Source organism: Sinohyriopsis cumingii, chromosome 7, assembly GCF_028554795.1.
Source record: "Sinohyriopsis cumingii isolate HCF-2022 chromosome 7, ASM2855479v2, whole genome shotgun sequence".
NCBI classification, from domain to species: domain Eukaryota; kingdom Metazoa; phylum Mollusca; class Bivalvia; order Unionida; family Unionidae; genus Sinohyriopsis; species Sinohyriopsis cumingii.
Genome location: NC_142967.1, coordinates 108,919,881 through 108,980,828, shown reverse-complemented (window position 1 = coordinate 108,980,828; position 60,948 = coordinate 108,919,881). Strand labels below are relative to the sequence as shown.

Genomic DNA, 60,948 nt, shown 5'->3' with positions numbered 1-60,948 from the left:
CTCTCAAATTATGGAGTCGAGAAAATACATTAGTGGCCCCTCTTACTAATTATTATTAATGTAATATGTTTTGATGATTCCTTGATAAACGCATTATTTTCAGTTTTGTACATAGTTGTGTATCACTTGAACAGCCACCATTTTCCCAAACAGTCCCTTTTCATTTAGTCTAGAAAAAGTGCAGGCAGAAAATTAGATGCTTTCATCAAATTCGTTATTTTGTGTTTTTGAACGCCTAACTATTCGCTGCGCTTTTGGTAAGTGAAAGAAAGCATGTATTGTAAATCTCTAATACCACAATAAACAATGTCATTATAACTAACATCACTTGGCTTTTTATTTATTTAAACTCTATCATATATATATATATATATATATATATATATATATATATATATATATATATATATATATATATATATATATATATATATATATATATATATATATATAACATTTAAGTGTGCCATTGTCAATAGTGTGTCGGGTTTTTGCCAATGTTTTTAGTTGCCATGTATTTACAGCATCACATAACTATGTGGACAAAGTCTATAGCGTAAACGTAACTAAGAAAATTGAAGAATGAGACATAGCATATAATACAGACATTTTTTGAGGCTGCAACCGCCGTAAACAGGATTGTTATATACTGAGCAGACTCAGCCTAAACTATGTATTTATAGCAATATAACTTCGAACAAAATATGTCAAGTAAAGGCACTAACAAATGAAACACTGAGACAAGTGGTATTATAATACAACGATACTGTAGAAACCACATAACCTTGTAAGAGATTACTGCGGATGCAACAGCCTAAAAACAGAACAAATAAGGAAAGTAAAAATGTAACAAAAAGTAAACAAAACAAAGAAAAAACAAAGCAAAAAAACATATCTTTAACATCGAGATAGCATATTACAATTATATACAGGGAGGTATGATGGGGTGGAGGTGGGAAACATTTCTACAGGAAAAGGAAACACGTCTGCACCCCAGAAGGAAATTGCCTCAACTGACGCCGCAGTCCCTATCAGAAAGAATCCCTCCGCGTGCTGCCGGAGCGAGAGTATTGCGATTAGCTGGGCAGAACACGTGACTAAAAGCGTTAAATATATTGGACCTTGACAAGGCGTTACACGACAAATCTGGCGGCAAATTTTAGACCCAATCACACATCCCATAAATGTCCTAACGCGAGCGTAAATCGTTATATATATATATATATATATATATATATATATATATATATATATATATATATATATATATATATATATATATATATATATATATGACATTTAAGTGTGTCATTGTCAATATTGTGTCGGGTTTTTGCTAAAGTAATTTCTACCACTACAGGGAAAGTTGCGATTTGATGAATCGCTGTCAATCAAGCAGGAGAATGATATTATACGTGTTCTCAACCACTAACCTATTCAATTAGGTATGTCTGTGACACGTTACTATCAAATTATAACTCAGATTAAGGAAGAAGTGTGCATTTCCAGCTATGACAGTATGAATCGAAAGTTGCAAGATCGTGTAATCAAAGATGGCCACGTCAATAGGTTGTCCATACTGAAAGAATTTGTACTCGCCACACATATATCTGGTTTGATTGTAAGGACTGGTCTACGGCAAAACATAACAAGAATATCATATTCACTGTAGGCAGTGTATTCTGAATCACATTACAGCATACTATAGATGTAATCGTAATTATGTTATTTACTGCCATAGTCGAGAAACCGATATGCTCTTTTCTTCTTTTCTTATTCGTAGTCGTGGAAAACCACATTTATGAATTTTTTGTTAAGTCCGGAAGTAGATGAACACGTTTCCAATTTTTTTCAAGACCTGTACCGGTAAAATATTTTGAAATTCACTTTTGTTTTTGAGTCGGATAATAAAGTATACAAAAGTCTTAAATTATACAGACTATCACATAACGATCATATATATTTGTATGAGTATAATCTTCGTGGTAACTCCAACGGCGAAGATCAAGTCTCTTTTATTACTGCAGTACTTCACACGTTCAGGTTTCATAGTAATGTACTGCCGTAATGTGCGGGATAAACAGTTATTAAATCTACGTGGTGCTGGAGACAAACCTTGGTTGTCAGCTGCCAAAAGGTACTCTGTTTTTGTCAGCGTAGTTGTAATTATTTTCACTCAAACACTGTCGCATTTTCGTACAAATGGTACGCAACTGAAAGTATAAAATCTTCAGCTTGAAATAAGTAACTTAAATGTAATCTCTTACCATCACAATCTTTTATTTTGTTACTTTAAACCACACATAAATGTGCACGTAAGATATCAACTAGCCTAAGGTAGTTAGGAATAAATTATTTTGTAAAACACAATGAATTTACACGGTAGTGAAATAGCAATCCACACATACACACATATACAAGAGAGAGAGAGAATACAATTCTGGGAACAGGAGCAATTATTTTCTTTCTGCAGTATTTGGTATTCAAGTGTTTTGCTACCAGAGTTTGATAAAAGTTTGTTAAAAGTCATGTCATGGAACAACATTTGTTGCGATAATACCTTTAGAGTGACTTTAAATGTATAAATATACATAAGTAGTGAAGGGGGATACTAGAGCGACAACGGGAATTAGCATTACAGGACCCCTTGGGAACATATAGCGACAATGGAAATTTAACATGGAGAAAAATCGTGGGAACATATAGCGACAAGGGAAATTAACATGGAGAAAAATCGTGGGAACATATAGCGACAAGGGAAATGAACATGGAGAAAAATCGTGGGACTGTTGAGCGACAAGGGGATTTTAACATGGAGAAAAATCGTGGGAACATATAGCGACAAAAGAAATTAGCATGGGATTTTTTTTTTTTTAAAAAAATAAAAGATAAAAAAAGGGGAAGGCAATGGAAAGGCTATCTCTTTTCGAGAAATATGGCTGGCCCTGAAAAGGGCCTTTGGATTTATGTTAATGTATTCATTAACATAAAGGGCACCGCATTGGTCTTCTTCTTGTCCTTAGGCTGCGTCTTACTGTTGGTCCGTACATCAGCACTCTTTTCAGGCATCCTTGTCTTTCGACGTAGATCCTACGTATCCACAGGCTGGTGTTTGTCCTGTGGACAACGGTCCACTTCGATCGGACATACATGAGCAAGTCTGTCCGAAACATCATGGAAGACACAAGGGTGGATGACTCAACTGTGGTCCACATCTTGAAGCGACGAGAACAGGTGAATCAATGCACTGAACTGCGCTTATTTATAGGCAGAGGTAGGATTGAAACGGATTGAGTTCATTCACCAATCCGAACACGCGTTACAAAATTCAGTCAGCCCGCATCCAATCCGAAGAGAGCAGTCTGTGACGTCTGTTGGTCTATATAGATTCGCTAGCGCTTGTGTGCAGTCAATCTATGCGACAGTGATTCAACATGACGGAAACTCAGAAAACGATCCATTGGGCTGCACCAACAGGGGAGATTGCCCAAGGGAACCCGGACTTACTTTCAGAAGAGGTGAATTGGGATTTTGTGGATTTTCTCTCCTCGCAAGAATTTGTTCCGGAACCTGCGTTACCTTCTTCATTACCGCAAATGGAGAATTTTAGACAGAGACAGAAAGAAGAATTGGAGAAATTTATACAACGACAAAAGGAAGCGGAACAAGCTTTTCTCCTACAGCAACAGCAGCAAGAAGAAGAGGTAAGAAAAAAACAACAGCAGCAACAGCAAGAAGAAGTAGCAGCAAAGAAACGAGAGGGTGAAAATCAAACGGTCACGGTACTGTTGGACATTTTAGCGGAGTTAAGAAGTCTGAAACAAATGTATCAGACTTCTTTATTACGACCGAAGAGAATACGACCTTCCCGAGCTAAACACGTCAACACTGTGACTAAGCCTACCGTACCACCCTTAGTGATTTCAACCCAATCATTATCATCATCATCAACATTACGCAGTCCAGAAGTAGGTCTTGGCCGTGGCAAAGGCTTAAGGCAGTTAAAGTTGATTGCTTAAACTCACCACTACACCATAAAGAAAAAGGCCCTTTTCAGGGCCACCCACATTTCTCGAAAAGAAATACAATTTCAATTTGCCAATAACTCGAGAAAAAAACCCACCCATTTTACCCTTATAGTACGTGTCTGTGTATGAGTGCGTGAGTGTACGTTCTTATTTTAAAAGCAAAACTCAAAGACACTTACCTTATATCATTCATTTATTCTTTTCTCCATTTTTTTACAATCCAATTCACAATTCACAACACAACACTTTAATAAAAAGTTCATTGACTTCTTCTTTCTCCTTGTTTAGTCTCTCTGTTTTTTAAATTTCTTCACCGTCTTTTCCTCATTTTCTTCCCTTCTTCTTTTCTTCTTCTCCTGTTTCTTTGCCTCTTGTAAATAGAATTGTTATCTTTCTTCCTCTTCTTCCTCTGAAGAATCCCTCTCTTCTTCCGAAGAATCCTTCTCTTCTTCTGAAGAATCCCTCTTTTCTTCTGACTCCTCTTGTTTCTTTTTTGGGCAATCTGGAGACCAATGTCCTAATTCTTTACAATAATAACAGGTATCTTGACTTTTGTCTTTTTTAGTCCCTGTTTTTTTTTTTTTTTTTTTTGACGGTCTGGACACTCTGAAGACCAATGCCCTTTCTTCTGACAGATATAGCAAGTATCTTGACTTTTATCTCGAAAGGAGGGAGAGTAGTCCGTAGGCTGGTCTGAAGAGAATTTTCTAATGACCCCTCGCAAAGCTCTGACGAAACGTTCCATCTGGTTAGTCTCTTCCATCGTTGTGCTCGGCTTGAGAGTGAAATGAATAGTGAAAGGACAAGACACACACCCTTTTTATATACGCTGGTCTGCTATGACTATAAAGTAGCTCATGGTGTTTGAACTTGAGTCATTTGACTTTTTGCTTTCAAGATGAAACGATCTAATTCATTTGAGAAGAAAGAAGAAGAAGAACGTAAGAGGCAGAAACGTGATCTATCGCCTCGTACCAGAGCTGAAATCTTGGCACAAATTCATGCTAGTGATTTTGAAGAGGACATGAGTGAACCAGAATCAGAACCCTCTAAAACAAGTTCACCACCCTTAGTCAACCCTGAAAAATACTATTCCATTCGAGAGACGGAAAAGCGCTCCTCTAGAAAATTTAGAACCACGGCTTACAAATACACGGTGAAGTTTAAAGATTTCAAGGCTGAAGTGCCGTTAGAGAAAGCAGAAGTGTTCATCACTGAGGTGTGGGATTCTTTGCTCACTTCACTCAAGCAACAATGTCAACCCAAAGAAGACGATCGCTTGAGACTTTCTATACAACACGACGGTTTGAAATCCCCTGTTTGGATCGAGTTTAGCACCCCTGCAGAATTGACCGCTTCCAAAGTCATGGACAAGATTCAACACGTGCAACAATCTAATGACCAGTTTGACATCACCGATGGAAAAGCCACATTGGACATGACCCACGTCTCTCCTCCTCAAGGGACCGGACGCAAAAAGATGTTATTGGTGAACGACCTGCGCAGCATTAAGCGTAGCCTTGTCCAAATTCACAATCCTCATGACCAGATGTGTTTAGCCCGTGCCATCGTGGTGGGACGAACCTATGCCAACAAGAACGACACGGTAGAATGGAAAAGAACCTGGAAAACTATTCAACGATCCGATCGAGCCAAACAACGAAACGAAGCAGAACTCCTGTTGCAACAAGCTGGCCTGTCCAAAGACACACCCTGTGGCATTCCTGAGATGCAAAAATTGCAAGATGCGCTAGCTCCACGATACACCTTGAAAGTGCACCCTCAAGAAGTGCGCGGGCCTTTGTTGTTTCGAGGGCAAGACTTTAAGGACGGAAAATACATTCATGTCTATTATCACGATGAACATTTCGATACCATTACCGCCATCACCGGATTCCTGGGATACGGTTATTACTGTGAGAAATGTGACCATGGTTATAATAATCGAGAGCAACACAAGCATTGTGGATCGAAATGCTCAGGATGTTTGGCCTCTTCACCCTGTCTGAGCGAAGAACCAGTGCCTTGTTCAACTTGTCTGCGCACGTTTGTTAGCCCTACCTGTTACCAACAACATCTGAAAACGCAAAGTTCACAGAAGAAATGTGCTTGTCAACTCCTGAGATTGTGCCCCACGTGTGAACAAGTCATACGTACCAATAATACCAAGGCACACGTATGTTCAGGAAAAAAGAAATGTCACATTTGTCACACATCGTGGACTTGGAACACCAATGCTACGTGCAAAAATACCAGCCCCCACCAGAGAAAGAGGACGGTCACAAGAAGAAAGGCAATTTCATCTTTTTCGATTTCGAATGCATGCAAGAGACCGGTATTCACATTCCTAATCTCTGCGTGGCTCATCGAGCGTGCGTGAAGTGCATTCAAGAACCTATCTTCAGTCATTGCCCTCACTGCAGCAAGATTCCTGGAGGGCGTGAAAAAATCTTTCGGGGACCGAACACGTTAGCCGATTTTGCCCAATGGGTCTTAGACCCCATCGACAAGACGTGGAGCCAAGAGGACATCGAACTTTACGGAGATTGTCATCGTCATGCCACGGTGATGGCTCACAATTTTTCCGGATACGATGGACAGTTTCTTTTGAGGTACTATACGGAACAAGGCACCGAGCGTCCTAAAGTGACTTTGAACGGAGCCAAAATCATTTTCATGCAAGTGGGACAAGTACAGTTTAAAGATTCGATGAGTTACTTGGCCATGCCTTTGAGTCGAATGCTTAAAACGTTTGGAATGACAGAAATGGCTAAAGGGTACTTTCCACACTTTTTCAATACGGAAGCCAATCAACACGCCGTTCTACCCCATTTGCCTGAGGCTCACTATTACGACCCTGACAATATGCGTACCGAACAACGAGAAGCTTTCTACGCTTGGTACCAGATTCACGCCTCGGACCCTTTCGACTTTCAGGAAGAAATGCTAAAGTATTGTCGTTCTGACGTGGACATTTTACGGCGTTGCTGTGGAAAATTTCGAGAACTGTTCATGGAACACGGAGGGGTCGATCCTTTGAAAGAAGCTTGCACCATTGCCAAAGCGTGTTCCCTAGTGTATCGACAACGATTCATGCCTGAAAACACAGTGGCTGTCATCAGCCCTCAAACGACCCACTATGTCAAGCGTCAATACTCGGTCAAAGCCCTACGTTGGTTACATTACTTGTGCGACAAGGAAGACAAGTGGATTCAGCATGCCCACAACGGAGGGGGTGAAAAGACCATCGGAACGTATTCGGTCGATGGCTGGGACTTAGAAAACCCCAAGATCGTGTACGAGTTTAACGGTTGCTTATTTCACGGATGTCCTGTTTGTTACCCTGACCGTGGTACTAAAAATCAGTTTTTGCAACGAACCATGGAAGACTTGTACCAGGACACTTGTCAGCGACGCCTAAAATTAGAACAGCAAGGATACCAAGTGGTGGAAATGTGGGAACACGAGTACGATCACCGTATGAAAACCGAGTTTAAACGCCTCGTGGAAAGTTACCAGTTCATGGACCCGCTGAACCCGAGGGATAGTTTGTACGGAGGAAGGACCAATGCCACCTGTTTGCTGTACCAAGCCGACGAAGAGAAAGGAGAAGAAATCAAATACTTGGACGTGTGTTCGCTGTATCCCTACGTGTGCAAACATTGTCGCTTTCCTGTAGGGCACCCGCAATTGCTGACGAAACACATCGACCTGAAAAACATTCGACAATACGAAGGTTTGACCAAGTGCAAAGTTTTGCCTCCCACGAACCTCTACCATCCCGTCTTACCTCACCATTGTCAAGGCAAACTGATGTTTCCCTTGTGCCGTACTTGTGCCGAAACGTGCAACCAAGACCAACCTTGTCAGCACAGCCAGGAAGAACGGGCCTTGACGGGAACGTGGGTCAGCGTAGAATTGTTCAAAGCTCTGGACATGGGATACCAACTGTTAGAAGTGTACGAAATTTGCCACTTTCCCTAGACACAACAATACCGCAAGGGTGACCCTACTCAGAAAGGCATTTTCGCCGACTACGTGGATGCCTTTTTGAAACTGAAGCAAGAAGCCAGCGGCTATCCTTCCTGGTGTCACACTCCCGAAGACCAAATACAATTCAAAGAGAAATACTACGAACAAGAAGGCATCACTTTAGACCACATCGAGAAAAACGAAGGCAGGCGATCGTTTGCCAAAGTGATGTTAAATTGCTTGTGGGGTAAAATGGCACAACGACCGTGTTTACCCAAGACGGAATATTTGACAGAACCTTCCCGCTACTTCCAGATGATTCACGACAAAACCAAATACATGAAACACGTGGACGTCGCTCGAGAGAATTTGATCTTGGTCAATTACGAAGAAGATCTGGACTTTGTACAAGACGACCCTTTTGGAAATGTCATCATTGCGGCTTACGTGACAGCCCATGCTCGCTTAAAATTGTACGAAGCTTTAGAACTGTTAGAAGAACGCGTCCTGTACTTTGACACGGACAGTTGCATTTACATCCATCACCCGATTCAACATCACCCTAACATCGAAGGAGACCGTTTAGGAGCCTGGACAGACGAGCATCCCGACGACAAGATTCTAAGTTTCGTCAGTGGTGGTCCTAAAAATTACGGCTACGAATACCGTGACAAACAAGGAGAAGTGCACACGACGTGCAAAGTGAAAGGACTGACTCTGAATTATCGTACCAGTCGAGTGGTCAACTTTGGGGTATTGAAAGAAGCCTTGCAATCGGGAGAGGATGGAAACTTTAAAGTGACCACCTACCAACCGAACAAAATTGTACGTTTACCCACTCACCACATCGTCAGTCGACCCTTGGAAAAAGTCTATCAAATTGTATACCAGAAGCGAGTTCGACTTCCCAATCATTTCACCTTACCGTACGGTCACCTCGGTATTGGTCTGTATATAAAAAAGGAACCCTAGGCAAGATCGACAGTTCATTGTGACTACCAAGACCGAGCGAACAAGATGAATACTTTCAGAGAAACACAGAACAAGTTGTTTAGAAGGGCACAATTCAAGTGTGAGGCTTCGGAAGTGGAATGCGATTGTGAGCCTTGCGATGGGTACGATGCTGTACGTTGTGACCTGAGCGATGCCGTAAAGCATCATGGGAACTTTAGTGTCCCTACCCCTATCATGGAGAGTGATGCTGTGCGTGTCAAACCTGAGGGATGCGAAAGTGATGCCGCTCGTCCTCTTGGACATTTTACTGGGTTTCGTTTTAAAGGGGAATGTTCACCTTCACGTTTACCCCCCTACGGATGTCATCCAGCCCTGAGCAAACTCCTACCCATGGTCACTCAACCCTCATCGAAACGAACCTGTGAAAGACGAATATTCTTTCCTGTGCGTTTGTCGGAATACTGCGACTTTGAAAATCGTCTTCAATCGTTCAAAGGAAAATGGCCAAAGTATGTGGGAGGACCGACCCCCGAAGAATTAGCCAGAGCCGGATTTTTCTACTTGGGCGAAGGAAATAAAGTCAAGTGCTTCAGTTGCGGTGTGTGACTTCACCACTGGGAACCGCAAGATTCGGCCTACGTTGAACATGCTCGATGGTCACCGAATTGTCATTACTTACCTTTAGTGGGACCGAGACATTGAAGTAACTTCTTACCATAATAATCTGTTCATGGATACTTTACAAGAGAACATTCGTGCTTTTCCTGTGGAGTTGAGAGAACGCATTTATCGAGAGCTGGTCAAAATACAAGTGAAACGTAAAGAACAGTTGCATCCGTTACGTCACCGGTGTTTGAACCACTGGTACCTGAAGATCTATACAAGGATTGATTCAATTGAAAGTGTTTCATCGGACAGACATTGATGAACGATCCTCTAGTTTTAAAAAGGATTGGTTTGGTATGGACGATTCTACCTACATCATTGTAAACGTACTGCATCGAATTCCAGAGGAAGAGTTAACGAATTACCAACATCTTTCACGCAATGTCAACTTGGTGAAAGAGGAAACTTCTGAACGAATTGTAATGTGTAGATTAGTGACTCAACGATTTAAATTCGACACTGAAGTAAAACCATGTTTGTGCAAAGAGTACATTTCTTGTGTCAGACCAAAGAGGATTTAGTATGACCTATTCATGGATACTTTGCTAGAGAACATTCGTGCTTTGCCTGTGGAGTTGAGAGAACGCATTTACCGAGAACTGATCAAAATACAAGTGAAACGCAAACTCAAAGTGATTCGTCCGTTTTTAAATTATGCTCTGTTCCAAAGTACAAGAAGACTGATTATGAGTGGATATTACATTAGGCACAAAGTTAAACGAGGCTATTGGTCACCACCCAACGATTCCAAAAACAGTGTATATACTTATGGATACTTTACAAGAGTACATTTTGGGCTTGCCTGTGGAGTTGAGAGAAAGGATTTACCGAGAGCTGGTGAAAATACAAGTGAAACGTAAAGAACAATTGCATCCGTTACGTCACCAGATCTTTAAGCACTGGTACCTGAATGGTATAAGAGAACTGATCCGTTAGAAATTGTTTCAGTGGTCAGACATTGTTCAATACTTCCAGGCCCCCGATGATCCACGTGTTGATCATTTTGGTTACTTCGAGATTCACCTAGAGCAACCCATTGAGGAAGACGAGGTAAAGGATTACCAACATATTTTCCGTGGAATCTACTTAGCGGAAGAGGAAACTTCTAATCGAACTCTGAAGTTCAGGTTACAGTATGCAAGATTTACATTCCCAACTGGAAAACGAACATCACTGGCTAGGAAGTACGTGTATTGCTTTCGAAACAAAGAGACTATAAAAACAGGCTGTTATGCCACGACTTATGTCGTATGTAATCCAACAGATTCCGTGGAAGGAACTCAATGACCATATTCAAACCGTGGATCTTTACCATCAATTATTACAAGAACTGTATCCATTCAATTTGGGACGACAAGTGGTGTGTGTCTTAGTGACTTGTTTTCTGGGATTTCGTTTACCAGCCGATTCTTTGTGGACTCTTTACGATCAGTACTTACCACCTCCATGACCTTAAATGGTCACGAAAAACTCCTTTTGCTCAAAGCCTTGCGGTTTCATCTGGATACTTCTCGACCTCAACAGGAAAAAAAGATTCGTCAACTTTTAGCTACCCAAGACGTGTATGACGATGTGTGTGTAGCTTGTGACTTACATCCCCATTGGACAGATGTCCGTGCCTGGAAAGAATGGGGTTTTGAGGCTTGGACCCAAGAAGTGGCCCAGTATGCACGAGAGTTGCTCAAGAAAAAAAAGTTACTTTTCAACCCGTGTTAGTGACGGTGCCAGAAGAACCCGTCACCCAGGACAGGACTGTCGTGGACAGGCCTGAAAGACCCTTTAGGGAGGACACTTGTGTGACCTTACCCCCTACTATAGAACTGGTTAGAACATTACCCAAAACATGTGGTTGTTGTACCGACACTTGTGTTTATTCCACGTTCATAGTTATCATGTGCCTTTTATTGTTGTACTTAAGCCTTTGGCTTTTATGTATTTTTGTCTTTCGTATTCATGTTTGAAAAAAACATTCAATAAACGTGTTCTGAAAAAAGTATATAAACTCTTGATTAGTTTGTTTTCGTGTCACAAGTGACATTTCTCACACCATGGCTACCTCTGCTGTCTCTGCTCCGTCTTCCTCTACTGTCAAAGTCATCGACGAACACTTAGATCGTACCAGTTGGGAGGCTTTGTATCTTCGCCATCCCTTTAACATGCTCATTGCTGGACCTAGTGGTTCAGGCAAAACTGAATTCGTCAAACGTTTGATCGAACATAAACATCATTTGGTCGATCGGCCACCTCAACGGATCGTGTGGTGTTACAAAGAGTGGCAATCGGCGTACAGCCTCTTGCGAGAAAGTCAAGGCGATTCCATCGTGTTTGTGGAAGGCATTCCTAAAGAAGACGACGGCATCGTCCCTGACTCCCGTCAAACCCATTTGGTCATTTTCGACGACATGTTAGGAGAAGACGAAGAAGAAATTAAATTGTGGTTCGCGCGCAAAGGGCATCACCGTAATGCCAGTGTCGTTTACATCACCCAAAATTTGTTTCAACAAAGTAAAGCCCATCGCACCATCAGTCTCAATGCGCATTACGTGGTCTTGTTTAAAAGCCCTCGAGATAAATCGCAAGTGCAAGTCTTAGCGAAACAGTTAGGAACGCCTTGGCTGACTCAGGCGTACGACGATGCCACTCAAATCCACACGCCTATTTACTCGTCGATTTGAAACCTACGACTCCCGATGATTTGCGATTTCGTACCCACTTGTTTCACCACTGGTGCCAAGACAGAGGGCCTGTCCTGTACACGTCTCCGTCCTCGACTTCATTTCACTCCCCATGAAAAAAATCTATAAAAACCTCAGATCTTTTTCGACTGTCTCACACAGTGTGAACATGACGTCCCTTCAGTCGCATCTTCCCGTCAAATTGATTCGTGCCTTGTATGGCATCAGTCGAGAAAAAGACCCACAAACACGAGCTCGTGTCTTAGAAGCTAGTCTCAAAGAAGTCTTACGATGGTTCACGGTGACGGCACGTCAATTACTCCAAGGAATCATTCAGATTCCTCATCAAACCAAACGCTTTTTCGATCGAAACAAAGTCGCTTTGGTCCAACTGGCTGATCCCCGCATCGACACTCAAACCAAAAAACAAATCATTTTGAAACCTGGAGGGAGCGGTACTCTAGGAGGGGTCATCATTCGCTCACTCTTAAGATGGGATCCTAATGCCCCCAAAGTTATCCCGAAGACAAAAGTCCAACGAAGCCCCAAGAAGAAAAAGAAAAACACCAGGTCCCCAAGAAGAATAACTTCTCCAGTGGCAGGACCCTCCTCTTACCAGACACCACCCCGGAAAAAGAAAAGAAGCCCCCAGAAAAAGAAACAGAGAAAAAGTCCCCAGAAAAAGAAAAGTCCACAGAAGAAAACTAGTCGCAAGAGAGGCACTTCGGCCAGGACGCAACCTTACACTCGCAAACCACGACCTGCCACAGCGTGACTGCGTCTCCGGCAGCCTCACGTTTGTCCACTTCTCCGTTGATGTCACCAGGAACTGAAGAGTACTTGGAGACATTGATCACACCAAGAACTTCTCCGCTGATGACCCCCAAAAGAACTTCCCCAGTGGCAGGACCTTCCAATTTAGTGGCAGTGGCTGCTGCTCACAAAGTACCTTCTCCCAAAATCAAAGTCCATGAAAGATCGGGCATGTTACAAAGTTTACTGGATTTGTCCAAGCAAGAACTGGTTCGATTTAGTCCGTTACGTACCCCTGCACGACGTGTCATGCCTGTCATCAAACTAATACGACGTAAAGACAATCAGTGGCGACGCGTTCCAGTATAAAAAAGGCCTGTGACCGAGTAGGGTATCAGTGTTTTTTAGGTGCTCCTAAAGACTCAAAGAAGTCACCCTCCAGAAAACCCCAAGGAAAGAAAAGGAAAGGACTGCCACCACGTTTAGCCAAACATGGGGACCTGTTATCTGTCCTGTCCAAAGCTTCTCCACCCCTACGAAAAAAACTCATTCAAACGGCCTCCAAAGAGGTCATCGATACCGTGTGCGAATGTTGTTTGAACGTTTTGAAAGGCACGATTCCTTTGTCCAAACACCAGAAACAATGCTTAGGCAAACATCGTCACGTTCTTCGCCAAATGGTTCAAAAGAAAATTCCCATTCGTCAAAAAAAGAAGATGTTAGTGCAACGTGGAGGTATTTTACCTCTCTTGTTAGGCCCCATACTGAAAGGAGTCTTGGGAACCATGTTGGGAGGACTGGTGGGAGCAAGATAAAAAGGCCTTTGGAAGTCCCAAGATCTCAGAATCGACCCCTGACAACCCCATGGAAGGACGAAAACTAGATTTAGTGCCTTACAAACGATGGATGGAATACCATCGGTGGTAAGAACAACACACGCCGCATTTACCTCCCAATCCCAATTTGAGCGAGATGTCCCAGTTACAACACGAATTGCAGTCCTTGATGGATCGCCAAGATTTATCCGAAACAGAAAAATCGCAAAAGTACGGTCAACTCTTGCAACGACTGCAACTCTTTGACCAGAAAGCTTTAGACGAAACAGCTCTACCCACTTTGAAAGATTTTAAGACCTTGATGAAAAGTCCAGCACCATCACCAGTACCAGTACCAGTACCTGTACCACCAGTACCCGTGACCAAGACAGAAAAAGGAGAAGAAGAGGAAGGGTTTCAAACTCCACCAGAAAAAGTACGCAAGTTAACAACACCACATACCTCCAGAATTGGATGGATTAAAAAGATGATGGCCACCCCTTCTTTCTCACAAGAGAAAAAGAAAGTGAAGACAGAAGTGAAGACAGAAGTGAAACAAGAACCGATATCCCCCGCTCAGACATCCGTCTCCTCTTCGACACCTATTGCTGGCCGCACACGCAAAGCATTGCAATCCAAGAAAATACCCCAAGAGAAAAAGAGTAGCCTCTTCCAAGAGTGGGTGCCTTATTAACACACAAACACAAAAAATGGAAAAAGTCTTAGCCAGCATTTACTACGATCCCTCGCATCCTGCAGGTTACGCAGGAGTTCGAAAATTGTATCGTGCTGCCAAAACTCGACTGAAAAGTCTCCGTTTACCTCAAGTACAACGATGGTTACAAGAACAAGCTACCTACACTTTACACAAACCCATTCGACGCAAGTTTGCCAGAAGTCGCACCCGAGTGGAAGGCATCGATCATCAATGGCAAGCCGATTTAGCCGATGTCTCTCATTTGGCCAGCTACAATCGTGGCTACAAATATTTGTTTTGTGTCATCGACGTCTTTTCCAAATTTGCCTGGGTCGTACCCTTGACTTCCAAATCGAGCAGCGAGTTAGTGCGAGCCTTACAACGGGTGTTGAAACAAAGAGGTCGTCACCCTCTTCGATGGCAAACGGACAAAGGCACCGAATTTTTGAACCAAGCTTTCCAAAAAGAATTAAAGAAACGTGACATTCATTTTTTTACCACCGAGAATCCCGAAACCAAAGCCAGCATCGTGGAACGTTTTCAACGCACTTTGAAAGAACGCATGTGGAAATATTTTACGCATCACCACACTCTGAAGTACATCGACATCTTACCGCACCTGGTGCAAGCGTACAACCAATCTTACCATCGAAGCATCGGACGTGCCCCCCAAGACGTGACTCCCGACAACGAAGTGCTGGTGTTTGAGCGCCTATTCGGTACGTCCCCGACGAGGGCTGTCCCCAAGAAAAGTGGAGAGTTGGCCGTAGGAGATTGGGTGCGCATTGGCAAAACCAAACGCACTTTTGACAAAGGTTACTTACCTAACTGGACGACCGAACTGTTTCGCGTCACTGGACGAGTGCATGGCCGTCATCCTGCCGTCTATAAATTGGAAGACATGAACGGAGAAGTGCTCAAAGGAACGTTTTATTTGCCCGAGTTACAACGTGTCACCAAAAAAGAAGACGACGTGTACGACATCGAAAGCATTCTCGAACGCAGAACCCGTAAAGTGGGCAAACGACGTGTCAAAGAAGTCAAAGTACGTTGGAAAGGATATCCACCCAGTTTCGATTCTTGGATCGACGCTTCGCAAGTCATCGACTATAAAAAGAAGTGACCATCATGCCCTTTCACACATCAGACGCAGCTTCGTCGACCACTCCTTCTTCACCTTGTTCTTCTGTGCAAGATTTACAAAAACAACCCTTGTGGGTGTGGTGTGGAGAACGTGTGCCTAAAACGCAAATCGTCTTTTTCTGCCAAATCTTCGTGGTGTATTGTGTCATCGGGACAGCCATTGCCAATTTGAGTTTGCAACAAGGAGACAAACAATTGTGGACCATTTTATTGAGCAGTTGCATCGGTTACCTACTTCCCAATCCCTCCCTGAAATTCTCCTCGAACGGGAACCACGGGAACCTTGTGTCCAGTGCCAGTGCCAGTCACCACTCCAACCACAACCAGAACCCCATTTTGGGCGGAGACACGCCTCTGACGTCCACTAACCCCTCTGACAGCCACAGAACTCTGGAATTATGAGTCACCAAAACCAATTTTACTTAACCTTACCCAGTGACAGTTCCATGGAGGTGTTTCCCAATAACACGTTGTGCTGTTACACGGCCAAATTACCTCAGGCCATCCCTTTAGATCACGAAGCCCATTGGGAAGTGGCTTTAGTGGAAATGATTCACCCGACCCAAGTCCTCAATGTCGTTGCCAATCAAAATAAATTTGAGGTGGAAATTTATGACGAACAAATACAACAGTGGATGGATACCCATAGCAAATATGAAAAGAAAGCCCCTAACAAAGACAATCCAAAGTGGACCACCTATCAGTTGTTCATTCTCCCAGGCTATTATTTTAGTGGTCAACATTTGGTCAACACCATAGCCACCAAGTTTAATGGCGTGTTTGGGGAAGCTTTTAAGAATGTCAGGAACAAAACTGTCACCCTGGAATACCACAAAACAGCTCGTCGCTTCCTGATGAAATTTCCTGAGGGGGATAAAATCATGGGTTTCTATTTCTATGATGAATTGTTTGACATATTGGGCGGTGACATAAAGATGAGGAAGAAAGTAGAACAACAACAAACACCACCCCAAAAAAACGTCATTTACAACAACGAGTCTTTTGGCCAGTATTTTCGTACCCCGGTAGAACTGAACCAAGGACTGAATTTGATGTTCGTGTATTCCGATGTGGTGGAATACAACGTGGTGGGACACACCTCGGTACCGTTACTGCGTGTCATTCCTTTCAAAGTGGATTCTGCCGCAAACGCTGACGAGGAAGGTGGAAACACTTACCACGTCCACCGCGAATTTGTCCATCCTCACTATTTGCCGGTCAGCAAGTCGTATTTGGACACGGTCAACATTACTATAAAAGGAGATTTGGGACAAAATATTCCATTCACCAAAGGAAAAGTCACGGTGAAACTCCATTTTCGAAAACGGTTCTCTCACGACTCGTAAGTAAGTCATGTATCCAGTGTACCAAGGGGTGGCTCGACAGCGAGTACACGGTTTAGGAGACATGTTAAAATCGGCCTTTCGTTCGGTGGCCCCGGTGTTGAAACCGATGGTGACACGCGGATTGCACGCCTTGAAAGATGCGGCACTGACGCAAGGCAAAGAATTTCTCCAAAATGTCATCATCGACAAACAAAACCCTAAAGAAGCCTTCATGAGGGCAGGCAAAAATGTCTTGCTGCAAACGGGCAAAGACATTTTAGGCCAACGAGAAACACCTATAAATGCCCTGCACGCTACCGAGTCAGGCATTCAGCAAGGACAAGGCAGAAAGAGACGACAAAGAAAACACCCTTTCACCAGACTTCAAGCGAGAAAAGCCAAGAAAAGAAGAACCGTTCGAGACTTAGACGTTTTCGATTATTGAGAAAGAACAGAACAAAATGATGCACCGAGAGTCTTGCGCCTGTTCCAAGACGGAACTGGATATGTTTGCCATGCCCCCCACCATGATGACCATGCAAGAATCCCAGTGGGTGGAATTTCATCCCGTCTCCTCATTGACTGATTCCGCTCCCATCGAGTTTGAAATCAAAGGACAGCCCGAAGATTACATCGATCTGAATAACAGTTACTTGTACTTGAAAGTGCAAGTGAAGGAAGGAACACCCCCCGCTAACATAGACGCTGATGAAGTAGTAGCTCCCGTCAATAATTTCATGCATTCCTTGTTCAGTGAAGTGGACTTGTACTTGAATAACAAACTGGTCAGCAGCAGCATGGATACTTACCCTTATCGAGCGTACCTGGAAAATCTCATGACTTACGGAAAAGAAGCCAAGAACACTTATCTGGATGCTTGCGTGGTATGGAAACCTGACCAAGCGACTAGGTTCAACAAAAGTACACTTACTGCGGCGGATAATCCAAATACAACAGGATTTGTAGAACGACAAAAGAAAATTGCTGGAAGTCGTGTTTTAGAACTAATGGATCGTTTGCATTTGGACATGTGGTTACAAGAAAAGTATTTGCTGAACGGGGTGGATATCCGTCTGAGACTGAATCGCAGTAGTGCCGCTTTCCATTTGATGGCTGCTGCTGATGATGCCACTTACAAAACCATCATCCAAGAAGCCAGACTCTACGTGCGTCGTGTGGAAGTGTTACCTAAAATAGGTAACGACATCAGTCAGACACTGAGCAGAACAACCGCCAAGTATCCGATCCGACGCGTAGAAGTGAAAACGTTCACCATTCCTGCATGACAGCGATCCATGATCGAAGATCATCTGTTCCAAGGACAGTTACCCAAACGTTTGATTGTTGGTATCGTCAAGAATTCAGCTTTCAACGGAGCCTACAAAGAAAATCCTTTCAACTTTCATCATTACAAAGTGTCCAAGATTGAAGTCAGTCGCGATGGCAAGACCTTGTGTACCCGACCTTTCGAACCTGTCTTTAATGACGACAATACTAAGTCGAATTACTTGAGATCGTACTTGTCCCTGTACGAAGCCACCGGCCAGTTAGGAACCAGCACCAGTCACGGCATTACGTACGACGATTACGCAGGAGGCTACGCTTTGTGTGCTTTCGATTTCACTCCAGACCAAGGCAGCGACGAGGGACATTTCCACCCTATACAATCTGGTCAGATTCGTGTGGAAATTCAGTTTGCGAGTCCACTACCCGCAGAGAACACAGTGAACGTCATCCTGTATGCAGAATTTGACAATACGATGGAAATCAACAGTTTGAGAGAAGTCATTCTAGACTATTAGAAGTCATGGAAGACCGTTATCCCTCTTTACCTAGTGGAGAAACTTTGGACATGGAATGTGAGGAGACCGTGGAAGGAGAAGAATCTCAAGATAAAGACGAAGAAGATATCATGATGAAGTCGAGATGGCCAGAACAAGAAGCCCATTTAGTCTCCTGTTTTGCCAAACACTTGGTCGACAAAATAACAGAATTAATCAAGAAAAATTGTTATGGATGTCAAAACGATCATCCCAGTCAAATTCAACACGATAAATGCCTAATGTTAAGTCAAGAAGAAAAATTGGACGAGTATCCGGACGAAGCTTGGAGTCTCATCTCGAACAAAGACGTGTTGCACCAGTGGTATAAAGACTTGCGTGAACATTCTTGTCCACCATTAACCACTCAAGAGATCCATCGTATCGAAGCACAGACTTCAGAGACAGCAGCAACAGCAGCAGCAGCAGCAACCTGAAGCTGACAGAGGCTTTGTCGATTGTCGTATCGACACCAAAGAGTTCTTCTTCTCTTTCCGAAGAAGCAGACCTATCGCCAGAAAGTCTATCCTCAGAGGACATCGCATTCTTAGAAACTAAAAAAAGAATGCCATAGCAAACAAAAAAAACAGCCCTTTTCAGGGCTACCCAATACTCTAGAAAAGAAATAACAATCGATTTGCCAATGTGTGTAGATAGAGTAGTGTGAAAATAAACACTAACTCTTTCTTAAAAAATGTGAGGGTATGTGTTTGTGAGTTTGTGTGTTTGTGTTAATAAGTGCTCAAGTAAGTTTGTGTGGATAGTAGATGAAAATGATGGTTTTTTTTGGTGTTTGAGGTGTGTATTTGGAGTTAGATTGGATTGCTTTGCGTATGTGGATAGTCTATTGAAGTGATTTATAAAAAATTTTACAATAGTGATGGGTAGCATAAAAAAGTGAGTGAGTGTTTCTTTTAGGTCCGCGCGTTGTTGTTGTTTTTTGGTCATGATCTAGGTAAGATGAATTTTATGTTTTTAGGGGATGTTTTCCTTCACGTCCGCGCTTTCAGTATAAATTGAAACTCGTTCGGCAGTCCAGCTACCCTTGTTGATTGATCAACACAAGAATGAATAGTAGCAGAATAAGCAAACTTCTTGAACTCCAGATACATCTGGAATATGTAAGGCGCCTGGTCAATGAACTGGCTGCGGAGGCTATAATAGAAGAAGAAAGAATAAAGAAGGAAGAGGAGGAGAGAAGACAGAGGGAAGAGGAGGAAAAGAAAAGAGAAGAGAGGATGTCGTTCAATATTCCCGAGACAGAGGATTGGGGTGATGAAGCGAATCATCCTCCCTCTTCGCTCCCCAGAAGAAAGGTGAAAGAAGACTGGGGAAGAAGATGCATGTGTGGCGCCAGGCCAGGAAGGTGCAACCATTAGATAGGTGCATCAGGAGTTCAAAAAAACCAACAGCCCTTTTCAGGGCTACCCAATACTCTAGAAAAGAAATAACTATTAATTTGCCAATGTGTGTAGGTAGAGTAGTGTGTATATAAACACTAACTCTTTCTTAAAAAAATGTGAGGGTATGTGTTTGTGTGTTTGTGTTTGTAAGAGTAAAGGTATGTTTGTGAGAATAGTAGATTATGGGTTTCTTTATTGTTTCTTAGCAAATGTGGAGAGTATAGTTTGGGTTATATTATATGAAATGAAAAAGTAGGGGGATGTTTTCCTTCACGTCCGCGCGTTGTTTGGTCATGATCTAGGTAAGATCCATTTTATGTTTTTAGGGGGGATGTTTTCCTTCACGTACGCGCTTTAAGTATAAGAACCCACAGTATTCGTCGTTCAAACCATTCTGCATAGAAGATGGCTTCAAATCACCTGGATAAATTTCAATCATTGCAAGACGTCCTTGACAATTTGGGCATGATAGAACAAATGCTCGTACGACTCGTTGAAGACCACTATTCTTATAGTCCGCATAGAGTAAAAATGGAAATTAACAACTTAAGAAAAGCAAAGGACATGATCAGTGGTGTGATGAAGGAAATAAAGGAGCAGAAGGAGGATGAAGAGGAAAAGATAAGAATAAGAACATGGAACGAAAAAATTGAAAAAGAAGAAGAAAATGAGAAGAGGAAGAAAGAAGAAGAGGAGGAAGAGAAGAAAGAAGAAGAGGAGGAGAAAAAAAAGAAAGAAAAGAAGAGAAAGAGTGTTGGAGATAAAATAAGAAGTTGGTGGAGGAAAAGAAGAAATTAGAAGCAGAAGAAGAAGAAGAAGAAGAAGAAGAAAACCCAAAGGCCCTTTTCAGGGCCCCATATTTCTCGAAAAGAGATAGCCTTTCCATTGCCTACCCCTTTTTTTATTTTTTATTTTTTTTAAAAAAAAAATCCCATGTTAATTTCCTTTGTCGCTATATGTTCCCACGATTTTTCTCCATGTTCAAATCCCCTTGTCGCTCAACAGTCCCACGATTTTTCTCCATGTTCATTTCCCTTGTCGCTATATGTTCCCACGATTTTTCTCCATGTTAATTTCCCTTGTCGCTATATGTTCCCACGATTTTTCTCCATGTTAAATTTCCATTGTCGCTATATGTTCCCAAGGGGTCCTGTAATGCTAATTCCCATTGTCGCTCTAGTATCCCCCTTCACTACTTACATATATTTAATGTATTGAGCTTAAAGTCATGGTTGAAATTATAATAATTACTACAATAATGTTGATTTCTTTTAATCTTTTAAGGCTTTTCAATAAATAAAGCGATTAAAGACTAAAAAGCTATAAAATAAACTCGGTTAGGTTCATATGATTATCTGGACTCATATGATTATCTGGACTCATATGATTGTCTGGACTCATATTATTATCTGGACTCATATTATTATCTAGACTAATATTTTTATCTGAATCCTAAGGACACATTTTTAGGTGTAAATCTTATCTCATCTTACTGACACGTTTTTTGACTCAAGAATTTGGGTGTAAACATTATCAGCATCTTATAGACAGGTGAATAAGGATATTGACGATTGTGCAACTGGATAAGGTTTGAAAACCTTGGCTGTGAAAGTACTCGTTTTATATGAATACCATGTACTTATCTCCATTATTGTATATGGTGTGCCCATACTGAATTATGTACTTGATAATGCATTAGTGTATTTGACAAAAGAAATAACGATTTATTTATGGAACAATGAGACACCCATCTCCTTGGACAAGAACTAGTTAGGGTGCAATTGTCTTGACAACTGCTTACAGAAGGCGATCAAATGACACGAGATGAGAATGAAACAGAAAGCAGAATTCCATCAGGTTGCAATGCGAAACATGAGAAGCAGCATAATATATCTTTTTTATATTTGGTTTAGCATTACACACTCTGAGAATTTTAAAATAAATTAGACATACTCAGAAAAACAGCAATTATGCATTTTTCATATTTAAGTCAAATACATTTGTATTTGGAAAATTGGGTGTAACTTGTCTTGTTACATCAGTTTAAGTCCTCAAATGTAACGGTGTGAATTCATTTAAAAAACATTTTAAGTGATAATTATAATGCCTCAAAACTATTAGCATAACATCACAATAAAGTGAACGTAATTCCTATTAGCACTATAACTTGATTACTCGATATGTTTTGGAAATGTGATAGAACGTTTAGGACTAATCAGGATTTTATTGATTAAATTGTAAGTTAACTTTAATTTTTCACTTTATATTGTAGGGAAATAAATTATATTTTGAATCTTATGAAATTTGTTCTGTGTACCTACGATCCTGCTAGAGCAATAACGTTCCATTATTGTCTGACGAGGAGTTCTTAACGACATTTTGCGTCCGGTCATCCTCTACGCGTACGATAAAATGGGATAAGGCTATCGATTATTGAGTGGTAGAACCGTCTATGTAATACACTATCGAAAAAGTAATACAGCTTTCAATAATAAATATAAACTCCCGTAAATGTCATTACATCAAATGTAAATACAAAAAGCCCCATTAACATTAAATGCAATAAACTTCACCAGTAAATGTTCACAACCCACTAATCGTAAATGTAATAAGTATTAACCATAAATATAACAATATAGAGAACGATTGTGACTCAAGTGAAACAGTGAAACATTAATGTGGGCAGTATTTATAATTATTCATGTGTCTACATATATGTATATACAAATTTATAGAGTTTCATCATTAAAATATTATTTGAAATAACACCTAGAACAGCCCACAATGTAGATGTTGACTGAAATAGAAAATGTTGGTTGATGTACTTCTACACAAACACGATCATTTTGTTTTAAACTTAAGCAATATCGTTAACCATGACCACATTTATAAACACTATTATCACTGATAGCATCAAGACAGTCAGACATGCATGCAGTTAAATGGCCTGTGAATGCGTCTTATTAGGTTTAAGAAGTGTGATGGTTTGGAATTGGTCCATTTGTGCGAGAATTTTCATACGAGACAATACAGTGCTATACTGTAAATGGAGATTATGTATTTGAGATACACAACAAATGTACTAGAGGGTTGTTCAGGACTTAACATTTTAGATAATAATGCAAGCTATTAATGAACAAACCAGTGGAATGTTTTTAAATATATAGATTTTTGTTTTCTCCAGTAATACTCAACGAACGTAACTGACATATAGATTTCCATTTGTAATTGCCAAAAAAACTCGATAATCCGATCAGAGGTAGATAGCCATATTAATATAAACGGATCAAGTTAATAGACTGTCGTCTGCAAAATAAACTGACATGTTTTAATATAAAATGAAATGACCGTAATGTATTCCTACCCGGGCTATGCGAGGCAATATATGTGATTATTTTGTAACAACACCATTAATATGTACAGTAATGTTTACTTAATTCATAATACATTAGGAATAAAAGGTTTGATATTTTTCACTCAGTCTTTTGTATTCTATCCGATAAAACTTAGTTATGTTGGCATTGAAACAATTGCTGCAAAGGTACCTATATTTTGCGAAACGGGTCTAATATGTCTAAATAAACATTGATTCGCTTTTACATCTCGTTTTTAATATATGTGACAATATAGTGTGATTAATATGAGGAATGCAATCTCTACTTTTCTTTTTCAATTATAAATCACGGACCTGGATCTTAAAGATAAACTGAATAAATATTTAGATATGGGGATTCAGCTTATGAAATACACTTTGTTTCACTGCAATGCATGTCACTCTTAAAGCCATTAACTTTAACATCAAAGACATACCTTTAGCAGCAGGGACGGTGAACAGACCAAGGTTTTTTCACCGAATAAAAGCTCCCACCAAAGAATTCTCCGTAGAAACCTCCATTTGTTAAATAAAACCCTTCTACGGGACGTTATTTTCGGTCCGCCATGTCAGTGAACATCATGTAGGTCCACCCATCCCTGCTGATCCTAATTGAAAAAAATCTTAAAATATCTTGTCGAGACCGATCCGATATCGTGCTCGTGGATCATGCAAATTTATCGTTATAAATCCATGCGGAGTTAGCTGAGCATGACTAAATAGATTTTTGAATTTAACTATATCCATGTCGCCGTTGCACCAAGTTTGATGAATATTTCTTAGCGTGTGCGTGTCAACACCGTTAAATACCGCCAGAATGTTGCAATTATCTCTAATTACCTTTGGTATTTGTGTATATCGCTGAGTTACAAAAATAACTTCCGTGTTTTTATGTCATCCACGAGAAAATATCCTAGATGGATTTGCTTGTTTATCTAGCATAACGTCGTCATATACAACTAAATTGTTAATTTCACCGTCACGATCATCGACGGATGGCGCATCATTGATATCGGTAATAAAGTCAATACAATTTTCGTTATTTTCGCTTATCAACGACGCTTTTTCATTAAAATCCTTCACTACCTCATAACATCGCTGATCATCAACGCTAGGTGCAACTAAATACAATTTGTTCCATTTCAACCATCTCATTATCAAATTCAACAACAACTGCGTTTTACCAGATCCTGATGGACCTATTATTATCATTCTAATCGAATTTGGTAGCGCCGCATGATGTTTAACTGTTTCACGTTTTTTGTGGCAGAAAAATCAATTACATTCATGATATAATTTTCATGGACCTATATTGTGTAAAATGTCGCTCATGCACAGGCACAATAGGTTTAACTACGGTTACGACGCGTAATAACAGATTAGCCGGAACAGGTACGTGTGAAGTATGTGGAACAAAAACATTTAGATTTATTTCATCTGGGCAAACAAAGCCGGCTAAGAAAAAAAGAAACATGGCGGTGACATCGCCGCAGGATTGATGAAATTACCTGGCGCTCCTTGGGAGAAATATCCTGGAGAAAAACAACCTCCCCGATATAATTATTGTGGACCAGGAACTCGACTTGATCTTAGGCTTGACAATGATATGCCAAAAATCTGGCGAAGAACCAATAAACACCATCGATGATAAGTGTCTCATTCATGATATTGCTTACCGAAGCGGTGATATTCAACAAAGGCATCTCGCTGATGTAAATTTAATTCACGCGTTAAATTCAATACCTAATAAATCTATCAGAGAACAATTAGCTAGTTGGATAATTAAAGGTGCAATGAAAGGCAACTTAGTATTCGGTGCTGGTTAATAATATTTAGTCGATTTATTATTTTCCGGCTGGATTTTGGCGTGGCAAATCAGCAATTGCCAAACTCGCCAAAGCAGCCAAAGTAAAAATTCCCGTTGCAGCATCATGGTTATCTAAGCAGGCTGTTTGGCAGATTTATCTTCCTCCGCCAAAACGAATTGAACACGCACATTTCGACGTCAGCATTCCTAATGAGGTTCATCAGGCCGATATTATGTTTCTTCCGCATGATACCGTTAATGGTAATACTTACAAATATGTGTTGACAATTGTTGATATTGCTAGTAGATACAAAGAAGCAGAGCCATTAATAACTAAAACAGCTACTGAAGTTGCAAACGCATTTAACAGAATTTATCAACAAGGACCTTAAACGTGACAGAATTTACTTCAGGTTGACCCTGGTAGGGAATTTCTTGGCGCTGTTTCATTAATAATGAAAAAAGTTAACACAAATATACGGCGCGGGCACGTTGGAATCCATCGAGATCAAGCGATTGTTGAGCGATTTAATAAAACACTTGTTGAGCGATTATTTGGATATCAATATGCGAGGGAATTTATTTCTGATGAGCGATCCCAAGAATGGGTTCAGAGATTACCTCATGTGATTAACGCGATAAATAACGAACCAACGCGAACAATAAAAATGAAACCAGCGATGTCAATTACAATGGCAATTATACCGATAGTGAGGCGTGATTTTTCAACCGGTTTTAGGTAGTATTATTGTGCGTTATTTATATAAACATGGCGAAGCTGAAGGTGGCCGAAAAAGAGCGACTGATCCAGTCTGGAGCGTTACATCACATAAAATATCTGCCGTGACAAGGTCACCAGGAAGGCTTCAATATATATTCTTGATTCGCTAGCTCCTCAGCGTGGATTCACTCGCGAAGAACTACAAATAATTTCCGCAGATACTCAATTACCAACTAAATCGCTTAGGTGACGCGTCTGTTACATTCTAAACACGCCAATGTGACATTTTCTCGGTTATGGCCGAGATTATTATTTTTCCTATTCACGGTAAATTGCCGAGGATCATTTTTTTTTATTCCCATGCCATTATGTAGTTACAAATCGCGCAGTGATTATCCTGCTTTTGTTTTAACATCATTATGACGTCCACGTCAAGATCGAATTTGAAATCATTTTTTTTATTAAACTGATTATAACTGGATAATTTTTTTCTAATTACATCTTCGCAGGTTTCATCATTAGTTATTGTCGCATCTCAAACTATCCGCGCTAACTGAGATATTTTTCTAACTCTAGATACGGCTAAATAAACCAAATTTGACCATTCTATGCGATCGTCGACGATCCAAACTCGAGTATCTGATATAGTTAATTTGCGCTTAGTGCATCCTCGACTAAATTGATATTAACGGCGACGATGTCATTTAATACCAAAATTTTCCTCTCTTGCCCTGGCACGTCAACGCTGATATTTTGTTGTCGCGTATCAGCTAGCCGATAACATAACGGTACCGGCAGTAAGGGAAATTTATCCTGCTGATGCTGAAATAATTCCCGTTGAAGTTTATCTCGAACTATTTTTCTACTAGCAACTATCAAATCATTTGGTGTCCATGAGTTTAAAAAATCCTTCATTGATGTTTATGGAATTATTTTTCGCATTATGCTGCATTGAATTTTATTCGATTGTAATCGAATTAATTTTTTAAATTCAGCCAACGCCGCATCGAGAGATCGATAATCGGCGTCGACTTCCTCGTAATAATCAACAAAGTTCTTTAGCCAGTTATGTGGCGATTCACCATCAATCGGACCTGGTTGACCTTGATCGCCGCACATGATTACGGCGGTATTTTTCAGCGATAACCAATCTAAAAATAATTTTAACATTTCTAATGGAACTGTACAAATTTCGTCGAACATAATTACCTTATTGATGTATTTGTCGCCCATCCGCGAGTAATTCCACGTTCCTCCGCTGTATTTGAAATAACTATGATAGGTACAAGAATTAACTCCACGCTGTTTCATTTCCTTGGCTAATCTATGCGTCGGTGTTAACACGATTAAATCAGAGTTTTTAAATAATTCGATCACTCGAGTTGTTTGACCTGAACTACCTGACCCGTTTACGTAGATACATTTATGTCTCGATATCGGATCGTGCACATGCGGTGATAAAGATATTTATGATATTTCACTACGATGATATTCATCAGCGTCTATGACGTCCGCGGATTCACAATAATCAAGAATATCTTCGTTTTTTACTCTCCAAGTGCCCCATGAACCATTACCAGATAAATTTTCCAACACAGATAAATATTTTTTATCAACGTAGAATGAATCAGTAGCTACTCTAACTGCATTACCAGATAATTGGCGCTCCTCGATGAACCATTACCAGATAAATTTTCCAACACAGATAAATATTTTTTATCAACGTAGAATGAATCAGTAGCTACTCTAACTGCGTTGCTGGGAAATTTATTTATCATGGAAAGCCAATTTATACTTACATATGCGAGCATCGAAGATCTTAAATGAGTATATTGAGGTGATTCTCCGTCAATGTAACTAACCACGGTACCTAATTTCGTTCCGTCACTAAGATGAATATTTTCTCGACTACAAAACGTATTTTTCTCGGTTGTATCAGCAATTATAAAATCTAATTTGCGTCGTCGATGATTAACCTACAATGATGTGGTTGATGATCGTACGCGCCGCCTTCGGTAAATTTTCCAATTATTCTCCTACCTAGGTCTTTTGCTGTTTTATCGTCGTGATCAGTTGGTAACTAGACGTCAGTTTGTTTTTTATACGATATAATTGCTTCACTGACTATCAGCGACGTTAACATCGCCGAATCTAGCATATATCGAAGTAACGCCGTGTGAACCCAACGTCGTTGCGAGAAATGCCTACCAAGCCAAACTTAACAGATTTTATGGAAATTATCGGCAAATGATACAACTCGAGCGAACCCGGTAATGGGAAAATCTGGCAGCGGACCATTAATTGATACTCGCGTCATTTTGCTGCAAGGATGCCCAAATTGAGCAAAATATTTAGTACAATCGCCGTATCCTAGAAAACTTCCAGAATAACACGCAACCATGTCTAATGATATCATATCAAGGTAATCGTATTTGGTGTTCCATAATCCGCCGTGACCGTATTCGACGCAACTTTCCTGGATATCTTTGAGAAACTCACCTCGCATGGGCTTCCAAAGATTATTTTCCCTGGCAGCGTGAGCAGCAACTGATGGAACAGTAAAACAACTAGATAATTGCTTGGAATTTAACGAGTATTTTTCCGCTAATTCGCTCATCAAGTCATGTAGCAGTTTATTTCTATAAACGTCACCGTTAGGTCGCACGAATTGGTCGTATTCTTCATCGCTGCGAAATAACCACACCGACACTGGATCTGATTTGCTTATTTTCTGAATAAAATCGAACATTTCCATAGCTTTCGTAGAAATTTCTGAATAAAACTTAACAGTACGATATCGCGGAAATATCGTTTCCGCGCTCGTCCACTCATGAGAATTATGATCAATTATATTAATTGGCGCTCCTCGAGATTTATACGGTGACTCATATAAAATTTCTACCGTTATTGGAAATTTTAATTTTCCCGACGACGCAGCAACGTCGCTTATTGACGCGCCGTTGACGACCGATTTCGCCCAAGTATTTATCAAAACTAACCGTAACGAAGTCAAACCGGATCCGCGTTTTGTATTTTTTAAATGTTCTATCACTCGCTCAGCTACACAGTTTAAGCCGGGAGACAATTTCATCAATGCCAGATTTTTAACATCTGGTCGATTATTTAGCCGATAAATTCCATAAACAACAGCGGTAACTGGATAAGATCTAGCGTAGTATGGTTTATATTGCCGGTTAACAAACCAGGCTTAGAACTAGCAGATAAAATCACATTTTTTTCCCACTAATTCCAGGATCGCGTTTATCTCGAATAACCCAAACATCGTCGGTCATTTGTGCAATGAATTTTATTCCGAACATAAATTTCTCATCGGCGTGGTTAATTTTAATGTAATTGATAATACTTTCGCCCTTGCATCGGTCATGGTATTATCGATTTCGTTTGTTTTCCACGTCGTCCACGTATGAATCGCTTTGTCTTCGAAAAACTCTTTTTTAGCTTTATTAGCGTCAGATATATCAATATCAGCTTCGTCAAGGTCAAATGAATCCATGTTATATTTTAGACAAATATCTAATATATAATGAATCATTGCAAATGGATACTTGTCGGTTCGTTATCTTGCTGCGAAAAATCGTTTAAACGTGAATTCTACGGCGAGCATATGCAGGCTATTCGCTAGGTAATTATGGGCCAATCAGATGCATAAAATGCAATGTTGGATTGCGAGGTAAAACTCGATTATGTTTACGCTGTGGCGGGAAACGTTACCGAGAACTCAAACGATACTACGATAAAAAAATATCACCAGCGATAATGCCATCAATGCGAAGAATATTATCTAAATAGGTTTCCAAACAAACTTTGATTTAGACAAATAATATTTGGTATATGAATCCAACATTCATGAAGCATCCAACTATCGATAACTACGAGGCATCATGCGACGGTGTTGTCAGGCATTGCAAAACAAAAAATGCAGTTGGTAATGTTGGCAATGTTGGTTATCTGATATTTACCGTAAATCACGAAAAGAAAACTTATTATTATCACAGATTTATTTACGAGTATTTTCGCGGACCAATAAAAGATGGACTGGTAATTGATCACATTGACGGAAATGAATTGAATAACTCAATACAAAATCTTCAAGCGATCACATCAAGTGAAAATTCTTCACGGAGAAACACCGGTGGACGTAAGGAATCCAGGTCAGTTAAATCAATTAGCATGGAGACCGGTGAGGAAATATATCTTCAATCGACGTATTCTGCCGGCAAATATTTTGGAATTAACCCAGCTTCAGTGTATAGAGTTGCGAAAAAATGTATAAATCGACATTTTCGTATAAATTTGGTGACTGGATCAAATTTTCTTATGTTCTTTTGATATTAGATTAAATTTGTGCTATTTTAAAAATTTTATATTCACATTTCTTTTTATATTAGAAATACGATATTCAGTATAATGAACGAAGAAAATATCAACAATGTAATTGACGCTATTGAGAAATTAAAAATTAAAATAAATAATTCTATCGGACGAGTTAGATGTTGAAAATATCATCGCTGACTCTGAAACGCTTGCTCAGAACAAACACAAGGGTAGATACGTTTTGCCGGCTGAATATAAATAAATAAAGAAAATTCAATCGGCGATGTATCAGTCGCTGGCATCCGTTGATGAGTCGTCGATAAGAGATTTCGCTCCGTTATCGGTGGCGATTGAGAAAATCAGATCAGAGTTGTCTGACGAATATGAAGCAAAAAAAGTGATAAACACTCGCGTAAGGCAATTAAGAAAAATAGTAAATTAAAAAAAAAGAATATTTTGCTGGATTTTATTGGTTTTTATCTATTTTTATTTTTTGTTGCTCTTTTTTTATACGTAGAGGTTTGAAATCAGGGATCCGATATCATTAGGATATTAAGATCTTACTAGCAGATTGATGCTTAATGTTTCTCCGCGCATATGAAGTAGATTTCCAGATTGATCGGTTAATCTGAAATTAATTCTTGATAACAAATTATTATGGCACCGCAGATAAATTGGATTGATTGGTTCTTGCACAATTAAAGATCTTGGCGAAGTTGTTGGTTGTTGAGCCTGATTTGACACTGTTGCGTCGGCGCTATAGCTGTTTTCGACGGCGTCACAATTAAGATTGACCGCGACGACGGTTGTTATATTTGCGATATTTGGTGAAATATGCCGGCCTTCTCCAGATTGATCATTATTATGCATAAATATAGATGCTGGTGCTATTTATAATTTGACAATGCCCCATCGGTCACCTCGAGATGGTCTAAAAATGTCCGCCTACTACCTGGTTTATCATTTATTATTTCCTGAACTAATCGCTGGTTAATATATTCCATATCATGTGAGAGCTGATTGAATATTTCTGCACGCTTGATAATCTCGCTACACGAACTTCATACATTAAATACACACTCACGAAAATACTGCCGTAATCGCCGTAGTTGCTCTCGATGTTCTCGATTAATTTCTTTAAAATATTCAGTAATATGAGCTAGTTCAACAGATACACCTTTTCCTCTCATTGTTTCTAATCCTGATGGGTTTTTAATTATCTCACCAAAAAACCATATTATATGTTCCTCATTAACAATGACTATTCTACCACCCGAAGTGTATTTTTTTATCAAATCTAATTTATCTTTATATGATGGTCTAATTTTATGATAAGATTTCACATCTGTGATATAATCAGATTTTTAGGTTCTGGTGGCGCCGGTGGATATACTGGCGCAATTTCAGGCCAACCTAGGACGGTTCTTACTGAACTCGCATAAATATCAACAATATAGGGCGATTTTACCTCGATGATCGAAGTTAACGTTGGTTCGTGCGCGGTTATTTTTATTCCGGGTTCATCATCATTTGTTATATTTTTTTATCCTATATAACAACATATCATTAATTTATTCGACTTCATAACTACCTGTTGGTAATCCAACAACGTTCCAGTCAGGAGTGCCGTCGGTTTTATTTTTATTAGCGAAAACAAATGAATTATTTGATAATAAACCACCAAACGATACTGATCTAATATTGGGCCAGCTATAATAAACTCACAGCTACGACAACGCGATCTCGTTAACGGGAATTGCTATCGGAAAATTAATACTAAATTCTGGCTTAGTCGAGCTCGCCGATATCATTGTTGTTATTTGCGGGGTCGTGTTTGTCACGATCTGAGATAACTCTGACATTATTATTATCTGTAACTTTAATATCAACCTGGTTGTAGATTTTTATCCTCGCGGAAAATTCAAAATCAGAGATATTTCCGTCGTTGAGACTTTCCGATAGCAACGAAGATAATTTCGTGTACGCGATCGCTGCCGCGTATAATTTTACCACGTATGAGGATAATTTTTCACTCGTGCATGATGATATTTTTTTTGCAATAATATTAAGAACTCCAGCAAGTGTCGTTGTCGCACAAATGCAGATCGTAACTGCAACTGGTGCCATCATTGTTACCGCGGATAATATTATTCCAGATCCGGCAACGACTGATGATACCGAGTAAACAACAACATCGATGATAACTAATCGTCGCTGAATTTTTTTTTATTTTTACCTGATATGTATCTATGATGAGTTTCAGTGAATTTTGCCACTCACGCGCCTGATTATATCTGTAATCGGACGACGTCATTATATTTTATCAAGTCAATAATTGAGGCGAATCGGCAATAAATTTCATGTAACCACCATGCCGGTGTTGGCGCTATTGTTGTTCTTTCGAGCGGTTCTAACGTGAAAGTTTCCTCGACGTCTTTATTTAGCAAAATATTTAGAAATCCAAGATATCTGTCGCTGATATGCCTCCATTTGTATTCTTTAGCGATTATTCTGAATCTTATTGAGGAAAAAAACATACAATCGATACGCGCCAGTAACTGATGCCGTGTATTTGAAGATGTTATCTTCTGGTTTCCACGTTAATGATCCCGTCGACGTTATAAATGTCATATTATTGACCTGCGCTGGGGTTATTTCTGCTGAAATTTTAATAAGGTTACTTTTTGCGACGATTTCGGGAATTATCGTTTCAACTCTCTTAAACAGCTCAATATTGGTATCGATATCAGTAAGTCTTCTGCTGATGTTATTAATACCATATCCTAAATAGGTAATATTCTCGTTGATTTTTTCAACATCCTTGTCGTATTTAGTTCTATCAATTTTTTCATCAATAGAAGATCTTAAAAGGGCAGATACAGATACTACTTTTTGAGATCCTCGTCGTATTTTACCTTATTAATTTTTTCATCAATGGAAGTTTTTAAACGAACAATATCTTCGTTGGCCTTTTTAATTTCCTCATCTGATTTTCCGACATTTTCACTAACTGCTCTGATAAAAGCATCGGTTTGTCTGATAGATGCTTTTATATTTATAAATTCACTCACCTGAGCGTCAAATTCGGTACGTCGAATTATATCAGCTAATTTGACATTGCTAGTTATTAATTTACCGTGGTTATCTTGAAAAATAACAACCTCGTCAGGATCTATTCCTGATATTGATAGAAGCTTATTAACGTCGTCTTTGGTTGCGTACTCAGATAAATCGACATCAATTGCTTGTTTTTTTCAATAATCGCGATATCAGAGATCTCCCGTAAATGTCAACCATTATTTAATCGCGGTTGATTTAATTTGTCAGAAGTATACCTAAGGACGACTTTGTGATGCGGCTGAGATGATTTTGATATCGCATCAAGGACATTAATTGCTTCACCGCCGCGTATCGGTGGATCAGTTAGTGTCTGCGTAGGTAACGTCGAATAGCAAATCGGGACATTTAATTGTCTAGCATAATTTAAAAACTCTCTCGGCGGCGCTAACCCGTACGAGTCGAAGTAAATAATTTCACGTGGATTTATCGAATAAGAGACCCAGGTGCGTGCCAGGACCTGATTGTGAATCTAAATTTATAATTCCAAACTCAATTTGGTCGATCTGGTAATTGATCTCGCATAAATACGCCTCTAAAGAATTTTATTTTTTTTGTGTTTGCTTCGTTAGCTAAATTGAAATTTGACATCGGCGTGACATCTAGAAGCTTTTTTACCATCTGGGTTGTGTTCCTGGCAACCTTAGGCCTCTTCCGTAACGGGATCCTGGCAACCTTAAGCCAAGTCCTTTTTTTACCGTATCTTCCTCCAGATATTTTTTGTGCTATTTTGCTACAAGCGTATCCAGTAGCACCTAATATGGCGCCCTTTGCTATCAACGGCAGCAACCCAGCGAGAAGTGGAAAGAATCCACCTGTTTTAACCATGTCCTTGATTGCGCTCGGACTAAGATTAACCTGGACGCCAGTATTTGCCAATTTAGCCTTGGTAAAATTTTTATGCTGAGTTTTAGTTAGCGACAGTTTATTTGGACCACCTTGAATCTGAGCGTTTTTTAACGTCAATTTTGTTCCGCATATTTTTGTTGTGCTTGATTGGAGTTTTTTCACTTGACCTGGAGTCAGAGTCACACTAACATGATCGTATCGCATTATAATTATATTGATGATTTAAATCGATCTCACATTTTTTCCACTGGTGCGTCAATGATTCTCATTCGGCCGCTAATACCTTGGAGAAACATAGTTTTATCGCTAAGTATAACCGCAAACGCTCTGTATCCACCTGCAGGTGCATGTATTCTGGCTTTAAAATGTATATCAACGACGGATTGTTTTATCAAATCAAGATGTTCCAGTGAAAAATAGTAGATCGGATATAATGTTTTAAACTCCGACTCTGATACTTGCAGGCCGGTGTCAATATTTTGATCTCGTCCCATAAAACTTAGCAACCGATGATATCCACGCGCCATAGAATTATTAGCAAAATTTAGCAATATTTCTTCGGTTGGCTCTTGTTTTCCGTTTATTCGCAACGATACGTTGGTGGCAACAAAATTATCAAATATCATATGGCTACGTTTTTGACTACCTGATCTATTTAATTCCTGAATAGCAATAAAGACGTGTCTAGGTGCAGAAATACCTTGCTGTGATGCAATATGCCAGGTAAAATCATTAGCGACGCCAGTAATAGTATCAGTTGTCGTCGTTAACCATGACATCACTGATTTACCGCCCTGATCCATAAAAGCAAGCAATTTAATTTCTTCAGCCACTGACGGAGTCAGTGCTGGCATCCACAAGGTAAATTTATCTAGTACCACCTTGGCGTTATTATTAACGTCAGCAACGTCATCATCAACACTCTCTCGCCAGATAGCGTCGATGTTATCGCCTTTTCGATGAAAAACAAGCGTATGCTTGGCTCCAAAAAGTACCTTCTTAAAAAATTTCTACAAAATCCAAATATATGAGATAATGGAATTGCGCATGAAAACCTTCTACGAATACCTGATGACATGGCTTTACATGAGGTAAATCCTAAATTAAAATTAGCGTTAGAGCCGTATAATACCGGAAATGCAGCGCCTGGATGAGGAATCGTTCCAGGGGCTGCAGCAGCCCCGGTATTTTGATGTAATTGTCCCCTAGTATACGGATTGTTATCGGCCGCATTAAAATTATCCTTGATAAACATCATACTAGGATCAGCTGATCTAATAAAGTCATCTGAGTACCTAGCTAGACCTATAATTGTCGTAGCAACATCAACGTTGTCGTTGATTGATTCAGTCTCTCTTCCATCGATCATATATGTGGCGCTTTTAAATAACGACATAATGCCATTATTGACAAATCCTAGTTTGTAATCATTTTCAAATGTTTCAACGATGGGAGGGCCAGGAACGGGGGTGACTCTCATAACCTCACCAGTAACCTCAATAAACGCCTCAGATGGCAAAAAATATCTACTCGCATCATTAACATGAATATCGACTCTATTAATGCTATTTGGTGTTATCGCGTCGTACGAATAATGTTGATAATCACGTATTGATGTATCTTTACTTATTTCCTCGTCCATGTCAAAAGCCTCGTTAGATGCAAGCTTGAACATTTTATTATTAAGATTACCTTCTAAAACGAAGACCACTTCCTGATATCATGCTAGTATTTATTTGATCAGTTCCTTGATCTATCAGCGACGCTAATTTTGTATTTGCCGCGTCATTTATTACCCTGCTAACGTCGCTAGGCATCACTGACGTGCTTGGTAATTTGACTGGCTGTTTTCTACGTACTAGGTTTAATATTCTGTCCTTGACGGCGCTAAATGCCTTGCTAGCAAGATCACCAGCAGCGGAGAGTGTTTTATCACGAACAAAACCCATAGCTTTCATTGCTAATTGCTTAGCAATAGGTCCGGCTTTAGGAGCTATTCTCGTGACAAATCCCCTAACGACGTCGCCGAGACCATCTCCGTAGGTAACTTTGTACATGGGCAACCGCGTGTTTACCACGCGAGTCTGCGTAGGTTTACGATGATCTTTGTGAATTATCATTTTATCTAATTAGTCATTTATTTAACAACTAGTCGCTGTAGTCGTCGACGATTTCATCAATTAGATTTCTATAAACGTGAACATCCATGATGCCGCCACGAAATAGTCGCTGACAAATATCAGTTGCCTCGTTAATTATTTCTGGTGAGTTATTTCCAGCTCGTTTCCCTCCAATAAGAACCTCTAGCCGAGAAACGTCATTGACAACTCTACCTGGGCAGATAGAATTATATCCGCTACCGGTAGCAGGAGTTTTTTCGGCAAAAATATCTATTAGTAAATTATAAGGTTCTTCTTGAGGCTCTTCTTGAGGTTTATCCGGTGCATCCTGAAATTTCTCTTCCGGAGATTGTGTTTTTTTTTCTTCTATCACGCACTATTTTATTAAATTCCCTAAACCCAGGATCATTTCTATCATAAGGTTCATTTTTAGCAACACAATATAATGAGGAAGCCCAATTACTAGGCGTTAATTTATCAATGTATTCCTCTTTCATATATCTATCTCTATTTCCATATTCAGATACAGCAATATCAATTAATTTATCTTTATCTTTGAAAATATCAAGATCATCACTGGTAAATAGATATGTGGTATATCCTTTTTTGCTTGTTGAGGAGGTTGTTGTTCTTGCAAAGGTGGAGGAAGCTGATATAAGGATTCTTTTTCTTGATCACTTTTTAATGTTCGTGTTTTGTTTTTGTTTTTTTTTTTTTGCTTCCTCAGCAGCTTCTCTAGCACGTTCCCTCTCCGAATCCATTCCCATTTTAAATATTACGTAAGTATTATCACCAGAAGTTATTCTTGGTATATTTCTTTTATATTTAAATAACCAATCACCCCAGATTTTACGATTGGTAACTTTTCCTAAATGCTCATGTTTTAAAAATTTATATCTTTCTGGAAAACTTGCATCTGCAAACGAACCAAAATTTCGCAAGTCATCAACATCATCGAACGAAAGTTTTTCTATCGCTCGAGCACCATCTTCGGTAAATTTTGATTTAAGAATTTCAAGCTCAGTTTGATCTTGATCAGGTTCAGGTTGAGCTTGATCAGGTTTAGGTTGAGCTTGAGGTTTAAATTTAGGTTGAAGTTTACCTTTACCTGCAGGTCGGCCTCGAGGTCGACGTGGAGGTAAAATTTGAGGTACAACTGCAGGTACAACTGCAGGCTGAGGTCGAGTTCGTTCTTCAATTCTTTTCAATACCGGAAGAATACCTGTTTTTCTCACATCAATATCTTTAACATCTCCAAGTAGAACTTTTTCTGTAGTTTCAGTAACTGGTTTAAATAATTCGGTCGATAACTCTCTAAATCCCTGTTTTGCGTCTTCAACGACACGTATTTTTCGCTTGACAGATTCTTTCACGGGAATATATTTCTGTAATACCTCTAATCGTTCTCGTGCTAATCTAGCAGAATATGGTTCTCCGACATCCATTAATATTAATATGATAATGATTTCAATTAATCATCATACAAAAATTACGGATCGGTCTCGACAAGATATTTTAAGATTTTTTTCAATTAGGAGCAGCAGGGATGGGTGGACATATGATGTTCACGGACATGGCGGACCGAAAATAACGTCCCGTAGAAGGTTTTTATTTAACAAATGGAGGTTTCTACGGAGAATTCTTTTGTGGGAGCTTTTATTCGGTGAAAAAACCTTGGTCTGTTCACCCTCCCTGCTGCTTGCCTTTATTAAAAAAAAAAAAACTGTTTCTTCTTTTTGGGGTATATTATGATCGAGACCAGTGTTAAGCATATTCGCAAAAAATTGTTGCCGGTATTGGTGAATACTTGTCATATGAACAATGGCTTTTTGCTAGTTTAACAATATTCCACATAATATGATTTGCAGTGCTATCTTTAATACATTTTACTGAGTGAAATGTAAAGATCTGAAAATGTGTGCTAGCTTAACATAAACAATTTTTTCATTAATTGTACGCAACCGATTTTCGAACACCATCACTGTTTTCACAGCACTGAATGTTTTCGACTTCTCTTATGACACAGCAGAAATATACAAACTGTTTGAAAGACGATACTTAAAAATATCAGGACATAAAATAATCGCTAAATGCCCTAATTGATGTTCATTTTTAAAACTAGTATTCAAATCAGAAAGTAAATCAAATGCAACTAACAGGAAATTTGCCTAATCCAGCGCTTGATTAATGTTAAAAATGCACTCCATTTTCCTTTTGCTAATACTCTGTGATCATTTGTTACATACATACTGAACTCAAACTATTCCGCAATCAAACCTTCATGACTTTGGCGAAAGCTATCGAGGCTATACCAGTACATATAAACACATTGCTAGCACTTGTTTTGATAAAGACCAACATATTTATATAATAATTTGTGGGTGGGACAAGTAGGAGCTAAATCATTGTTCTCCAGTCAACTATAGATGATAAGTGTACGTTTTGACACTTTTAAGAATAATGTATGCAATAACTTTCCTTCTCTACCTTTGGACAAAACAATGAAAAGTAAGTCAAGCTGAAACTACTGCAAAACTTATAAAACCTTTATACCAAAACCAGATCTAGCCTATAATACATTTTTAAAAAATATTATCAGACACTGCAAACGGGCAGACGTTATTCAATGTCAGAATCAAAATAATATATAAAGCATATCTACGTTTTTTTAGTACATATAAAGAACTATTTACTGTCATATGTAAAATGTGGATAAATGAACCATTAAAGGGTAACGATGCTTTCCGAGTTTCCTTTGAATGAACTTTTACAGCAAGTGGTATATCAAAGATATAATTTACATACTATACATATATTGTATTTAGATCACATACAAATACACATACTTGCATTTCCGACGCAGTTACGATTGACTGCAAGCAACTGTGTATTGACAGAATGAAAAGAATGAATGCAATCTGCACAAGCATTTCATGTGTGTAGTTACAAAAAGTAGTTCATTACACTTAGTGACCTTTATTTTCTGAACTTCTATTTTTATGTGACACTTATGCTTTAAACAAGAAAGATGGTTTAAATGAAGAAAGTAGAGAACTACAAACACAATATATTTCAGTACTTGCAAACTGGACGCACATCATATTGAACAGAGTGGGAAATATAAACTAAGAGATATGCGGAGCCAGCAAGAGGTGATTCAAACATTTAAACAAATTTCAGCTGATATAGGTCATTATTATGACTTAATTAGCATTACTACCGAACACACAATTGTTTCTCTCCTCCATTTCTATTTGCCATTTCTGTTGATTGTTGTGACTATATATTGTCGTCATTCATAAGGTTCAGATACATCATCGTTTAATCCAGTTTTTTGTCTGCTCTTAGTAAGATTGGAGAGAGAGAGAGAGAGAGGTGGGGTTTGGGAGACTTACCATGAAGGCATTTATTCATAGCCCACCCCAGTGTTTCGTTATTTTTTTATTAATCTGCTACATACCAACTAACTCAGTGAGAAAGAAAGGAGCGGGGGGAGCGACCTTCTGACATTTTAATATTAAATAATCTGTTTTCAGACCCTTATTCATAGATTTTATAAAATAGAAAGAAACAAATAAAACAAACAAAGCAGCATGCGTCTTCCTCCTAACCAAAACATGTACTGCATAGTCTTGAAAGAATATTGCAACTTTGTATCCTTGTTACTGCGAACAATTTATTACATCTCATGGAACATTTGCACCTAACCGACGGGCTGATTAGTCAAGCCCCTCAAAATGCTACTGATTCCATCTAACCTAGAATGGATTGGTGTAGAATGCATACGTAAGGAATGATACCAGAAACTTCACGGGAGTTTCTGCCTAAATGAAGCATAAACCAACTTCAGGCACTCTTAACAAAACTAGACAAACGTCATGCTATCCAACGTAAGCAATTTGTGAAAAGTATTTACCCAAGTAAATATATTATTTACACTAGCAAATGTAGTGTAACTGATTGCATGTATTCTTTTCTTCTTCTTCATATTATTACTATTATTATTATTATTGTTATTGTTATTATTATTATTATTTAACTCATGCATTGTTCCGCAACACCGTGAACGTGACATATTACATTAGTATCCATTTGCATAAATTACCAGGGTATACATATATAGCTCTGAGTTTTCGCTACACATCTCTCTCTCTCTCTCTCTCTCTCTCTCTCTCTCTCTCTCTCTCTCTCTCTCTGTAGCTATATATATATATATATATATATATATATATATATATATATGCGGGTGGGTGAGTACCTGCTTATCTGTCTGTCTCTGTGTGTGTGTAATTTTCCTGTTTTCAGATCATTTATCTAAGTATCCTTCTTTCTTTCCTTCCTGTATTCTCATTTGTATGTGTACTGTCATTCAAATATGCAGAAGTCAAGGATTTATCTCAGATTGCATGTTTATTGGATATAAGCTGTTTATCTTCCTGGCGAAGAGCTTGTTTAGCTGGAAACTTTGCTAAACCTTTTTGCATTTACAGCGTAATTAAATTTTGGCGTTATTCAAATGAGGTTGTCTTCGACACATGGAAGCAGATTAAGCTAGTGCACATAGTACAATGATTTACCTTCAGGTTTTTCTCCATGGTCATGGTCATTTTCTGACTGAAAATTATCAAGCATTAACGTATTGAATGATCTGAAAGAAATATGGAAAGAAATTAGTTTCTTGTTATTGTCTGATTTCGTTCATTTTAAAAATCTATAATACAGAACAATATGTTTGTATGAATGCATAGCATGCATCGTAATTCAAACAAAGAGAGAAAATGAAGCAGAATGAAAAAACATTTATCATTATCAATTTGAGTTAACCATTTTCAAGGTTTTTTTATCTGCATTTCACATTATTTCCAGTAATTCCGATGGGTGTGCACAACAAAGTCCACAAGTGCGTTTGAACGCTTGTTAAGCTATATTGCACTGACCTGTAAGCGGTTTCTTTTATGCTCCATGATGTGGGCTCTGAAAATACAATAGTTGATATAAAAGACTCAATGTTTCTGTTTGAAAAATTAAGTTAGCTTTGAGACATGTCTGAGTAAAGAATATTTAAACCTATTGCTTCAAATGATCGGGTTACTTTAGCGTGTCTATAAAAAGCAAATAGACAAATATATGTTCTTATTTCTTGAGAACGAAATAAACTGATATAATAAAACTGATTGCTTGTGGAAGGACTATCGAGTTTGACTTTAGCATTACTTGTATTTTTAAAACATGTTCCCGTCAAGAAATATAAAGCAAACGTAAAAACCCCAAAAATGTAAAAATCTGTTCCGGTACACAAAATAATAAATAAAATATATTAAGTGGATGTATCCATTTATTGATATCAAGTTGAAAAGTAACATATTTCGTCTCCAATATATATATATATATATATATATATATATATATATATATATATATATATATATATATAGGTTGGTAAAGAGGAGATACAGTTTACGATTGGACGCACCTGCAACTTCTAAGTAGGAATGAACCTCAGACTTGCTACTTGTTGGACTTTCCTGCTCTTGAGAAGAGGAACTGGTCCTGGAAGTATGAAGACTAAATCTTTCAACTTCAATACTAAATATTAAGTACAATAAGAAAGTGTTATTAATGAGTACGAAGTTAAATCGTGTCTGTTTAGATACGATTTCCTCTCTTACATCATTCTAACAGTCTTGATACAATTGCTAATTATATCTAAAAGCCCGATAAAGTTTTCTAATAAATTGTCACCATAATAAAGCTATGTATATATGTTTCAACCAACATATTCATACTTGTCGTAATTAAGGAAACTATTTCCCCTCTCTTATCCCATGTTGTCAAGTTAACGAACCAAAAAAAAAGAAATTTATAAAAATAAATATTATGATAGTTTAGTAATAAAGATTGATAAATCTGCAAATGCAATGTGTAAAGTTCGTTTCATATACCTTCTGTTTTAAATTTGGAAGCCTATACAATTTGATTTTGTTCCAAAATGTAATGTCAGTCACATTCTAACATCAGCCTTTTTTCAATTACTAGTAGGAGTAATGATTTAAGTTGGGATATTTGCACGCTCACACCACACCAGAAACTATAGATTTCTCCTTTAGTCCTTACTTAATTCAAATATTGATCAAAATCAACTTTTTTTCGTAAATAGATTGCAAATATATTATACTAGTACAATTTGCCGATGTTCATGATAATTTTCTCTCTCTCTCTCTCTCTCTCTCTCTCTCTCTCTCTCTCTCATTTAAATCTTTTTCGTTTTCCTGTTAAAATTCGTTTAATCAACTTTTGTATCAAATCATCTTACCTTGAATCACTTTCCCTCGTTGCTGCAGAAAATCCTGGAAAGAGTTTAATATACGGCGATGAATTATATAATTTACCTACTTTATATATGTTATTTTTTTCGGTGCAAACTAGAGTACATTTATTGATGGATTTATATCGTGCCGTATGTCAAGCTAGAGTTTTTAAAAACAAATTGCTATCAGGATTTACGTAAAGCAAAACAGTAAGTCTACATTCATTTAAACCGATAATCTGTTTTCCTTTAGAGATTTTACTCTTAAGGATAATGTGTTAATGAAGAGAATACATTTGCTGGAATGGAGGGTTGCACGGTTTGTGCCCTGCTTCTTGTTGTTGAATCGATTTTGTTATTAACACAAACAATACAGCATTACAGTATTTCGAACACATTGTTTTTTTATTTGTGAATAAATCTAAATGAAAACTGTATACATAATACTGATCCTCAGTGGAAGAATGACGTACTTTGTAATTCTAGATAGGGATTATCGACCTGCCCTTCATTATGTAGTCTCTCATACACATTAGAAATGTCGGTATTCGCTCCTGTTGGAATCAGGCCTGTTCCTACTTCATGTCTAAAATGTAAAAAAAGGAAAATAATACATATTCTCAAAAACAAATTTGGCACAAGAGCCCATAGCTATTGCTTTCAAGACTGAAATGCGTCCATTATTTGCTCCTGATGTATAAGATAGAAGCTATACTGTGTGCAAATTCATTGTACATAATGCCTATGTACATGAGCACTACGGTAAATATGTCAAAGTTATAGTTATCAAAATGTATGTGGACATACATGTCCGAGATAACGTTTGTAGAAACCCTTAGGAATTATGGAATTTCAGAAACATTTGTGTTAAATATATATAAACCTTTTAGTATATTTTCTCATTCTCTCACTAACCAACTGTACATACATATTAGCTATACTTTTGTCATTGTCAGTATCATTTTGTTATGATGTCTATTTGTATATCAAATCAGTGGTACATTGTCATACAGACGCCATCATCAAACTGTAAGAATTACATGAAAATGTGACTGGTCTTTTACCAGTGTATGACTAGAATGTTTTTTTTTTAAAAGTGTACCGATGTACGAGGATAAACTCTCACATCAGGTATTGAGTAGAATCTTTATTAAAAACAAATTATGTTTCATATCTCCAACGGTGCCATTGAATATAAAATTAAGTCAAAGAATGTTCTGAAGAACATGTTTTATAAATGATGTAATTAAGTCATTGTATTATACGAACCAAAATTATCATATTAAACAAAATAAATGACTAAATGCGAAAGCATTTTGTGATTCGCTGTATCCACTAAATGTGATATTCTTCTCAGTGTGTATTCATTGTCGTATTCGGGTCTACACCATGTGTAAATATTTCGGTATCCTTCTACCTAACTCTAGGTGTAGGAGTGGGTGAATATGTATGTGTTTTTACAAATACGAAATCCATGTTACCTGGGAACGTCAGTTTCTTCAGACGTCTTGTCTGTGATTTAAATAGAAAAGCTCTTGTGAATACACATAAAAGAAGATATTTCACATTACCTAGGTGTACACAGAAAATTAATTGACATAAGTAAAACTTTACAAAGGCATGTTACAAAATTATCCGTATTGATCGAAGACGAACGAAAGATTATTGTACATCAACTAGTGCAATCCAATGTAAATGAACATCCCGAATATTCGTTTTGCTTATTAATAATTATATGGAGCGTAATATTCACATTATTTAATTTAATATCATTTCCTGGTCTTAGTGCACAGTAATATTGTATAATATATAACTACTTCGTATAAGTATGATGCGATAAACTGGAGGAAGAAGAGCAAGGAGTGAACATGAGGAGGCAGAGTGGATTAAAATTGATTTTGAAACTTCTTTCAAAGACCTCAAGACACTAAATAATTAAAGGTTATTGCATTTGTATGGGAAAATATGAACGAGTTTTGGGATGGAATACTGCACGATCTTGGGAGTGTAGTATATCCTTCCGACAAAACAAGTCATATTTTCCCATACAAATGCAGTAACCTTTTTATTATATGCACATTTTTTTTCCACCAAAGGTTTAATTATATAAACAAAATACACTACAAGAAACAACGTAAATTAATGAATGCCGTTTTCCAACTACATACACAAGCGCAGATTTGTCATTACACAATGACATCATTATTAATGCGCACATAACTCAGCCCAGATAAATTTGAACACAGTCGCGCGCTAGACATAAATTTCGAAAGAAAATATCGTGGCCAGTTAAAAATGAAATTTGCAGTCATATTGTGAATGAATGCGCATTGCAACAACTTTTCCATTTGATCTGGAATGAATATATTTTGGTATTTTGTTTCGATTCGACGAAAGTTTGTGATTTTGGACTTGATTCATCTGTTCAAATTATACATGAAATAAATCGGATTGAAGTGGCGCGGAAGAAGCGTGTTTACATCTGCAAATCTGTTTCTGTTTATGTCATTGAATGTTGGAAATCATACTGTGGGAAAAATATGAAGTCTTTCAATTGCAATCATCTAAAAGACGATATCGAATTTAATGCTTATTTAATTTTGAGTGCAGTAAGGAGGATGCAATTGCACTTATCATCGAAATTACAGCAGAAGTTTGAAACGTGTAATCCAGATTGAAATGCTATGACAAGGCTCATGTAATTCGGATTTGTAGAATTAAGAAAAGACTTTTTAAAGAAATTTAGGATGTAAAATTAAGTATATTTTATTTTGCCATTCTTATCACCAGCTAAAGAAGAGAGCATATGACTTGTCACTTTTATGTTAGTTGTATGGACCTTATCTTCCGTCTGTTATATAATGTAGCTAGCCTAAATTTGTAACATTGTATCAACGCGGAATATGCCAAAACAGCTGGGTTTTATGCAGTCCACGAAACATGTTTAAGTTCTTTCAGAAACAAATTTAAACAACCACAACGTACAGAGCCTCTTACGCGAGTGTACATGATTTGTGTACAAATCAAAACTTCTGGCGTCTGCGTCCATTGTTTTTTTTACAATAGAAAGTAATTCCTTGTTGCACGTGAATGCTATATGTGTATTGTCGCTCGAGTTCAGTATCGGGTAATATTGAACGATTCTGACAATGTAAAGTTAACGGGGAAACAAATTAGCATATAATAATAAGGTATTTATTTCTAGTGAATATTTAAAAGGAGAATGCTATATTTAATTTAATACAACGTACCCAGCTGTTGTTTCTTTTGTTTTGATCTATTCTTCAGGATGAAGATCACTAAAGCGATAATAGTGACAGCTAAAACACTTGTTACAATGCAATGTCCAACAATCACTGCAAGTTGGTAACCCGCATTATAGTTGTCATCTCCAGTTGCTAAGATTTTTAAACAAAACGTTATGTCTTAAATATAGTGTATATCAGGCCATGAAACAAATGACATACAGAAGAATGAATCTTACAACAAATAGCACAAAGATTATATTGGTAAATACTGGCATATATCGTTTCGTACAGGCTTTTTAACAACGTGCGGACAAATGCGTTTCAAGAAAACGAAATGGTAAAGTGTCATTTGCTTCTAAATCGGCCTTACAAACACTTATGATCCAAATAATGACATACATACATACATACATACATACATACATACGATGGCGAAAAGCAAGTGCAAGTTACCTTCATTAGTATTGTTTGCATTAGTGAAAAGAGGATGACATTGTATACTTATAAGGAATATCCACTAGGTATAATATAAATTATATCCCACTAGACGCCAATGAAACTAGATATTTTCTTCATGTTTTAATTATATGAAATTATCTGATACCGATTTTGAGAGACCAAGTACGTTTGGTTGTGTAGAAATTGGACAAGGAACATCATGCTGAAATTGTTTATTTTGTTTTTAAAATTTAAATCTTGAGCAAGCAGCCATCAATATTTCGCATATAAAATGAATCAAAATATACATATATCTCGTGCACCATTTGAATTATCATAGATTCTACCACACCCAGCATACACCAAAAGGATTAGTAATAATTTTAATAGGTCTTCATCCAAACATATAAGTATTAATACCTTTTGCATATGTGCAGAGTCTAACACAGCAATAAGCAACACACAAATTGCAATCTTACCATTAGGTATTATGATCGGAATGCAGTCTGAGAAATCGCTTTTGCCCTTGACGTTCCATGAATACATTCTATATAGGTAGAACCCAGGCGGAGGTTGGCGAACGTTTACAGAGAAGGTACCATTAGGTAGCCTGTACTGACTTTCTCTCTCTTGAAAGTTTTTAATAGCGGTACTTTGCCATGTACTATTAGGACTGAACACAGCTTTGTACTCAATTGCAAATGTCTGATTATGGCCTCCATTGAAACCGGGATCAAAGTTAAAAACAATTTGGTCCTCCATGAATCTGTTGAAGTTAAATCTGTGAAGAGGAAGGGGAGGGCCTGTTAAAAGATAATATCTCCTTTTTATTGGATGCATAACAAGTTTAAATCATTTTATTAACGCAGGTAATTGATAGATTGACAAAAACTGTAGGATATAATAAAAAGAGCATGCGTTGACATGAGCAACATCCACATATTCTACAACATCAACATAATAACTAAAGTAATATCAATACTTATGTAAAATATTTAAAATAGTTGGTTCTCTCTCTCGGGGCTACTCATGTGCTAGAATCTGAATGTACAAGACCATGATTCCCAATAAGTGCTAGGCAGAACCCAATATTACGTTGTATTATGGGCTGATCCCAGCTCAAGCAGAACCGGTGTAGGCTGATTTAAGCTTAGGTAAAATCGGTGTTAGGTTGATCCCAGCATTTGAGTGTATTCTGGGCTGATCCAAGCTTACGATATGATATGCGCTAAGCTGATTCCAGCATTATAGTGTATTATGGGCTGATCCCAGCTCAAGTATATTTGATGCTAGGCTGATCCCAGCATTGAAGTGTATTCTAGACTGTGAGCGGCTGATCCCAGCTACGTGCTAGGCTGATCCTAGCATTAAAGTTATTTCTGATCTAATCACACCTTGAGGAGATGATGTTATGTAAATAACGATGTTTGATAAGTAGGAAATGCAAAAGGATAAAATATCCACAGTCACCGTTGATACAAAATATTGTTGTCTAGCACCTGTAAATGCTATGAGCGACATTAAAAAGTGATATCGCTCACAAAGTCACCAGTAAAGATAATAATGTTAGGCTTGCTCGAGACACTACAGATACACCAGTAAGCGTCATTCTTAAAATGATAAAAATTATTAACTTCAAGTACTGCGTTTTCAGCTTTTAACAATGGAGTCCGAATATCCCATATATTTTGAAATGTACTTTTCGAAAGATGACTGTCACAATGTGTAGAGTTTAATTTTGTATTGAGTTTTGTTGTCTAACGGTACATAAAAAACTGATTGTTCAATGCGGTGGCTTTGTATTAAGGTGGCTTTTCGCTACGGTTGTCGAATAAAGGTTGATCTGATATTAGTGTTCCAACTATCAAACTTGCGTTCTCAAGTCCGGAACGCTATCCATTGAGCCAAAACAGCTGCTACTTCCATTAATAACCTTATACTATACACTAGAACACTGAGTCCCCAAGGGATAACGTTTACAGATGAAAACAGTCAACAGTGAAACGCACAATACCGGTAAATGTCACAGCTATGTCTCTGGCCTTTTCAATGTTTTTCGTTTTTAATGTTCAGACGTTTTTTTATAGTTGCTGGTAAACACCATATATTGAAACGACAAATATAGCTTCTCACAATTACAAGCATTACAAGTCTGCTCTGATCATGGTCAGCCTTTGATTATGGTACATTTCTGTATCTTGTATTAATGAACTACCTTTAGCAAAAACCAGCAAGAAAATATATTCATCAGAATGTGGTCTGTTTCAAAGAATGTTATATATACTAATGTTTAAAGATATATTTTATATACGATCGAATCCCTAAATACAAATAAGCAGAGGCATTACAACAAAGGATAGGTACAGATATATAGCATTAATGTATGCATGGTCGAGTGAAATGTGCAGATCAGTGCATACGTTTTTCTCTAAATTTGATTTATAATGAATTATGAAACTTCAGTTATTGTATATCACTATGTACTTTACCTTTGTTATGCTTACCTGTCTTTGTCTTTAAACTTTTTGTCCATGATTATAGATTTTAATGTACATTTGCAAACAACATATTACATAGCTAACTTTTGTCCATGATTGTAGATTATATCTTAAGATAATGATCATTTGTAAAACTAAATTGTTTACCTGAACTTGAGTTCAGATAATTTGTTTTCCTTTGGAAAAAAGCTTTGGTGTACTTGATAGTTGTCGTGTTGTTTACTAATGTTTTTTTGTCAAAGCCTTGACCTTGTTTACCACTAAGAATGTTTTGGCAATAAACTTTTGACTCACATCTCTGTCATACTATTGTGTCTCCATTTTTATGTAAGGATGTTTTCTTCACAATTATTTATTCCCATCTTAAAGTCAGTCTGTGGTGGAATCATTTATAGTTGTTTCCAGTTATAGCTTGAGAGAATTTATTTATTTAAATTATTCATTGGACATAAAATATGCTTGTCGACATTTTGGACAAAATCGCTATTTAGGCATTATTATGAATTCATTCGATGACATTGTGGATTATAACCTTGTACTACACAAAGGCTATTAGTAAATCAGCACATTCAAGACTTTTCGTACATCTGCACATTCAAGATTGGAATTCATTCAAAAAACCCTTTCCTTATTTACTTGTGATAGAACCTTAAGGATTATTTAAGATTTAATTCACAATACTATACGCTCCTTTGAAATTTTCACTTTTGTGTTCTAGAGAAATAAATTATTTGTCGAGCTACAAAGTTATTGGGTTTGCTTTTCCTGTTACTTAGGACCGCTCCGGTAGCCTAGTGGTTAGAGCGTCAGCCTCTGATGCGGGAGGTCGTGGGTTCGATCCCCGGCCGAGTCATACCGGAGACTTAAAAAATGGTACTAACAGCTGCCTCGCTTGGCGTTCAGCATTAAGAGGTTAGTGTTAGGACTGGTCGGCCTGGTGTCAGGATAATGTGACTGGGTGGGACATCATGCTACATGTCTGCGGCATGATGCCCCAGTGCTAGACATCACTATAAACTGCCACATTGCAGACATCGTAGTGATACGACTGAAAAATTGTTAAAGCTACGTTAAAAATCAAAATCACATCACATCACATCCTGTTACTTAGTTAAAGGCCATAGTGTTATAAAACCTGATCTTTAGCATATGAGCACGTATTATAAAATTCAGTACATAATAAGATGCCCTCTTCCAACAACTGAGTAAAGTATGATGATTCAAGACATGTCAGGACTTTACTAAATGCATGGTGCTTTCGATATATGGATTGGAATTCTGGACCCGTTTGATAACATTTTACATGGATCAGACCAAAATGAACATGTTGGAAGAATGTTTAAAATGTCCATTAAACTGAGTCTCAGTTCCGCTGTGAAGACAAAAACACAAATCACTTATTGCTTAACTCCTGAGATGTGAAGAAAAAAACACAAATCACTTATTGCTTAACTCCTGAGTTGTGAAGAAAAAAACACAAATCACTTATTGCTTAACTCCCGACATGTGAAGACAAAAACACAAATCACTTATTGCTTAACTCCTGACAGGGACATTGGAGATTTGAATGTCGGTTTAGAAACCAATTGATGCATTATGGTTATTTCAGATACATTTAGATGTTATCAAAGTATCTAAAACTTGATTATCATTGACCTATAGCCTGATTTCAAATTAACTAATGCAGATCTTATGTTATAAAGTTGACCAGCGAATTTATAAGAGAAAGCTTAAACATCTTACCATACGGAATCAGCTGAAATGTAAACTCTGTCTGGCCAATATGATTTTTCAACACAAGTGTATAGTTGCCAAAATCACACATTGATAAGTTCTGTAAGATGATATGTGCCATCTGAGCCTCCAACTGAACTCTTTTGCCATACATCACGTAATCAATAGCTATACGAGTGAGGTTTATGCTTTTACGGCTTGAATTATCAACAGTTATGGTTCCCTTTTGAATGCGAAAGCTTTCTATGGCGGGATCACTGTAGAATGGTATCGATATATTAATAGACTGATCTATTTCTCCAGCGAATGAAGTGTTTCCAAGCAAAATATTGGGCATACCTGGAAACAAATAATAAAATAATGTATGGATTATCATCTTTTTGATAAAACAAGCATATTATCACAATTATGAGAGTCAGTCGTAATAACCATATTTTGGTCGTAATGACCATATTTTGGCCATAATTACCATATTTTGGTCGTAATGACCATATTTTGGTCATTAATAAAGTAGGATAGTAACGAGAAATAAATTTAGTTTTCAAACATGAATAAAGCACGTGACACAATTTCATCAAAATCCCCCATACGTTTTGTAACGTATCGCTGTTTTCAACTTTGATGAAGTCATCTACAATAAAACGAGGTGTTATTATGATAGGCCTATATTTGATATGGCATTCCTGTGAAGGTATTCCGTAGTATCAGTCATACTGAGCCACAAAAGCCACCAAATCCAAGGTTGCATACACACAAGGTTACCTATCTGATCCTTTTGTTATTTGGTATATCTTAAAACAGGTTATTCCAGCAGATCATTTAGAACTGATTATATGCTTGAATGTTTGTATCTCACTTAGTCTTGGTTGTTCGAATGGATTGTCAGTTTTACCTTTATCTGTCTCTCTCTCTTTCTCTGGACTTAAAAAATGGTACTAACAGCTGCCTCGCTTGGCGTTCAGCATTAAGAGGTTAGTGTTAGGACTGGTCGGCCTTGTGTCAGCATAATGTGACTGGGTGGGACATCATGCTACATGTCTGCGGCATGATGCCCCAGTGCTAGACATCACTATAAACTGCCACATTGCAGACGTCGTAGCGATATGACTGAAAAATTGTTAAAGCTACGTTAAAAATAAAAACCACATCACACTCTTTCTCTGCATGATTGTGACATGTTTGTCTCTCTGGATATGTGCAGTAGAGAGTACATACAGAAAGATAAAGCTCAGAAAACGAGAGACAGAAACAGAGACTGAGATTCATGATAAAAACGTCCTATGGTTCGTAGAATTTGTAATTAAGTCACAATGATGATATGGATGAACTGTAAATTACTTTAAATGTATTACGCTTGATGAGAAGCTTGCCTAGCCCAAAATTATATATAAGTTTATTTATTTTTTATTTTAAGTATTTGTTTTGTATATTTTTCTCCCCTTAATAGCAACTTGCTTAGCCCAAAATTATATAGATATATATTAAAATAATTAATACTATCATACAGGTTAGATAAAATATTTAATTCATACTCTACAGGAATTCTAAGCCAGGTCCGCGGTTAAACGGCACCCATCACCTTGCCTGTACGTACCAGTCCATATTCCATCACGAGAAAGCACACATCACGAAATATTGATGCAACTGAATCTGTGTCATATGCACTCGAGGGTAGCAGACACATTTGAATGGCGACCTAGTAGTTAATTCTCATTTACTTACACAGTTATTCAGGATTACTATAAAAAAATCAAGGTAAATTTAATAATAGAATTACAAAATAATTACAAATATAATTCTTATTGTAATCAACTGCAAATACAGAAGTACAATATAATAGTTTGCTTGAAAATGTATTTTTTACCGAAGTACGAAATGTCAGCTTATATTACAGATAATAAAGCATAATCATCCTTTGTGTATGCCTGGACATGGAATGTTTCTAACACGAAAGCCTATGGTGTCGTAGTGATAGAGCATTTGTAGGGTATTGTCGGGTTGGATAGCAGTTACATTCATCCAGAATGATTCCATTACATTACAGACTAGAATTAAAGGTGGTCTTTAGCTAGCTAATCTAATTTCCTTAAGATAATTTGCATGGCAATTCTACAACTCAATGAACTAAAATATTTGTATATGTCTGCATGATCATAGTACATAATGATGTGACTGATGTACATGATCTGATGTTTGTGTGCAAAGCAATTGAGTATTTTTATCTGACAACTTAATTAAACCGTGCAAGCTACAATCAATCGGAGCGTGAAAGATGAAATTACTGAGTTGACTTGACAGCTAAAAGATTAGAGATTTCAGTTACAGTCACAGTTTTAACCAGATGTGTCCACGCACGAAATATTTATGAGGAATGAAGCTAGTACCCACTCTCGGAAAGAAAAAAAAACAAATCTCATAAACTCATTTTATTAAATTATTTATAACAATTCACGAAGTTATTTAAATTAATTGTTTCCTTTTGATGGGAGAAACGTCAAGATACCTTCTGAAGATTAAATGACCGACTTGAAATAACCAAAATCATCTTTCCTTAACACTTCTATTCTCATATGGATTACATTACCTGAACTAGTCATAGAATATATATATATATATATATATATATATATATATATATATATATATAACCTCGCTAAACTATAGATCCTGCTTACTATTGTTCTGTGATCGCAAATACTATATTGTTCACACCAGGATCAGAACCCAATGTAGATACCTGAAACAAGACCAGTATGGCAATCACCATGTCATGATATTTTCATTTCTAGTCAATGCATAGATCAAATGCAAAATCTAATACTTCATCTGAATGAAATCACCTTTCCAGTCTCTACAATTACTCTTCTATCTGACATTTCTGAACGCAAAACTGACCAAACTTTAAATATATTTAAGTTTCGTTTTCAAAAGTACATAAATGACAAAAGGAGCTTTAACCATTGTTTCTTCCATAGATTTTAAATATAAATGGATTCATTTTATTATAAAATATCATTCTGTCTTAGGTTTGATGTAGGTCCTCTTCGTACTAAATGCTATTTTGGTAACACCATTGTTTACTTATGGCCGAGTGTCGCAGAATAGAAACTGAGTGGGTTTTGGACCAAATGAATAATACAAACACAATGTGTGAAAGATGGAAATTTATGAAATGGATTAATAAAGAAAAATATATGGTGTACAAGTACAATGATTCTCTCACGTTCTCAACATACGATTGATCCAATCACTCTACACAAACATTCACACATTGAAAATAAACCAAGAATATAAATTCAAAATGAAATACAGATCCAAGAAACTTCATGGACTGCAGATATATTTCAAATAATATTATACACTACAAGAGAGATTCACAGAATCTCACGTATGGACTCCGATTAAGATTCAAAATCATCTTATGATATTCAAATGTGTTTCAAAATAATGTCAAACTATAAGAGATTCACATAATCTCTTGGAACACAAGATTCAAATTAATCTTATGAACATTAAAAATGCACCCAATTGACACAGCAATTGGACCAAACATTTGCTTCTAGACCCTTGTACAGTCGTACGGTTCCTACTCTGATGAACCGCATAGTTTCACCGCGTCCTTGGGTTGGCCCACACTTCTAAAGGCCGCTCGCCCCTTCCCGGATCCACCATATGTACTATCGTATACACACGTACAGACAGCATACAGCACTCTCTAATTAGCTACGTCTACGTCCGTGGCTCCACCACATGTACAGACATACGTACATACATACATATCGACAGCACGCAGCCCTAAATACTCTGGACACTCCAGACAGCTCTAGTCATAGTCACAGTCAGCTACAATAAAACCAAACTGGTCATAATAGTAGTTTCAATAAAATCTCTAGATATATGCTAATACATTAACCTCTAATGACTTGTAATTCAAATTTCAAATCTGCGTTGTAATAAATGCATTATTACGCGATAAGACATTACAAACTGAATAAACTTCGCATAATATAAATGTAACACTTACCACTATGACTGGAGAACAATGGAGAGCGTACACTCCTTGACGTGATCCAAAACGATCAGTGTGTCGGCTATAAATTGATCTTCCTTAAATCCATTGGAGAGTGAGTAATACTCAGGGCAAAATACCCGTGCATATCATGTTTTTAATGTCCCTCGTCGCAAGTAATTTCCGGTGAGGTACATGTTAGCACAGTCGCTTACCTGGAAAAACACTTATTCACCCTAGATAACGTTGTACGTATGTACAACGAAAATAGTGAAATAGTTCTAAGGCAAAACCAAGTTATGCTTTTGCCTAATTCTGTGACAGTGATATCTCCTTTTCCTTTTCCTTTTTCCAACCATCAATTTCAGCTATCATCACAACTTACTGGTTGTTGCTTTTTAATGTTTGTTTTCCTTGGTGGGGAGTTTTCTTTCAGCGTGTCATGTTCAAATAATCTTTAACACTATATCTGTCTGGCGAAAACAATATATAATGTTTTGAGAACGTTTTACCAGATGCTTATGCATAATTTAACAAACAGAATATACTTAAGCTTGCTAACATGAATTCTTGACAGATAAGATAAGCAATGAGTGAAGATGGAAACCTTTGCTAATGGCATGTACAAACTTATATATAACGGTACAACCCATTCAATTCATACAGCTTATAAAATCATCTGTGTAATGTAACAGAGATACATATCAGTATGACATATCTTTTTCCAAGTAGATTTCATAGAGTGGTAAGTAAAGTTTGGTTGACTAATGGTAATATAGGATTGAACGGTTTGTAGCATAAGCTACTTGTAAATGTAATTTATTGTTCTCGTGTAAAACGTCAATTATACCTGTGATACGTAGGCTCTCAGACCCTGTTTGCTCGAATTTGCCGTTATTCCCTATGATACCATTGCTGGCGGACCAGATGTATGTTCCTTTATTTGCCAATGACAGCCGTTCTATACGAAGTGTAGTGTGAGTCGCGTTACTTATACCATGTAGCCCAGTCCTGATTACTTCATTCCCCCACATGTGTATCCAGGGGTAGAAAGTGTTCTTCGCAGGGACACCATGAGCCTCACAAACGAGTACAGCAGTCTGATTCTGCATTGCAGTATCAGGTACAACTACCTTAATGTCAGGGGCATCTGTGAATTAAAGTAATATAACTGTATGGTATCATTTATTCGTGGTAGGTAAATAAATACACATTTTGGTCTCATTTACAAATCTTGCAAAATAATTATATCATTTAAATGCTTTTGCAAGTTACTGAATGCATATATTACCTGTTCAAAATATGTATGTGCCTATAATGATTGTAACAACCAATCATTTCACATTCTACCATAGCATGCACCCAGTCCTAGTGCAATGTCTGGTGACACTAAGGTAGAATTATTAAAAAAAAACTTGGATTCTATGCTCTCTAGTATACCGAAGACTGTTAGTCTCTTTGACTGTTCGACTTACGTCGCCATGATCATGCGCTCAACTTTAAAAATGTTAATGTCTACTGTAACCAATTTTTGTAATTACGTAAGTGCTACTTTATTTTACAATTTATACTATAAACGGGAATTTACATGGGGAGAGGTCTGTATAACCCATTTCCTATATTTACGGATGAATATAATTTCAACAAAACTTTTGTTGAAATAAGAAAAAATAAATTTCCTTTGTTGTGATCTTTGATCTGTTTTAGAGCTCAGGAGAATCTCTTTTCAGATAGTTACTGGCTGTGATTAAATTGTGTTTCTCCAAATTCAAACTAAAAGTACAATAATAGTACCTAAATGATAACAATTTACATATTCGCTGACCCGTATTACTATTATAGTGTCGCACTCGAGTTATTTAATTTACTAGGGCAGTTTAAAAATGTAAAGAATGAAACATTTTCTTAAAAGTATCTCCTTTTCAGCATCAAGAGTAGATTCATGTATATTTTTGATGAAAATGTATTACTCAATCAATGTCTCAAATAGATGGAATATTTAGACAATTTAACAGTTCTAGTACAATAAATACCTCCTGCTTTTCTGTAAGTCTGCATCATTTTCACGGCTGATTTTCTCAATGCAGGGTGATATCTTATATTTTGTATATATTTATGTGTTCACTGATGCCTGTGCATATGTTTCGGGCTTGATGCTTTGATCTTTAACATCACTTAATTATCTAGTGTCAAGCCAGATTCTTCACATCATGTTGTATATACTGTATATGTTTTACGTAACAGAAGCCCTGAATGTAGATTAGCTTGTAACTAGCCGAGTTACCTTCTCTAAAAAAGTCTTTATTATTATTATTATTAGTTACACTCATTTTTTTGTCTTTAAGGAAATGTATCTTTCGCCAAATAATTTAATTAATAGCCATACTATTTCCATTTTGAAACTTCCGTATATTTGTGATTTTTCACTTTGACAGAGCATGTTCTATGTTTAACAGGATCATTCACTTAATGTTTAAATCTTTTTCACTTTAATTTGCCGTTTACTTTCTTCTTTTTCTCTTATATCAACTGCCAACATTACTTTAACAGAGATTCATTTTATCAATTGACAATATCAAAACTTCTGGTAAGGAGAAAGGAACGTTTAAATATAAAATCATGTAGGTCAAATTAGATATCTAAATCTACCATATTAAACACAATATATGTATATTCTGATGACACGTACGCAAACAAGCTTTGAAAACGTGTCATACTCAGGATAGCAAAAATTCAGTTTTGATGCTGAAGGTTTTATTTGTCATTAGCATTTTGTCCCCAAAAATAAACCTGTATCGAAAATGTATGAATTATTAACCAACGCAAACATAATTAGAATGTTGACTCAATTTGTAACATAAACTAAAGTTAGACTGCACATATTAACACTTTTTTGATCGTTTTATGATGATTTCAACACTAAGATATACATCACAGTGAAATTTTGTGTTGAAAGGATCTGCATAAAAAACGTCAATAATTGCACATACAAAATTAGACATATTTTCATCTTTGATATCATGAACGTTTAGGTACAGAGAAAGAGTCATTATAGAAGTTTTATTTGCATATGTAGAAAATACAAACGAGACAAACGAGAATATGGTGACTTTAGAGCAAAACACAGAAAGAAAATGTTACATTTGTCTCGAGAGTAACTTAAAGCGAACTTCTAAACATTCCGGTAGATAATCTAAACCGAAAAACTTTGAAAGTGAACGCATATTCAATTCAGTATGATACTGCTTGTGATGAAACATTTGTAGACATTAATGCGTTATTTGATGTACTTTTATTACTTACCTTATTTCAACGAGAGCAAGAATTACAGGCAAGGTTTTAATTGACATTAATTCCTGCAATATATGCTTAAACTTAACGTAGCTTAAACCTGATAAGGGGGAATTTATAAAACAAACTCACATTGTACAATTATATCAAGTTGCTTCTGACTTGTAAGTGTACGATACTTCCTAGACGTTGCTGTGGCCTCACAGGAATAGGTCCCAGTATCCTGCTTACTGATGTTACCAAACATCAGAACATTGCCATCTTGTCTATTCTTCCATCGGATGACGTTGGGTGTGGGGTTTCCACTGGCTTCACACATGACAGATACAGACTGGGTCTCATTAACAGCTATAAGACTGGTGACGTTATACCGGATGATCGGATAGTCTGCAAGTAAGAATAACATTAAAATATAATTCAGTTTCTATAAAGCTACTTAAGCACTTGTATGCCACTAGATTTGCATATAAACCTGACAAGAATGCTTTAAGCTTGATAGACATGGGGTATAAATAAATGTTTTATATAATACGTTGTTCAACTCTCTGCAAATAATACATCTACAAAGGAGACAACATGTCGTCGTGTCAGTTGTTTCGAAATATGTTTCCGTACGTCTGAAATGTTGTTCGTCTTATATGGCGGAGACAAATTTTAATTCATAATGCCTTAATACTTTTCTATCCCAACAACAAAAGATAAGGCTAGATAGTTGTGCTAGTAAGTTACGTCACAAGACAGATTCATTTTTTTCTAATATTCGAATGGATAAATTAGCATTCCAAGCATGGATGCTTGCAGATAGAAGCAGCGGAGGTTGGTGGCACTTGCCCCTGGATTTCGCCGCTAAACATTTTTTGGCCTACATCTGTAAAACTTAATAGCTGATCACTAAATGTTTGCCACCCCCGCCCCTCCCGCCCCATAAAATAATTTTTCAACACCTCTAGTAACAAACTTCTTACAACACTTTATTCATTTATTTTTTTATTTGAATATTTGTTGGGAATATCTGGAAAAGAAGAAAGACACAGTAAACGAAAGCACTTGAAGATTTTTGTGATGCTGAAGAATGTGCCACTTAATGAAAAATAGGGTTTAAGCAATCCAGGTAGTCGCCATACAAAGTCAAAATGAGTTATCATGAAAATGCAGAAAGAAGTATAACTGAGACAGAATTATTAAGGAACTTCACATCTGACAACCAGAAAAATTGTTTTTGTGTAATTCAAGGTGTATACAAGCGAAACAAAATTTACAGATTTTCGAAGGGCAATCCTAGGAGTAACACATATCACATTTCAAAATAAAATATTCAAACATCTAGATATTATGTTATTTAATGCATTATAATTGCTAGTAGGTTGTATCTAAAGGTAAGATACGGTCACTCTTAAAGCACCGTTGGCATAATTTCATAACTGAATGTTATCATTAATAGCACAATTAGAATTTTAATGATTTTGTAGACAATTTAATTAATGGGGTATATAATTATAACGTTCTTATTGTTTCCTTTGAAGTGGATGGGAAAGATAATGTATTTACACTCAACGTCCAGCGCCAAAGGTTCGGACACGATTTGCAGGTCTTTGTCAGTAGTGAATGTGTTTACAAGCTTGCAGGAGACATGCTTTAGCAGCAGAGGGGGCGAATCCGACATTTTGTCCAATCGTTATTTTGCTTAATTATTACTTTCTGCACTCAACGGATCCGGTGTAATCAGCGCTGGTAAAAAAAAAACGACGTCGGTCCATCCTACACGATGGTGACGTCATTTGGTTTAATTAACACCTTCTGCGCGCCGATCCCAGCGTCGTCAGCGTCCGGTAAGCACATCGACGACCGCGTCGATGTCATCGCCCCCTCTGCTGCTATGATCTTACAAACAGAGTGATCACTAACTCCTCCTCCTGTAGATCAATTAGGTTATTTGACTGATCGGTAATTCTAAAATTAATTCTCGTTAAAAACCGATTATGGCATCTCATATAGACTGGATTAATCGGACTCTCAATGATCAAAAATCCCGGAGGGGCTGTTGGTGAAAACGAATAAAGGATATACCCCTGTTGAGCTTGATTTGATTGCTTGGTATCCACCTGATAACTCCCTTCGATAACATCACACACTAGATTAATCGCTATCACCGATGCGATATTTACGTTGTACGGGGCGATATGCCTACCACCATCTCCGTTATCGTGTTTGAGGATATTAGTTGATGGACCGAGAAAATCATTAAGAGATTTTCTTAGTTCTGGTGCGTTGTATCCTGAAAACTTTAAATCGGGTAAATCGGCTTCTGTGATATTATACTCGGTTAGGAGTTTTTGTTTATTACCATCGCTGTTATCGGATATTGTTTTAACGATTCGTTCATTGATATATTCCATGTCTGATATGAGTTGATTTAACACCTCAACGTGTTTTCGTGCTTTTGTTTGCCGTAGCTGTTCTAGTTGTGAATGGTAAATATAATTAATCTCGGCAAACGCATTAGTGATATCATCTAAATTAACTGTTAATACGACGATCGATTCAGGGGTTTTGTCATACTGAAAATACCACTGCATGGTGTCCATGTCTTGAAATATAAACCTGCTGGGTAATGACGTGTTTTTCATAATAGACAAATTATCTCGATACCCGGGATTAATCTCATGATACGATTTCTCATTCGTGTGCAAGTCCGCGGGTGGATTCTCAGGCCATCCTAGTATGGTTCTTATTGAACTGTTATAAATATCAACCATATACCCCGGTGTGCTTATTTCAATCGTCGACGATAACGTCGGTTCATGAACCGTAATAGCGATTTTTGATTCTTTTCCTGTGATCGATTTTATC

At 37.7% G+C, this 60,948-nt stretch overlaps 2 protein-coding genes across 2 annotated transcripts; both read right to left on the bottom strand.

The window, feature by feature from the left end:
* Positions 1-1,332: 1,332 nt before the first annotated feature.
* LOC149795915 (uncharacterized) lies at positions 1,333-47,363 on the bottom strand. The gene is made up of 9 exons (XM_089964150.1): positions 47,046-47,363; positions 46,132-46,278; positions 44,362-44,392; positions 43,354-43,466; positions 42,887-42,920; positions 42,047-42,123; positions 41,511-41,547; positions 41,151-41,221; positions 1,333-2,213 (listed from the first exon to the last, which is right to left on the bottom strand). Exons 1-9 carry the CDS (start codon positions 47,326-47,328, stop codon positions 2,173-2,175), a joined length of 834 nt encoding a protein of 277 aa, XP_089820276.1. The 5' UTR covers positions 47,329-47,363; the 3' UTR covers positions 1,333-2,172.
* Positions 47,364-50,754: 3,391 nt separating this feature from the next.
* On the bottom strand, positions 50,755-59,761 carry LOC149795914 (limbic system-associated membrane protein-like). The gene is made up of 4 exons (XM_089963886.1): positions 59,647-59,761; positions 58,231-58,485; positions 55,658-55,957; positions 50,755-51,137 (listed from the first exon to the last, which is right to left on the bottom strand). The coding sequence occupies exons 1-4, from the start codon at positions 59,759-59,761 to the stop codon at positions 50,755-50,757; spliced, it is 1,053 nt and encodes a 350-aa protein (XP_089820012.1).
* Between the last annotated feature and the right edge of the window lie 1,187 nt (positions 59,762-60,948).

Bases quoted from the DNA above. Each gene is read 5' to 3' on its own strand.
- LOC149795915 (XM_089964150.1), bottom strand. From the start codon at position 47,328: ATGGAGGACCAAATTGTTTTTAACTTTGATCCCGGTTTCAATGGAGGC. The intron at 43,467-44,361 runs GTAACATGGATT...TTTACATTTTAG, and splicing joins GAAGAAACTGACGTTCCCAG to ACATGAAGTAGGAACAGGCC. The intron at 2,214-41,150 runs GTAAATCATTGT...TTATACTTTCAG, and splicing joins CCATGGAGAAAAACCTGAAG to TTGCGTACCATTTGTACGAA.
- LOC149795914 (XM_089963886.1), bottom strand. From the start codon at position 59,761: ATGTCGGATTCGCCCCCTCTGCTGCTAAAGCATGTCTCCTGCAAGCTT. The intron at 55,958-58,230 runs GTGAGTTTGTTT...TTTAATTCACAG, and splicing joins ACTTGATATAATTGTACAAT to ATGCCCCTGACATTAAGGTA. The intron at 51,138-55,657 runs GTATAATTGACG...ATTTGTTTCCAG, and splicing joins TGAGAGCCTACGTATCACAG to GTATGCCCAATATTTTGCTT.